Source organism: Lithobates pipiens, unplaced genomic scaffold, assembly GCF_037356315.1.
Source record: "Lithobates pipiens isolate NorthernLeopardFrog02 unplaced genomic scaffold, aLitPip1_a1.2 Scaffold_8, whole genome shotgun sequence".
In the NCBI taxonomy this organism is placed as follows: domain Eukaryota; kingdom Metazoa; phylum Chordata; class Amphibia; order Anura; family Ranidae; genus Lithobates; species Lithobates pipiens.
In genome coordinates this window covers 618,832,708-618,904,796 of record NW_027507903.1, presented here as the reverse complement: position 1 = coordinate 618,904,796, position 72,089 = coordinate 618,832,708, and the positions used below count along the sequence as shown (strand labels likewise).

Sequence of the window (72,089 nt, the reverse complement as noted above, 5' to 3'; positions counted from 1 at the left end):
AAACGCCACTTTTTCTCACGGAAGGCGATTCCGGCTCTCTACCGGCATGTGGAAGGCAATGTCCTTGCCTCGCTGGACAGGGCGGTCAGCGGTAAGGTGCATATTACCGCTGACTCATGGTCCAGCAGGCATGGACAGGGACGTTACCTGTCTTTCACGGCCCATTGGGTCACTCTTCTGGCTGCTGGGAAGGATGCAGGACAAGGTGCAGTAGTGTTGAAGGTTGTTCCGCCACCACGCCTCCAAAATGCTACTATTGGTTGTGACACACCTCTCTCCTCCACCCCCTCCTCTTCTTCTTCCTCCATGGCCTCTTCCAGTGCTCTGTCCTCAGAACCAGCGGTGCTCCGTAGGCGTTGCAGGGGCTACGCAAGTACGCAGGCAAAACGATGCCATGCCGTGCTTGCGCTAGTTTGTTTGGGGGACAGGAGCCACACTGGGGTGGATGTTTTGTCAGCTCTGCAGGGGCAGGCCGAGAGGTGGTTGACGCCACGCCAGCTTAAGCCAGGAATGGTGGTTTGCGACAATGGCACCAACCTCCTCTCCGCCCTCCGACAGGGACAACTGACCCATGTGCCCTGTGTAGCTCACGTCCTTAACCTGGTGGTGCAGCGGTTCTTGGGCAGGTACCCCGGCTTACAGGATGTCCTGAAGCAGGCCAGGAGAGTCTGTGTGCATTTCCGCCGATCATTTAATGCCTGTGCTCGGCTGGCTGAGCTCCAAAAGGAGTTGAACCTGCCCAAGAACCGCCTTATATGTGACATGCCCACCAGATGGAACTCAACATTGGCCATGCTGCAGCGGCTGCACACGCAGCAGAGGGCCATCAATGAGTACCTGTGCGACTACGGCACCAGGACAGGGTCAGGGGAGCTTGGTTTTTTCTCACCACGCCAGTGGGGCATGATCAGGGATGCATGCACTGTCCTGTCACCGTTTGAGGAGGCCACAAGGATAGTGAGCAGTGACAGTGCATGCATCAGTGACACTGTACCTCTTGTCCACCTCTTGGAGCATACGCTGCGTGGAATAATGGACAGGGCACTTGAGGCAGAACAGAGGCAGGAAGAGGAGGACTTCCTTGCCTCTCAAGGCCCCCTTTATCCAGACAGTGTTCCTGCTGTGCCACCCATCACACAGGAAGAGGGTGAGGAGGAGGAAGAGGAGGAGGAGGATGATTGTGTCAGCATGGAGGTGGAGGCTGGCACTCAGCATCAGCATCAGCAGCAGCAGTCTTATAGGGATGATTTACAGTCCCAAGAAACACGTGGACTTGTACGTGGCTGGGAGGAGGTAGCTGCAGATCATGTTGTCCTTAGTGACCCAGAGGACTCCGGACCGAATGCCTCAGCTAACCTACGCTGCATGGCCTCCCTGATCCTGCAAAGCCTGCGGAAGGATCCTCGTATTCTTCGGATCAAGGAGAGGGACCATTACTGGCTGGCCACTCTCCTTGATCCACGGTACAAGGGTAAGGTTGCCGACCTTATCTTGCCATCGCAGAGGGAGCAGAGGATGAGACATCTCCGGGAGGCCTTGCAGAAAGCTCTGTGCAACGCGTTCCCAGAGACTGGGAGGTCACAAACTCCTGGTCCTGGACAACGTGTTGCTGAGGCATCAGTCAGAAGGAGCGGTGGAGAAGGTGGCCGTCTGTCTGATGCTTTCAGACAATTTTTTAGTCCGCAGCCCCAAGGTATGATTGGTTCCAGCACCCATCGCCAGCGTCTAATTTACATGGTGCAGGAATACCTAGGGGCAAGGTCAGACTTGGACACCTTTCCCACTGAAAATCCTCTGGCTTACTGGGTCTTGAGGATGGATCACTGGCCAGAGCTTGCACAGTATGCAATTGAGCTACTGGCCTGTCCTGCATCCAGCGTTCTTTCGGAACGCACCTTCAGTGCTGCTGGTGGCTTCGTTACCGATCACAGGGTGCGCCTGTCCACCGAATCAGTTGATCGACTGACCTTCATCAAGATGAATCAGTCTTGGATCACCCACAGCTACCAAGCACCTGAAGCTGATGTAACCAAATAATTTTTTTTGAAATACCACATCCCTTCAAGACTGCCTATGCTGATGCTGAGTGACTGTCCTGTTATGTTGATTGTCTATCCTCTTCCTCCTCCGCTGATATGTTGGAAGAACATTTTTGGTTCTGGGTGATGCCAGCAGCCCAATTTTTCTGCCCCTGTTTAACAGGGGCGTTTAATTACAATTTTTGATGCAATGCTTTGCAGCAGGGCTAATTCCTGCAATAAAACTAGAGTATATGGCAGAGGTTGCAGTGTGATGGCACCAGTGCCTAAGGCCCAATTTTTCTGCCCCTGTTTAACAGGGGCGTTTAATTACAATTTTTGATGCAATGCTTTGCAGCAGGGCTAATTCCTGCAATAAAACTAGAGTATATGGCAGAGGTTGCAGTGTGATGGCACCAGTGCCTAAGGCCCAATTTTTCTGCCCCTGTTTAACAGGGGCGTTTAAGTACAATTTTTGATGCAATGCTTTGCAGCAGGGCTAATTCCTGCAATAAAACTAGAGTATATGGCAGAGGTTGCAGTGTGATGGCACCAGTGCCTAAGGCCCAATTTTTCTGCCCCTGTTTAACAGGGGCGTTTAATTACAATTTTTGATGCAATGCTTTGCAGCAGGGCTAATTCCTGCAATAAAACTAGAGTATATGGCAGAGGTTGCAGTGTGATGGCACCAGTGCCTAAGGCCCAATTTTTCTGCCCCTGTTTAACAGGGGCGTTTAAGTACAATTTTTGATGCAATGCTTTGCAGCAGGGCTAATTCCTGCAATAAAACTAGAGTATATGGCAGAGGTTGCAGTGTGATGGCACCAGTGCCTAAGGCCCAATTTTTCTGCCCCTGTTTAACAGGGGCGTTTAAGTACAATTTTTGATGCAATGCTTTGCAGCAGGGCTAATTCCTGCAATAAAACTAGAGTATATGGCAGAGGTTGCAGTGTGATGGCACCAGTGCCTAAGGCCCAATTTTTCTGCCCCTGTTTAACAGGGACATGTAATTACAATTCTTGATATAATATTTCACAGGAGGGCCCCTTCCTGTGCCCACCCAGAGTAGCGGTGAGGACTTATAGTGTTGTGGCACCAGCACCACAACCACCAAAGGTCAATTTTTCTACCACTGTTCAACAATGGCATGTAATTACAATTCTTGATATAATCGTTTACAGCAGGGCGCTCCAGCGCCCACCAAGAGTCACTTTGAGGGCTTACAATGTTGTGGCAAAACCAACACCTTGTTCCGCCATTTCTGCAGAGCATATAGGGCAGGCCCCTACTTTCAAACATCCAATTTACAAACATCTCCTACTTGCAAACGGAAGGAGACAACAGCAAGTGAGATGAAAAAAGATGAACGACAAAACAAATTATACAGGGGTGATAACCCTTCCCTATGTTTTCCAAAAAGCTTAAAAATAGTTTTTTTGACTGGAGCTACATTTTAAAAATCTACCAGTTGAAAATTACAAACAGATTCAACTTAACACAACAAACCTACACAGTCCCTGTCTTGTTTGCACCGCCTGTATACTGCTGTTCTGAGTATATAGGGCCTGGGGGCCACACGCATTTCCTTTTTTAATATGGGTACGGGGTTCCCCTTATAATGCGTACAAGACCCAAATAGGCTGGTAATGGGCAGGGAGGGCTACCCATGCCATTTTTCTCAATGATTTTCAACCATATTGCAGGAACCAGATATAACATTAAAACCGCAAACAGTTTTAAATGGTGTTATTTCCGTTTAATGTCATTTTGTGCAGGGACTGTTCTAAACACGGGAAACACGTGGCACTTCACAGGCATACTACAGACACCCCCCAGGCACCATATTTAAAGGAATATTTCATTTTTTTTTTTCACTTTAATTGTCATTAAAATCAGTGCTCCCGCCAAAACGACCGTTTTTAAAACTTTTTTTTGCATTGACCCATGTCCCCTGAGGCAGGAGCCAGGTCCCCAAACCCTTTTTAGGACAGTATCTTGCATATCAGCCGTTAAAATTAGCACTTTCCATTTCGAACGTTCGAGTCCCATAGACTTCAATGGGGTTCTAACGTTCGTTACGAACGCGGGGTCCGTTCGAAAGTTCTGGTGCGAACCGAACCGGGGGGTGTTCGGCTCATCCCTAGTCAAGACCCTGAAACTGAGCTGCAGTACAGTGGCCGAGACCATACAGCGGTTTAACAGGACAAGTTCCACTCAGAACAGGCCTCGCCATGGTCGACCAAAGAAGTTGAGTGCACATGCTCAGCGTCATATCCAGAGGTTGTCTTTGGGAATCAGATTTATGAGTGCCACCATGTATTGCTGCAGAGGTTGAAGGGGTGGGAGGTCAGCCTGTCAGTGCTCAGACCATACACCGCACACTGCATCAAATTGGTCTGCATGGCTGTCGTCCCAGAAGGAAGCCTCTTATTAAAATCATGAAAAAGAATGCCTGCAAACAGTTTGCTGAAAACAAGCAGACTAAGGACATGGACTACCGGAACCATGTCCTGTGGTCTGATGAGACCAAGATAAACTTATTTGGTTGAGATGGTGTCAAGCGTGTGTGGTAGCAACCAGGTGAGGAGTACAAAGACAAGTGTGTCTTGTCTACAGTCAAGCATGGTGGTGGGAGTGTCATGGTCTGGGGCTGCATGAGTGCTGCCGACACTGGGGAGGCTACAGTTCATTGAGGGAACCAAGAATGGAAACATGTACTGAAGCAGAGCATGATCCCCTCGGGGGGTGGGCCACAGGGAAGATTTCTAACATGATAACGACCCCAAACACACCTCCAAGATGACCACTGCCTTGCTTAAGAAGCTGAAGGTAAAGGTGATGGACTGGCCAAGCATGTCTCCAGACCTAAACCCTATTGAGCATCTGTGGGGCATTCTCAAACAGACGGTGGAGGAGCGCAAGGTCTCTAACATCCACCAGCTCCATGATGTTGTCATGGAGGAGTGGAAGAGGACTCCAGTGTCAACTTGTGAAGCTCTGGTGAACTCCATGACAAATAGGGTTAAGGCAGTGCTGTAAAAGAATGGTGGCCACACAAAATATTGACACTTTGGGCCCAATTTGGACATTTTCACTTAGGGGTGTACTCACTTTCGTTGCCAGCGGTTTAGACATTAATGGCTGTGTTGAGTTATTTTGAGGGGACAGCAAATTTACACTGTTATACAAGCTGTACACTCACTACTTTACATTGCAGCAAAGTGTCATTTCTTCAGTGTTGTCACATGAAAACATATAATACAATATTTACAAAAATGTGATAGGGTGTATTCACTTTTGTGAGATACTGTACTTTACTTGTTATTAAGAAATTCCATACATATTGCTATTACCATAAATATTATACTTAATTTTGTATTCTGGGAGGTGGGTAGGGGGTGGAGCCAAGGGATGGTGCCTTTTACCTAGATACAGTTCCCCTTTTTATATGCCTTCTCCAGCAGAGGGTGTTACTCTTCAGAAATGCCTGGAAAAACCTGGCTAGCAGAGTTAACCCTTGCTTATAAAACAGCACCACTTCTGTTGGGCAACATTAACCACTTGAGGACCGCCGTATTGCCATTGTACGTCAGCACAATGGCACAGGCAGGCACAATCACGTACATCTACGTGATTGCCTTCCAGCGGGTGGGGGGTCCGATCGGACCCCCTCCCGCTGTTTACGGCGGTCCGATTCGGTCCAGGAGCGCTCCGTGATGAGGGGATGGCCGTTGGTTTTCGGCCACCCCCTCTGGATCGCTCCTGGCCAATGAGAAGCTTCCTCCCCTGTGTATTGTTTACACAGGAAGGAGGAAGTGATGTCATTCTCCTCGGGGCGGTCTTTTTGACCGGACTACGAGGAGAAGAGTAAAAGTAAGTGTGCACCAACACTACACTGACATGTAGGTACACACAGGCACACAAACCCCCCCCCCCCCCCGATCCCCCCCCCGATCGCCCCCCGATCCCCCCCCGCCCCCCCTCCCCCCCCAGTCACAGTGTCACTGATTGCATTGATCATTTCTTTACTGATCAATGCATTCAGTGTCAGTTGTGACAGTAAAAACTGTCAGGACAGTTAGTGTTAGGTCCAGGGTAGCCCCCTATCACCCCCCAATAAAGATTTAACCCCCTGATTGCCCCTAGAGTTAACCCTTTCACCCCCTTTTGCCAGTGTCACTAAGCGATCATTTTTCTGATCGCTGCATGTGTCGCTAGTGTCGCTAGGTAGCTAGTTATTTTTTTAGGTTCACCGCCAGGTTTTTATATCGCTAGGTACCCCGATATACTACCCAATAATGTTTTTAACCCCCTGATTGCCGCTAGTTAACCCTTTCACCCCCTTTTGCCAGTGTCACTAAGCGATCGTTTTTCTGATCGCTGCATTAGTGTCGCTACAGTCGCTAGGTAGCTAGTTATTTTTTTAGGTTCACCGCCAGGTTTTTATAGCGCTAGGTACCCCGATATACTACCCAATAATGTTTTTAACCCCCTGATTGCCGCTAGTTAACCCTTTCACCCCCTTTTGCCAGTGTCACTAAGCGATCATTTTTCTGATCGCTGCATGTGTCGCTAGGTAGCTAGTTATTTTTTTAGGTTCACCGCCAGGTTTTTATATCGCTAGGTACCCCGATATACTACCCAATAATGGTTTTAACCCCCTGATTGCCGCTAGTTAACCCTTTCACCCCCTTTTGCCAGTGTCACTAAGCGATCGTTTTTCTGATCGCTGCATTAGTGTCGCTACAGTCGCTAGGTAGCTAGTTATTTTTTTAGGTTCACCGCCAGGTTTTTATAGCGCTAGGTACCCCGATATACTACCCAATAATGGTTTTAACCCCCTGATTTCCGCTAGTTAACCCTTTCACCCCCTTTTGCCAGTGTCACTAAGCGATAATTTTTCTGAACGCTGCATCAGTGTCGCTAGTGTCGCTAGGTAGCTAGTTATTTTTTTAGGTTCACCGCCAGGTTTTTATAGCGCTAGGTACCCCGATATACTACCCAATAATGGTTTTAACCCCCTGATTGCTGCTAGTTAACCCTTTCACCCCCTTTCACCAGCGATCACAGTATAAGTGTCACTGGTGACGCTGGTTAGCCAGTTAGTTATTTAGGTTCCCCGTCAGGTTTTTATATAGCGCCAGGGACCCCCATATACTACCTAATAAAAATTTGAACCACCTGATTGCCCCTAGTTAACCCTTTCACCACTGATCACCGTATAAGTGTTACGGGTGACTCTGGTTAGTTTGTTTTTTATAGCATTTTATATTCAAATCCGGAAGGCAGTGCTTGGTTTTCGGGGTCCCGTACGTGGCTAGGCTCCCAAAAAGTCCCCCACATGTGGTATCCCCGTACTCGGGAGAAGCAGCAGAATTTATTTTGGGGTGTAATTTGACTTCTGCCCATAGCATGTGTGAGCAATATATCATTTAGTGACAACTTTGTGCAAAAAAAAAAAAGTTTGTAATATTCCCGCAACTTTTGGCAAAATATAAAATATTCCATGGACTCAACATGCCTCTCAGTAAATAGCTTGGGGTGTCTACTTTCCAAAATGGGGTCATTTGGGGGGGTTTTGTGCTATTTTGGCATTTTATGGCCTTCGAAACTGTGATAGGTAGTGAGGAGTTAAATCAAAAATTTGCACCCTTAGAAATCCTGAAGGTGGTGATTGGTTTTCGGGGTGCCGTGCGCGACTAGACTCCCAAAAAGTCCCACACATGTGATATCCCCGTACTCGGGAGAAGCAGCAGAATGTATTTTGGGGTGTCATTTCACATATGCCCATAGCATGTGTGAGCAATATATCATTTAGTGACAACTTTTTGTAAAAAATTTTTTTTTTTTTTTTTTTTGTCATTATTCAATCCCTTAGGACAAAAAAAATAAATATTCAATGGGCTCAACATACCCATCAGCAATTTCCTTGGGGTGTCTAATTTCCAAAATGGGGTCATTTGGGGGGGATTTGTACTGCCCTGCCATTTTAGCACCTCAAGAAATGAGATCGGCAGTCATAAATTAAAAGCTGTGTAAATTCCAGAAAATGTACTCTAGTTTGTAGACGCTATAACTTTTGCGCAAACCAAAAAATATACGCTTATTGACATTTTTTTTACTAAAGACATGTGGCTGAATAAATTTTGCCCTCAATGTATGACTAAAATTTAGTTTATTCGATTTTTCTTATAACAAAAAGAAGAAAATATCTTTTTTTTTCAAAATTTTCGCTCTTTTTCCATTTATATCGCAAAAAAAAAAAATCGCAGAGGCAATCAAATACCATCAAAAGAAAGCTCTATTTGTGGGAAGAAAAGGACGCAAATTTCGTTTGGGTGCAATATTGCATGACCGCGCAATTACCAGTTAAAGCAGCGCAGTGCGAAATTGCAAAAAGACCTCTGGTCCTTAAGGTGTTTATTGGTCCGGAGCTGAAGTGGTTAACTAAACAGTGCAATTCATGCAGTAAAAAATGTTAGGGACCACCAACACCTTAATACCTCTGTAAGCACCTACTTACACATGTTAAGCCCTGTCCACAGACAAATTGTGAGTGCAGATTGTTATAGATCTGCCCCTTAGGGGGCTTCATGCTGCATCCTGTTGGTAAAAAAAATGTCATTGTAAATACTTTTATTCCAGTGTGGTCACATGATTGCACAACTCTGGCTCCCCTGTGTAGAAGTGGAAGCCAGAAAACAGGACTGATTTCAGAGAGCCACAATATCACCTTCTGGGTTCCAATCCTGCATCAGTATTTGAGGTTCCATCACACTAGCTGCTCGATGACACAGGGGAACCAGAGCCTACATGACCACACAAAAGAAGAGTAAAAAGGTACTTACACTGAGATATTTTAATACAGGTGGTAGGCAATATTTTATACCCTGATCATTATCTTTCCTATTACTTTAAAAGGTGGCTTAGGGGTTCTGTTGGGTCAGGGTGAGGGTTAAGAAATGGGTTCTAGTAATGTTAGGGGGAGGGTTATGTGTAGGTTTAGGGGGAGCATCACTTGTTTGGTTAGGGCTAAAAGTTATTAGCTTTAGGAAGAGGGTTAAGTGTTGGGGGAGGGTTGTGTGTTTAATTATGGTTTAGGAGAAGGGTTAAAGTGGTTGTAACCCGCCCCCCCCCTCAAAAAATCATACTCTTGCCCCTTTAAGGTGTGAGTTACAGCATAGTGCATTCAAATAGAACTAGTTCCCCCACAAGCGGGGTTTTTAGGCAGCAAGAGACAGTAATAGAAGCCAATAGAAGTAGTATAAAAGGTATTTTAATAATAATAATTGGTAAAAACAAACAGGTAAAAACAAACATGAGCTTCACCTGAACACTTGGATAACAGACAAAATCATGTATATAAAGTACATATAATGTCACATGGAAGTAAAATAACAGACACAACTATGTTACACTGTATGAGTAGATAACAGTGAGAGCATAAAGCTAACGCGTTTCGACCCCAGAGGGGGTCTTCTTCAGAGATGGTGGTCTGTTAAAAGAAAAACAAGATTACACTGAATGAATAAATCCGGTGTTATACATATTAGGGATACCCAATATTAATTTAAAAATGGTTTACCCAATAATGTACTTCCAGGTAGGTAAGATGGATTGTAGTGCTTCAGAAGAAAGATTCTCCCATAAGGCAATGTCTCAATTTCCTTTACACATCTTGAGTGGTACTTGGTCCGTATGTATTGCCAAGATGCCAGATGGAAGAAGAGGCAGTGTCACACACCCACTGGCGTGACTCACGGGAGGTCACACAATTGCCTTGCCCCCCAGAGGAGAAAACTCCGGGGGGGTAGGTGCGAGTAAGGGTACACCGAAGATATGGCGGGTCACACCTGCAGCAAAATCCCAACAGTGGCAAAAAATTAATTAATTAAATAATTGAAAGCAAGGATTATTTAATGTTGGAGACATGGAGTGCATACATAGTATGGGGATAATAGTATCATGTCTCCGTTATGTATGCCAAAAGTTGTGCACATGTACACGTATACATATACACACTTGCACCCCCAATTGTCCAAATGTCCATATAACATGCTTTCTAAAACCCGGACTAAAAGAGAAAGAAGAAGGGGGGGGGAAAAAGAAACCACGCCTGGGAGTCCAAGGAGCCTAAGAAAGAGGGGAACAAAGGAAAAAATGGCCTGGGATGAGTGGGTGTGCAAATGTGTGTCAGTGTGTGAGCTCTAATACACAGAGAAGGGGGGACGGGAGAAAAAAGAGAAATAGAGAAGAAAAAGAGGAATAAACGTGATGGGAAGTGGACTGTGTGAAAACGGTGTAAGTATGCGCTTAAACAGAGAAAGAAAAAGTGCGCAAAGGAATGGTGAGAAAGTGAAAACATGAGTAAATAATAATATATGCGGGTCATATAACAAACAAACAAAAAAACACCACATGTGAAAGTGTGCAAAAACAAGATGCACTAAGCTAGGTGACAGTGATAAGGGACATGATCAATAAGAGTGTCAAGTGCATGATGATATATACATATAGGAAAAGTGTGTAAATGTGGTGTGTGAGAAAATACCACACCGGTGTATTAGCGTCATTGGAATAGCCCGGCAGGTGGTGAGGTTATTACCTGAATTGTAAGACCTAATAGGAAACTATTCCAGAAGGTAAAGATGAGGGACGGTGACTTAGGAGTTAATCCACAAGTGGTAACTGGCGCAGTCCCTACAACGTATTTCCTGAAGTCCGATCTGTAAATTAGTTTAGATCAGTCCTCATATTGAACAGCCAGTAACAAGGGCTTGTTTTGGTGCAATATATCACCAAGTATAGGTCAAGTACAAAGGGGAAATAAGTGCTCACCTAACCACGGTTACAGGTTTCTTTCCTCCTGGATGAATATACACCTCCTATGAATGAAGGTTCGTATATAAAGCCTGGAGATTAGCTGCAGGCGCAAACGCCCACCAATTAGTCGGCGTATCCAAACATGTTGGCTGCCTGAATAGGATCAGCCTCGTGTGGCCGCCCCGGCGTCCTGGAAGGCCGGAAACCGGCCCCGAAATTTCGTCACTTCCGTCGCAAAAACGTGGCGTCACAACGTCGCGCACGTCCGTTCGATCGAACGGACGCGCGCGAAGTATATATCACGCACGTTCGCCCAAACGAGCGGACGCGCCCGAGGTATGCGCCCGGAAGTGTCCGAGGATGCCACCGGCAAGGGAATATATGTCCACCATCCCTCCACAAGGGGGGAGGGGGAACCAATGGAGAGGCCTGTCCGTAAAATACAGGCAGGAACCCCTCCTGCCCCTGCCGGGGAGTCAGAGCAGGGTGCAGACACATTAGCCCCTCCTCCCCTCTGTAACTCGGCAAAGGACCATTGGAGATTTCGAGGGAAGAGAGACATATTCTCACCGGAAGAAAAAAAGTTTTTATAAAATAAAAAATAAAAATTAAGCGATGTCAAAAAGCCGAGACTAGCCAGGTATCCCCTAAGCACCCACCCGGGATCTTCAAGAGGATGAAAAAAAAAATAAATAAAATAAAATAAATGAATAAAAATAAAAAGGAGGTTGTGCTCGTGAAGGGGAAGAGGATCCAAGGGTGGGGGAAAAAAGAGAGAGGTAGATGGCAGGTCGGGGCATACAATCACAAAAAGCCAAGTGGAATTCACCAATCAAGTTGTATAATTCTATAATACTCTTCAAAGTTTAATGGCATCTATTGTCATGTAAATATAAGTCTCTATCAAGAGCCTGAACGGAGCAAATATGCAAACTATAGTAAAATGTACATCAATTGAAGCGCATGACAGTTAAACACATGGTTTTTCTAGGTAATTATTGATATAAGGATACATTGCATATACAAAGCAATCCAGAATAATCTGTTGGCGGATACAGAAAAAGAGCCTGAGATGTAATGATGAAGGGAAAAAGGAGAGGCCCGGGTAGGGGAGAGGTGACGAAACGGAACGGCGATGGAAGTGACGAAATTTCGGGGCCGGTTTCCGGCCTTCCAGGACGCCGGGGCGGCCACACGAGGCTGATCCTATTCAGGCAGCCAACATGTTTGGATACGCCGACTAATTGGTGGGCGTCTGCGCCTGCAGCTAATCTCCAGGCTTTATATACGAACCTTCATTCATAGGAGGTGTATATTCATCCAGGAGGAAAGAAACCTGTAACCGTGGTTAGGTGAGCACTTATTTCCCCTTTGTACTTGACCTATACTTGGTGATATATTGCACCAAAACAAGCCCTTGTTACTGGCTGTTCAATATGAGGACTGATCTAAACTAATTTACAGATCGGACTTCAGGAAATACGTTGTAGGGACTGCGCCAGTTACCACTTGTGGATTAACTCCTAAGTCACCGTCCCTCATCTTTACCTTCTGGAATAGTTTCCTATTAGGTCTTACAATTCAGGTAATAACCTCACCACCTGCCGGGCTATTCCAATGACGCTAATACACCGGTGTGGTATTTTCTCACACACCACATTTACACACTTTTCCTATATGTATATATCATCATGCACTTGACACTCTTATTGATCATGTCCCTTATCACTGTCACCTAGCTTAGTGCATCTTGTTTTTGCACACTTTCACATGTGGTGTTTTTTTGTTTGTTTGTTATATGACCCGCATATATTATTATTTACTCATGTTTTCACTTTCTCACCATTCCTTTGCGCACTTTTTCTTTCTCTGTTTAAGCGCATACTTACACCGTTTTCACACAGTCCACTTCCCATCACGTTTATTCCTCTTTTTCTTCTCTATTTCTCTTTTTTCTCCCGTCCCCCCTTCTCTGTGTATTAGAGCTCACACACTGACACACATTTGCACACCCACTCATCCCAGGCCATTTTTTCCTTTGTTCCCCTCTTTCTTAGGCTCCTTGGACTCCCAGGCGTGGTTTCTTTTTTCCCCCCCCTTCTTCTTTCTCTTTTAGTCCGGGTTTTAGAAAGCATGTTATATGGACATTTGGACAATTGGGGGTGCAAGTGTGTATATGTATACGTGTACATGTGCACAACCTTTGGCATACATAACGGAGACATGATACTATTATCCCCATACTATGTATGCACTCCATGTCTCCAACATTAAATAATCCTTGCTTTCAATTATTTAATTAATTAATTTTTTGCCACTGTTGGGATTTTGCTGCAGGTGTGACCCGCCATATCTTCGGTGTACCCTTACTCGCACCTACCCCCCCGGAGTTTTCTCTTCTGGGGGGCAAGGCAATTGTGTGACCTCCCGTGAGTCACGCCAGTGGGTGTGTGACACTGCCTCTTCTTCCATCTGGCATCTTGGCAATACATACGGACCAAGTACCACTCAAGATGTGTAAAGGAAATTGAGACATTGCCTTATGGGAGAATCTTTCTTCTGAAGCACTACAATCCATCTTACCTACCTGGAAGTACATTATTGGGTAAACCATTTTTAAATTAATATTGGGTATCCCTAATATGTATAACACCGGATTTATTCATTCAGTGTAATCTTGTTTTTCTTTTAACAGACCACCATCTCTGAAGAAGACCCCCTCTGGGGTCGAAACGCGTTAGCTTTATGCTCTCACTGTTATCTACTCATACAGTGTAACATAGTTGTGTCTGTTATTTTACTTCCATGTGACATTATATGTACTTTATATACATGATTTTGTCTGTTATCCAAGTGTTCAGGTGAAGCTCATGTTTGTTTTTACCTGTTTGTTTTTACCAATTATTATTATTAAAATACCTTTTATACTACTTCTATTGGCTTCTATTACTGTCTCTTGCTGCCTAAAAACCCCGCTTGTGGGGGAACTAGTTCTATTTGTATCTACTTGGGGTGAGCAGCACCCTCCTAGCTTCTTATAGCACTGTGTTCTTATTTGATTGTTAATCAGCATAGTGCATTTGCCTTGTCAAGTGTCCCTTTCTACTTCCTACAGTACCTGGTTGATCCTGCCTAGTCCTGACTTCCCCTCTGTGAGCTAACCAAGTTTATCATGGCTACTGAGCCATGAAAGTGTGGTCAACTTACGTGCCTCTGTCATTCCAGCTTTCCTCTGTGCATCTCTGCATCTCCCCCTCTCGCCGTCAGTTCCGTAGTGTGCCGTGAGAACATGATCTACACCCCCCACCCCTCCCCTCTTCACTCCTCTGTCTAGCACTGTGCAGATGCTGAGTTTGAGGAAATTAAAGTATCTGTCAGTTATGTGTAACTCCACCTTGCCCACAACATTTTATTAATCAATCAACATATACTTTGAAAACATATGTATGTGTAGTGTAATTCCACGTACACACGATCGGAAATCCCACCAGCAAAAGACAGATGAGAGCTTTTGGTCAGAAAATGCGACCGTGTGTATGCTCCATCGGACTTTTGCTGGCAGAATTCCTGCCAGTAAAAGATTGAGAGCAGGTTCTCTATTTTTCGGTCGGAAAAAGTTCTGATCGAAAATTTCAATCACCTGAAGCAATTCCGACGCAAAAAATTCCTACGCATGCTCGGAAACTATTTAACGCATGCTTGGAAGCATTGAACTTCATTTTATCTGCTCATCGTAGTGTTGTCTGCAGCATTACTTTAATAACATACAGTGGTGTGAAAAAGTGTTTGCCCCCTTCCTCATTTCCTGTTCCTTTGCATGTTTGTCACACTTAAGTGTTTCGGAACATCAAACCAATTTAAACAATAGTCAAGGACAACACAAGTAAACACAAAATGCAATTTGTAAATGAAGGTGTTTATTATTAAAGTTGGAAAAAAATCCAAACCATCACGGCCCTGTGTGAAAAAGTGATTGCCCCCCTTGTTAAAACATACTATAACTGTGGTTGTCCACACCTGAGTTCAATTTCTCTAGTCACACCCAGGCCTGATTATTGCCACACCTGTTCACAATTAAGGCATCACTTAAATAGGAGCTGCTTGACACAGTAAGGTCCACCAGAAGATCCTTAAAAGCTACACATCATGCCGAGACCCAAAGAAATTCAGGAACAATTGAGAAAGAAAGTAATTGAGATCTATCAGTCTGGAAAGGGTTATAAAGCCATTTCCAAAGCTTTGGGAATCCAGCGAACCACAGTGAGAGCCATTATCCACAAATGGCGAAGACATGGAACAGTGGTGAACCTTCCCAGGAGTGGCCGGCCGCCCAAAATTACCCCAAGAGCGCAGCGACGACTCATCCAAGAGGTCACAAAAGACCCCACAACAACGTCCAAGGAACTGCAGGCCTCATTTGCCTCAGTTAAGGTCAGCGTTCATGCCTCCACCATCAGGAAAAGACTGGGCAAAAATGGCCTGCATGGCAGAGTTCCAAGGAGAAAACCACTGCTGAGCAAAAAGAACATCAAAGCTCGTCTCAATTTCTCCACAACACATCTTGATGATCCCCAAGACTCTTGGGACAACATTCTGTGGACCGATGAGACAAAAGTGGAACTCTTTGGAAGGTGTGTGTCCAAGTATATCTGGCGTAGAAGGAACACTGCATTTCATAAAAAGAACATTATACCAACAGTAAAATATGGTGGTGGTAGTGTGATGGTCTGGGGCTGTTTTGCTGCTTCAGGACCTGGAAGACTTGCCGTGATAAAAGGAACTATGAATTCTGCTGTCTACCAAGAGATCCTGAAGGAGAATGTCCGACCATCTGTTCGTGTACTCAAGCTGAAACGAACTTGGGTTCTGCAGCAGGACAATGATCCTAAACACACCAGCAAGTCCACCACCGAATGGCTGAAGAAAAACAAAATGAAGACTTTGGAGTGGCCTAGCCAAAGTCCTGACCTGAATCCTATTGAGATGTTGTGGTATGACCTTAAAAAGGCCGTTCATGCTCGAAAACCCTCTAATGTAACTGAATTAGGACAATTCTGCAAAGATGAGTGGGCCAAAATTCCTCCAGGACGCTGTAAAAGCCTCATTGCACGTTATCGCAAACGCTTGGTTGCAGTTGTTGCTGCTAAGGGTGGCCCAACCAGTTATTAGGTTTAGGGGGCAATCACTTTTTCACACAGGGCCATGATGGTTTGGATTTTTTTTCACCTTTAATAATAAACACCTTCATTTACAAATTGCATTTTGTGTTTACTTGTGTTGTCCTTGACTATTGTTTAAATTGGTTTGATGTTACGAAACACTTAAGTGTGACAAACATGCAAAGGAACAGGAAATGAGGAAGGGGGCAAACACTTTTTCACACCACTGTATATTATCCGTTTCCGCTTCATTTTAATTTAATTTTTCTTTAGTTTTTTTTTGCACATGTGGTCCACACGTGGACCTCTGTGTGGACACAAGGTCAGAGAGCACAGATTCCTCTTCTGACGTATCTTACATACATCTGCATGGAATCTCAACCCCTCCCACTTGGCTCACTTTGATCCGGAGGAAGAGTGGAGGGAGGACACATGACTGCAAATCAATTTACAATTAGAAAAAAAAAAAATGTCACCGCTAAACGAGCGATAGCATAGAGGATAAATCAATTTGAGGCATTTGAGTTTACAACCACTTTAAATGCTTAGTTAGTGCTTAGTTAGGGGGAGGGTTGGTTGTTGCGTTTAGGTTGATAAATTCTGAGACAGAAGCGCTCGGACAGGTAAAACTAACGTTCGTAATCGATATAGCACATTTGTCACGCTGCAATGTTAAAAATTGTTGAATGCAGTGCATTCTCTTTTTCTTTATAATGCTACAAGAATTAAGTTGTTTTGCTACTCATATTCACACACACTTCTCCAAAACGTATTATTATTAATGGGGTGCAATTGCGATTTAGATAATATCATGAAAAACATCAAGGATGTTCAACAAAATAATGAAGAACATCATTGATGTTTTAGGGAGAATCTGAAACACCCAAAACTAGCTAGCATCCATTTTCAATTTTAAAAACCAGTTTAAAATTTTTACAAAAGCCAAATTTGGAAGATGCACACAGTGTGTCAACATGTGCTATCTCCCATCATGGGGGATCAATGCACGTGTTTTGTGGGTGCAACCCCTTCCTTGCTACTAAAGTGGCTGAGATGAAGGGGTTGCACCCCCCAAAACATGTACATTGATCCCCCATGATGGGAGATAGCACATGTTGACATTAGGCATGTTATCTGGAGGAAAATGGACACTTTTTGATTCACAATTTGTTGGAATCTTCCAAATTTGGCTTTTACAGGGGTGACACCCCATCTGATGAAGGCAATATCAACACGGTTTGTACATACTCATGTCTGATATTGTCTTCGCTTTTCAAAGTTGAACTTTGTAAGTTCCTGTGTACTATATGTTATGCTTTGATACATGCCTGTTTACACAAAAACGCCAAGTTATATAAATGTTACCAAAAATAATGTTTTATATACACCAAATATGTTGGTTTGTTGTAAAACCCCTTTCTAAACGCACATGTGAATGTGTTTTGAGTAAAAAGTTTAATTATCAACAATGTGTGGCTTCCTTTTTCAATGTGCAAAAGCAGTATTTGTAGTAAAGTTGTTGTTTTCTGTGACAATGGGTGTTATTTACTAAAGGCAAATCCACTTTGCACTCCAAGTGCAGTTTGAGGTGCACTTTTGCAGTGCACTTGTAGTGCATAGTGGATTTGCCTTTAGTAAATAACACCCACGGTGCTTTTTACATTTCCCCAATCACGCCATTTTCATGACTCCACACATTTCTGCCATGGTGCTGAAAATGAGCAATATTTTTGACAGTAATACACTACATAGATTAACCAGTTGCCGACCGCCGCACGCCGATGTACGTCGGTACAATGGCACGGGCAGGCATAAGGACATACATGTACGTCCCTTGCCTCCCGCGGGTCGGGGGCCCGATCGGGCCCCCGCCCGGTGCCTGCGGCGGTCGGTTTTCGTACGGGAGCGATCCCGGACGAGGGGACGGCCATTCATTCATGGCCACCCCCTCGCGATCGCTCCCGACGAATAGAAATCCCCGGTGACATCACTTCCTCTCCTGTAATGTAAACACAGGAGAGGAAGTGATGTATTCTCTCCTCCGTGTCGGTATTTTTCGTTCCGACACGGAGGAGAGCGGATCAGTAAGTTGCACCAACACTCTACACACACAGTAGAACATGCCAGGCACACTCACACCCCCCCTTTACCCCCCGATCACCCCCCCAATTACCCCTGCCCCCCAGTCACAGTGACACCAATGTCATTTTTTTTTTTTTTTTTTTTTTTTTTTGCATTGGTGTCATTTGTGACTGTAATAACTGTTAGGGCAGTTAGAGTTAGCCCCCTTTAGTTCTAATGTAACCCCCCCAATAAAGGTTTAACCCCGTGATCACCCCCCGTCGCCAGTGTCACTAAGGCTGGGTTCACATTGCAGCGGTTTATGAGAACGAATGTGATTCGCACCGCACTGCAGTGCAAATCACATCCGATCTCTGTGCGATTCGAGTTCAGCCATTCGCCGCACCCGCCGCACCCGCCACACCCGCCGCACCCGCCGCAAATTCGCACGGGACCCTTTTTTTGGCCCGCAGCAGAATCGGATCGCATGGGTGTTCACACCATGCGATCCGAGTTTGCAGATCGCACTGCGATATGCGAACTGATCTGGGGGTGTCAGTAACATTTCACTGATACTCCCAGCAGTTCGCATAGGGCAGTGTGAACTGCCGCCGGGAGGCATGCGATGCGGGAACCCGCCGCGGATTCGCGGCGTTTCCGCATCGCTCCAGTGTGAACCCAGCCTAATAAGCGATCATTTTTCTGATCGCTGTATTAGTGTCACAGGTGACGCTAGTTAGGCAGGTAGGTATTTAGGTTCGCCGCAGCTTTTTATAGCGCCAGGGACCCCCATATACTACCGCATAAAGCCCCCTGATTGCCCCCTAGTTAACCCTTTCACCAGTGATCACCATATAACTGTTACAGGTGACGCTGGTTGGTTAGTTATTTTTTTATAGTTTCAGGGCACCCGCCATTTATTACCTAATAAAGGTTTAACCCCCTGATCACCCGGCGGGTGTCATTTGTGACTAATAACTGTTAGGGCAGTTAGGGTTAGCCCCCTTTAGTTCTAAGGTACCCCCCTAACCCCCCCAATAAAGGTTTAACCCCGTGATCACCCCCCGTCGCCAGTGTCACTAAGGCTGGGTTCACATTGCAGCGGTTTATGAGAACGGATGTGATTCGCACCGCAGTGCAGTGCAAATCACATCCGATCTCTGTGCGATTCGAGTTCAGCCATTCGCCGCACCCGCCGCACCCGCCGCAAATTCGCACGGGACCCTTTTTTTGGCCCGCAGCAGAATCGGATCGCATGGGTGTTCACACCATGCGATCCGAGTTTGCAGATCGCACTGCGATATGCGAACTGATCTGGGGGTGTCAGTAACATTTCACTGACACTCCCAGCAGTTCGCATAGGGCAGTGTGAACTGCCGCCGGGAGGCATGCGATGCGGGAACCCGCCGCGCATTCGTGGCGTTCCCGCATCGCTCCAGTGTGAACCCAGCCTAATAAGCGATCGTTTTTCTGATCGCTGTATTAGTGTCACAGGTGACGCTAGTTAGGCAGGTAGGTATTTAGGTTCGCTGCAGCTTTTTATAGCGCCAGGGACCCCCATATACTACCGCATAAAGCCCCCCGATTGCCCCCTAGTTAACCCTTTCACCAGTGATCACCATATAACTGTTACAGGTGACGCTGGTTGGTTAGTTATTTTTTTATAGTTTCAGGGCACCCGCCATTTATTACCTAGTCTCACTAGTGTACCCCTAAATTTAGGGGTGTCTACTTTCCAAAATGGGGTCATTTGGGGGGGGTTTGTGCCATCTTGGCATTTTATGGCCTTCAAAACTGTAACGCCCTTAGAAAGCCTGAAGGCGGTGCTTGGTTTTCGGGGCCCCGTACGCGGCTAGGCTCCCAAAAAGTCCCACATATGTGGTATCCCCATACTCAGGAGAAGCAGCAGAATTTATTTTGGGGTGTCATTTCACATATGCCCATGGCATGCGTGAGCAATATATCATTTAGTGACAACTTTGTGAAAAAAAAAAAAAAAAAAAAAAAAGTTTGTAATTTTCCCGCAACTTGTGGCAAAATATAAAATATTCCATGGACTCAACATGCCTCTCAGCAAATAGCTTGGGGTGTCTACTTTCTAAAATGGGGTCATTTGTGGGGGTTTTGTGCCATCTTGGCATTTTATGGCCTTCAAAACTGTAATAGGTAGTGAGAAGTGAACTCAAAAATTTACGCCCTTAGAAAGCCTGAAGGCGGTGCTTGGTTTTCGGGGCCCCGTACGCGGCTAGGCTCCCAAAAAGTCCCACATATGTGGTATCCTCGTACTCAGGAGAAGCAGCAGAATTTATTTTGGGGTGTCATTTCACATATGCCCATGGCATGCATGAGCAATATATCATTTAGTGACAACTTTGTTAAAAAAAAAAAAAAAAAAAAAAGTTTGTAATTTTCCCGCAACTTGTGGCAAAATATAAAATATTCCATGAACTCAACATGCCTCTCAGCAAATAGCTTGGGGTGTCTACTTTCTAAAATGGGGTCATTTGTGGGGGTTTTGTGCCATCTTGGCATTTTATGGCCTTCAAAACTGTAATAGGTAGTGAGAAGTGAACTCAAAAATTTACGCCCTTAGAAAGCCTGAAGGCGGTGCTTGGTTTTCGGGGCCCCGTACGCGGCTAGGCTCCCAAAAAGTCCCACATATGTGGTATCCCCGTACTCAGGAGAAGCAGCAGAATTTATTTTGGGGTGTCATTTCACATACGCCCATAGCATGTGTGAGCAATATATCATTTAGTGACAACTTTGTGTAAAAAAAAAAAAAAATTTTTTTTTTTGTCATTATTCAATCGCTTGAGGCAAAAAAATAAAATATTCAATGGGCTCAACATGCCTCTTATCAATTTCCTTAGGGGGTCTACTTTCCAAAATGGGGTCATTTGGGGGGGTTTTGTACTGCCCTGCCATTTTAGCACCTCAAGAAATGAGATAGGCAGTCGTAAACTAAAAGCTGCGTAAATTCCAGAAAACGTACCTTAGTTTGTAGATGTGACAACTTTTGCGCAAACCAATAAATATACAATTATTGACTTTTTTTTTACCAAAGACATGTGGCTGAATACATTTTGGCCTAAATGTATGACTAAAATTGAGTTTATTGGATTTTTCTAATAACAAAAAGTAGAAAATATCATTTTTTTTCAAAATTTGCGGTCTTTTTACGTTTATATCGCAAAAAATAAAAATCGTAGAGGCAATCAAATACCATCAAAAGAAAGCTCTATTTGTGGGAAGAAAAGGACGCAAATTTTGTTTGGGTACAACATTGCATGACCGCGTAATTACCAGTTAAAGCAGCGCAGTGCCAAAGTGTAAAAAGACCTCTGGTCATTTACCAGCAAAATGGTCCGGTCTGAAAGTGGTTAACAACAAAAACAAGGTGTGTGTGTGTAGCAGACCCACAACATAATAATATTATCTGAAGAAGAGACTGTCTCCTCATCTCGCACAGAAATTGGGTTTGCACCGTTGTAGGCCCAAAAAAAACAAAAAAAAACATAGGAAACACCTAAAACAAAGCCAAGCAGAAAATGAAAACAAAGATTATTGCAGTTTGAAAGAAAAATGTTTTAAAAAAATGCCTCTCAGACATTGTCTGACATATCAATGGCCCTCCTTCCCACAAAGTACTCCATATATCTTGTTCTGACCTCATGGGCGCTTTGGGGGGGGGCAAGCCAGGACTGTCAGCTTCAAGGGCCATCAGTTTGGCCTCTTCAGGCAAGTCTGCATCAGGCCCAACTGAGGCCACATAGTTTGGTGAGTGTTTCTTCAAAAAATTGTGCAGAATGCAGCACGAAAGCACAATATGATTGAGTTTATATTCCGCTATGTGGATTGGAGTCAAAAATAGGTGTAACCGGCTGGCCATTATCCCGAAAGTGTTCTCCGCTACTCTTCTGGCTCTGGCCAGCCGGAAATGAAAGATTCTCTGGTCCGGGGTGAGGGTCCTCATTGGGAAAGGCCGCATCAGATGGTTTACCAGAGCAAACGCCTCATCCGCAACGAAAACGAAGGGGAGTCCTTCCACATTCTCCTCTGGAGGTGGCAAGTCCAGACTGCCACTCTGGAGACACCAGTAGAACTCCGTCTGCGCGAACACTCCACCATCCAACATCCGGACATTTTTCCCCACGTCCACATACAGGAAGTCATATGTCGCTGACACCACCGCCAACAACACAATACTATTAAGCCCCTTGTAATTATAATAGTAGGATGCCAAGTTGGGGGGTGGGACAATGCGGACGTGTTTCCCATCAATTGCACCTCCACATTTGGGAAAGTCCCAACGGGTGGCAAAGTGGGAGGCCACAGTCTGCCATTCCTGTGGCGTTGAAGGAAACTGGAGTCAAATAAGAAAAAAAAATTAGTCAACATTGCAAGCAGATTAGACACAAACATTTTTGCACAAGATCAGTATAACATTTTTGGTCCATTGCAAAAAATTAGGGGGGGGGGATATTTTGGACAGGTAACCCTCTCCACTTCATTGAGAGCTGAATACATAAATAATGTGTGATACTTTGGCCAGCCCCTCCTTACTTACACTATCGGCAGCCCACTGGACATGGAAGAAGTGTCATAATACAAAAAAAAATAAAAAATTAACAAATGGAAGCACATTTTTACATTCTGCTATTACCTATCAAGATAATAATAGGAGAAAAATAACTTTAAACAGTAGCATTTGAAAGTATTGAGGCAGGCCCTTGCACTATGTGTTTTGGTGAATTGGTCCATAAATGTGACCACAAAAAAAATAAAGTATAGTGTGTATTGGGTTTGGCAAAGTCAGCAGATAGAGGATTGCGATCAGCTGACTTAGCAGTTGGGGGAGGGGGGTTCCTAATGAGTTTGGCCCACCAAAAAAAAAAAACTACTGCCACTCTGCATGAAATTAAGCACACACATAATATTTGTACACATTTTAGGGGGTTTTTAGGGGAAAGCACTACTATGGAGCTGACAAAATACATTGCTAAGTGACTAGGCTAGAGGTGTATGGGCCCAGAAGAGCATGCTGGGAAAGTTAGTGAAGGCAAATATGCATGAAGGACAAAAAATGAACTTTAAAAGCTTCCAGCATGCATGAGGACAAAGGGGCACAGCATATCAATTACAGCATATTGCAATCATGGTAATTATCGAATGAGGAAAGAAATACAATACATTAGCAAACATTAAATACATAGAATGTGATATTGAGTGTATATTCACTCAAGGGGAACCATGTTCGCTTGTAGGTGGGTGATCAGCGGGCAGTAAAAATGTGGATCAACTACCTGGACACTCATGTGAAAGCACTACCCCAGCAAAGACCACTGGAAGTCGCTTGTCCCCAGTAGTTGCCCTGATCTTGCAAGCCCCTTGACACTTCTGACACTCTGGATTCCAACATACTTCAAGCAGAAGATACACATGCAAAGACACCTATATTAGGATTTGTAAGTTAACACTTAACTGGAAAATTAAGTCAACAAGACTATAAAAGCTACAGATCTTGAATCACCCAGCACTTATGAAGTGGATGAGATCCAGCCGATGAGTGATATCTGAGAGCCCGTGTAATATCTGAGAGCCCGTTGCAACCAATCAAATCTGATCGTGCATGACCTGGTACTTACGAAGCGGAGGAGATCAAGCCGATGAGGAGTAATATCTGAGAGCCCATGTAACCAGGCATATCTGGTAAGAATATTACTAAAGGGGGGGTCACCTTATGCTTGAGATTGCACCCCAGCAAATTCGGGAACACTGCATTTTACTGTTGGAAGGAAGGATTGTATCACATACTCCTTATGACCTGTACCAGGACACTTTGTTTCAGTTTTACGTTTTGTTTATGGACTGAAATAGATATTCCGTTTCAGTTTTTTTTCCTGAAACCATCTTGATTATTCAGTATAATCTAGATATATGGACAGTGATCATGGACAGTACTTATTTTGTATGACTACATTTGGGAAGATATACATGTTTTTCCGTAGAACAACAGTTTTCACTAGCACAAATCACATATAATTTCTTTTTATCTATTGAGTATTATGCGCTGTTGTCTCTACGGGTGAATTGATTTATCCATTTACCTCGTAGATTTGTGTTTAATGTTTTCTAGTGGTTTTATTGATTTAATACCTTTTAAAACAGCTGCTTAAATTCCACAGCTCCCAGGTAGAAAGCACATTTTTGATGCTGAGCGCCTTTTATTTGCATGGTTAACGGGCGGAGGTTATCCTAAGCAAAGGTGCACATTTTTACATAGAATGTGATGTTAAAGGAGAAATCTTACCTTAATATAGTCCTTCTGCAGGACCTGAATAATGGCAGAACAGGTCTCTGGAATAATGATTCCCAGAGCCTGGGAGGGAGATGCCTGTCGAGAACTTCAGGTCCTGAAGGCTTCTCCCTGTCGCCAAGTACCGAAACGTGGCAACTAGCCTCTGCTCCGGATTGATGGCTTGCTGCATGCAGGTATCCTGCCTGCTGATATAAGGGGTCAGCAAAGCCAGCAGATGGTGAAAAACGGGGTCCGTCATCTGGAGACAATTCCTGAACTCATCAGGATTATTCTCCCAGATGTAACGAAGCAAAGGCATGTGCGAGAACTGGTCACGCTGGAGCAACCAATTCTTGCTCCATTAACTCCTCCTCGCCCTGTTCATGGAATGTGCTTGTGTCAAAGCTAAAAGCCCAACACCAAGCCCCTGCACAGCACCCAACTCTACAATGCGTACATACACGAAACATGGCTTCAAAATGGTCAGCTGATCAGAACGGACAACAGAAAGCACCGATAAACAGCAAGGCCTGAAAGAACGAACTGAAGACCAGAAACGAGCGGACAATAAGCACTGAAAATCAAAGAGTACTATATGCCAAGATATAGTCCGCAATGACCAACAAATGTGAACTGACTACAGTGGTGTGAAAAAGTGTTTGCCCCCTTCCTCATTTCCTGTTCCTTTGCATGTTTGTCACACTTAAGTGTTTCGGAACATCAAACCAATTTAAACAATAGTCAAGGACAACACAAGTAAACACAAAATGCAATTTGTAAATGAAGGTGTTTATTATTAAAGGTGAAAAAAAATCCAAACCATCATGGCCCTGTGTGAAAAAGTGATTGCCCCCTAAACCTAATAACTGGTTGGGCCACCCTTAGCAGCAACAACTGCAACCAAGCGTTTGCGATAACGTGCAATGAGGCTTTTACAGCGTCCTGGAGGAATTTTGGCCCACTCATCTTTGCAGAATTGTCCTAATTCAGTTACATTAGAGGGTTTTCGAGCATGAACGGCCTTTTAAGGTCATACCACAACATCTCAATAGGATTCAGGTCAGGACTTTGGCTAGGCCACTCCAAAGTCTTCATTTTGTTTTTCTTCAGCCATTCGGTGGTGGACTTGCTGGTGTGTTTAGGATCATTGTCCTGCTGCAGAACCCAAGTTCGTTTCAGCTTGAGTACACGAACAGATGGTCGGACATTCTCCTTCAGGATCTCTTGGTAGACAGCAGAATTCATAGTTCCTTTTATCACGGCAAGTCTTCCAGGTCCTGAAGCAGCAAAACAGCCCCAGACCATCACACTACCACCACCATATTTTACTGTTGGTATAATGTTCTTTTTATGAAATGCAGTGTTCCTTCTACGCCAGATATACTTGGACACACACCTTCCAAAGAGTTCCACTTTTGTCTCATCGGTCCACAGAATGTTGTCCCAAAAGTCTTGGGGATCATCAAGATGTGTTGTGGAGAAATTGAGACAAGCTTTGATGTTCTTTTTGCTCAGCAGTGGTTTTCTCCTTGGAACTCTGCCATGCAGGCCATTTTTGCCCAGTCTTTTCCTGATGGTGGAGGCATGAACGCTGACCTTAATTGAGGCAAGTGAGGCCTGCAGTTCCTTGGACGTTGTTGTGGGGTCTTTTGTGACCTCTTGGATGAGTCGTCGCTGCGCTCTTGGGGTAGTTTTGGGCGGCCGGCCACTCCTGGGAAGGTTCACCACTGTTCCATGTCTTCGCCATTTGTGGATAATGGCTCTCACTGTGGTTTGCTGGATTCCCAAAGCTTTGGAAATGGCTTTATAACCCTTTCCAGACTGATAGATCTCAATTACTTTCTTTCTCAATTGTTCCTGAATTTCTTTGGGTCTCGGCATGATGTGTAGCTTTTATGGATCTTCTGGTGGACCTTACTGTGTCAAGCAGCTCCTATTTAAGTGATGCCTTGATTGTGAACAGGTGTGGCAATAATCAGGCCTGGGTGTGGCTAGAGAAATTGAACTCAAGTGTGGACAACCACAGTTATAGTATGTTTTAACAAGGGGGGCAATCACTTTTTCACACAGGGCCATGATGGTTTGGATTTTTTTTCACCTTTAATAATAAACACCTTCATTTACAAATTGCATTTTGTGTTTACTTGTGTTGTCCTTGACTATTGTTTAAATTGGTTTGATGTTCTGAAACACTTAAGTGTGACAAACATGCAAAGGAACAGGAAATGAGGAAGGGGGCAAACACTTTTTCACACCACTGTACATGCACTGATAAGCATATACGCACCCACAAGCACAAACTGAAGAGCAGTAACGATCTGAAGCACAAATCTGAAAAGCGTGAATCGTCCCTAACATGGGATAAACACGAGATCAGCAGAAAGAGCCCAAAGGGTGCTGCACGTGGTGTTGAACTTCCCTTTTCTAGTCCCGTCGTACGCGGTTTACGTCACCGCGTTCTTGTCGGCCAGAAATTCCGAAACTTTGTCCGACCATGTGTATGCAACACCAGTTCCGGACTAAATTCATTGGAAATTATCTGATGGATTTGGTGATCGGAATGTCCGACCGTGTGTACGGGGGCTAAGTGTTAATTTGGGTTTAGATGGAGGGTTAAGTCTTATGTAAGGGGTTTTTTTTTTTTTTCAATTAGTATTTATTGAAAAATTTCCAGAGTAAAACAAAGTACAAAGTACAGAAAAAGGAAACAATATAATAGTGCACATTTATACAAGAAAATGTAAAGATACACATCAATTTGGCTAGCAGAGTAGCTACACAGTTTACCCATCTTGTGACTGTGGGGTGTTACATTCACCTCCTCTAGAGTTACAGTGCATAACAATAAAAAGAGAGGGTGGGAAGGGGGAAGTGGGGAAAATGGGATGGGCAAAGGAGAAGGAATGGTGAGGTAGGAGGGTTGGTGGAGAAGAAATGATGGAGCACATTCAACTATTACGCAAGGGTTTAGGTGGAGGGTTAAGTCTTAGGTAAGGATTTAGGTGAAGGTTTAAGGCCATAGACAGAGCCAATTTATTTTCTGCAATCACGATTCCCCCATCAACACAGACAGTATTGACAGGGGAATCCCTCCTGCCAAGCCATTGTGTTCTCTCGGTGGGTGGAAGGGGGAAGCCGTCCCTGCTGGCTGATTTACAGTGCCTTGAAAAAGTATGCATACCCCTTGCAAATTTTCCACCTTTTGTCATGTTACAACCAAAAACGTAAATGTATTTTATTGGGATTTTATGTGATAGACCAACACAAAGTGGCACATAATTGTGAAGTAGAAGGAAAATGATAAATGGTTTTCAAAATTTTTACAAATATGTGAAAAGTGTGGGGTACATTTGTATTCAGCCCCCCGGAGTCAATACTTTGTAGAACCACCTTTCACTGCGATTACAGCTGCAAATCATTTTGGGGATGTCTCTACCAGCTTTATACATCTAGAGAGTGACATTTGTGCCGATTCTTCCTTGCAAAATATCTCAAGCTCTGTCAGATTAGATGGAGAACGTCTGTGAACAGCAATTTTCAAGTCTTGCCACAGATTCTCAATTGGATTTAGGTCCGGGCTGTGACTGGGCCATTCTAACACATGAATATGCTTTGATCTAAACCATTCCATTGTAGCTCTGGCTGTATGTTTAGTGTCGTTGTCCTGCTGGAAGGTGAACCTCCACCCCAGTCTCAAGTCTTTTGCAGATTCTAACAGATTTTCTTCTAAGATTTCCTTGTATTTGGCTCCATCCATCTTCCCATCAACTCGGATCAGCTTCCCTGTCCCTGCTGAAGAACATCCCCGCAACATAATGCTGCCACCACCATGTTTCACAGTGGGGATGGTGTGTTCAGGGTGATGGGCGGTGTCAGTTTTCCACCATGCATACTGTAGCTTTTGCTTTTAGGCCAAAAAGTTTAATTTTGGTCTTATCTGACCAATGCACCTTCTTCCACATGTTTGCTGTGTCCCCCATATGGCTTCTCACAAACTGCAAACGAGACTTCTTTTGTCTTTCTTTCAACAATGGCTTTCTTCTTGCCACTCTTCCATAAAGGTCAGATTTGTAGCGTGCATGACTAATGGTTGTCCTGTGGACAGATTCTCCCACCTGAGCTGTGGATCTCTGAAACTCCTCCAGAGTTACCATGGGCCTCTTGGCTTCTTCTCTGATTAATGCTCTCCTTGCCAGTCTAGGTGGATGGCCATGTCTTGGTAGGTTTGCAGTTGTGCCATATCCTTTCCATTTTCGGATGATGGATTGAGCAGTGCTCCGTGAGATGGTCAAAGCTTGGGATATGTTTTTATAACCTAACCCTGCTTTAAACTTCTCCAAAACGTTATCCCTGACTTGACTGGAGTGCTTCTTGGCCTTCATGATGCTGTTTGCTCACTAAGGTTCCCCAGCAAACCTCTGAGGGCTTCACAAATCAGCTGTATTTATATTGAGATTAAACTACACATAGTTGGACGTTATTTACTACTTAGGTGACTTCTGAAGGCAATTGGTTCCACTGGATTTTAGGGTACTATCAGGGTAAAGGGGGCTCAATACAAATGCACGCCACACTTTTCACATATTTATTTGTAAAAAAAAAATTGAAAACCATTTATCACTTTCCTTCCACTTCACAATCTTGTGCCACTGTGTGGTCTATCACATAAAATCCCAATAAAATACATTTATGTTTTTGATTGTAACATGACAAAATGTGGAAAAAAATGTTAAGGGGTATGAATACTTTTTCAATGCACTTTATATCATTGTACTGGGATTACTTCATATCTGGGACATGTAGCCTGTGTTTACCTCAGCCAAACCATATCTTGGACTTTATCCCATCATACGCAGCAGTTTCTATGTGTTGTACTTTGTTTGTTGGCTTCATGAGTTAAGCTATTATGGCCTGGTGTGTCTAGGGAAATTCTAGAAGTTTTGTAGATGAAATTTGCAACACATAGGTTGTGTCAATGAGTCGTGTAATTGTGCAAGCTCTTGTGAAGTGTCTACATAACGTCTTCCTATAGGTGAATTTATCTTTATATAAAATTTTATAGAACTCATAAAGGATCTACATGTAAAAATATAATAATACGTAAACATAAAGTGTGTTCTTGCCTAAAGTTTCATAGTTAGTAAGGTTGAATAAAGACAGTAGTCCATCCAGTTCAACCTGAGTGTCTACCACTATCCCTGTACATTGCACACTCACATTGGTCCCTACCCTCAGGGAGCCCACAATCCAAGGTCCCCATTGATATACTAGGGCCAATTTTGGACAGAGGCCAATTAGCATACCTGCATGTCTTTGGAGTGTGGGAGGAAACCGGAGTACCCGGAGAAAACCCATGTGGGCACAGGGAGAACATGCAAACTCCAGGCAGGTAGTGTCGTGGTTGGGATTTGAACCAGCGACCCTTTTTACTGCTAGGTGAGAGTGCTAACCACTACACCACTGTGCTGCCCACTAAAGTTGTTCTTTATCCCCTTAACAGAAGTCATTGAAGCTCAGTTGCCCAGAGCAAATTTAGAAGCTTCAGTATGAATCAAAATAAGGTCTGATATATGTCAAGGTGCCATATCCCTGATAACTATATTGAAAAAACGAGGGTTGGGATTTTTTACAACCACACAAATGAAACAAATAATAAAGCAATCACATTTTTTTTATAAGGAATTACAGAAAAAGAACTTCCATAAAAACAATAATGCCGTGTACACACTATCGAATTGTCCGGCAGACTCGGTCCACCGGACCACAGTACGCCGGACAATTCGACCATGTGTGGGCTCCAGCGGACTTTTTCATCGTAAAGTCCGGCGGACTTAGAAAGTAGTTTTGACTCAAAATTTGTCCGCCGGACTTGGCTTTCAGCAGACAAGCTGTTCGTCAGTGTGCTAGTCCAACGGACTAAGAATGACGCATGCTCTGAAGCAAGTACAAGACGGAGGCTATTGGCTACTGGCTATTGAACTTCCTTTTTCTAGTCCCGTCGTACGTGCTGTACGTCATCACGTTAGAAATCGGCGGACTTTCGGAGCGTCCGTGTGTGGCCAAGTCCGTTCGTTATAAAGTCCGGCGGATTGTTTGCCGGATAAATTCCGCCGGACAATTCGATCGTGCGTACACAGCATAAGGCTTATCGTAGACACGGTGCCAATTGGCCCAGTATTCTCTACTACATAATAACCACCTTACATTACGTATGTTACATCATTTCTATTACAATAGTCAAACTTTGTCTGATTGTTACATATGATGCTGATGCGTTTCGATTTCAGGAAAATCCTCTTCAAGTGGAAGCTGGAGGAGAAACTACCAAAACAAGAAAAATGATCAGCCAAGGAATTAAAATGTGACCATAGGTTGTTGATGACCCCCACAGTGTAAAATGCAAAGAAGCACAAGGGATGCCAGGAATTCGTCAATGGGGGAGATGAGGAGGAGAAGAAGGGAAGCTCCTCACAACAGCTCATAAAGACTCACATGGTGCACATAGATGTTTGCAATTCAATAATTTATAAATACATCAAGGAGCCCCAAACAGAAGGGAACACCAAAGAATCTTCAATGGGGTATGCGCAAACTTAGACAGAGAAAGGGAACTATTAGTAACAATTCAAGAGGATTACCGTGATCCCAAATAGATGTTTAAGGCCCAATACTAAAGGTAGAATACAAAAGGGCAAACACGTGCCCAGGTGTAAGAACATTAATACATGGGCAGCCTCATGGTTGACCTTAAATACAATCACATCCCTAGACACAATGGCAACAGCTGTTCAAATCCCTCCATATCAATGGTGCACTGATTGCGACGTGGCCCCATTCACCTCTATTGGGAGCACAGTGGCAGATCGTATCTACTGCTGATAACACAAAATGCCCTATTATTTTTATAATTTTACAGAGTGTATGGGGTTGTCTGGTGGCCATTGTCTGGTTGTTAAAGGCAGCTGAGGCAAGTACCCTGTTTTTGCCACCGGTCAGTGTCCATGCGAAAGAGGCCCAACTCTGTAATTAATTTGCCTACCTAAATAATTTTACATTGACCATGGCAGGCTTTTATTTGGTACAGTGGTTTAATATATACTCTTCCTGTTTGTTTTTTCATTTTGTTTTTTATGATAAGCTGACAGCTACGACTTGCCAGCATCAGGCGCCACTGTAGTGCCACTGTAGTGCCCTCTGAGTGAGGCAAAGTGACATCTGAAGCCAGACAAAATAAAATCCTTTTTCTAAAGACTCTAAATGGCTGTAACAGTCATCACATGATTAGGAACAACACTGATGCTTTCCATTCTTATGCCCCATACACACAATGGCGCAGATTTGAAAAAAATATCAGTATTGCAAAACGCCAATTTTGCGTTTTGAATACCTTGAAGTGCAGAGGAGGGGTTTGGGGTCTTTTAGACAGCAATAAAAGTGATGAGATTTACTTGACTCCTCTCATGAATCCAGTGCTGTTCGGGCTGTAGCACCGCTCTCCTCACTCCCTGGTCCCACAGAAAACGCTGAGAGCAGGGGGAGCCATATGCTCCTGTCACTGTCAGTCAAACTCTGGTTAGGAGTGGGGGCTTACAGCGCTGTGTGTGTCTTTGGACGCACACAGCCCGGATTGGGAGCATGCGTGCACGTTTGCCCCCATGACACATGGCTTGCTAAGGTACAAAGAGAAGATGGTCTGGTCTTGCCAGTGACACACCCACATCCCCAAATAAAATATAACAATGAAGAATAGTGCCCGTGGGACTTTAACCACTTCAATACCGAGCACTTTTGCCCCTTCCTGCCCAGGACAATTTTCAGCTTTCAGTGCTGTCACACTGTGAATGACAATTGCACGGTCATACAACACTGTACCCAAACAGAATTTTTATCATTTTCTTTTGGTGGTATTTGGTCATAGCTGTGGTTTTTATTTTTGAAAAAAAAAAAGTTTTTCTTAGTTTCTATGAAATTTAGTTTTCTCCTTCACTGACGAGCACTGATGTGGCCGCACTGATGAGGTGGCACTGTTGGGCACTGATGAGGTGGCTCTGATAAGGAGGCACTGATGAGGAGGCACTGATATGTAGAATTGATGGGCACTGATAGGTGGCACTGATATGCAGCACTGATGGGCATTGATAGGCTACACTGATATTCGGCACTGATAGGTGGCACTGAGGGCACAGATGGGTGTCACTGAGGGCACAGATGGGTGGCACTGAAGGGCACAGATAGATGGCACTGATGGGCACTTATAGATAGGACTTATGGGCACTGATACGCGACACTGATGGGCACTGAAATGTGGCACTGTTGGTCACTGATAGATGCCACTGGATAGGCAGCACTGATGAAGAGCTACTGACAGGTATTACTAATTGGCATCTGAAGGGCACTGACAGGCATTACTGATGGGGCACTGATTGGCACTGTTATGGGCACTAACGGGCATATTTGATGGGGCATATACTGGCAGCTATTGGGCACTAATTGGCACATCTGATGGGGCTGTGTTGAAAAATCAATGTGCTGATTATCAGCACAGACCCCCCCCCCCTCTGACAGGGAGAGCCGCTGATTGGAGCCCCCCTGCCTGAAAGCACCCACCCCCCCCATGTTGAGGGCATGCGGCCTGGTATGGTTCAGGGGGGGGCGCTCTCTTGTCCCCTCCCTTTCCTGACCTGCCGGGCTCCATGCTCAGATAAGGGTCTGGTATGGATTTTGGGGGGACCCCAATGCCATTTTTTTTTTAATTTTGGTGTGGGGGTCCAAGCCGAATCCATACTAGACCCAAGGGTCTGGTATGGACATGAGGGGGACCCCACGCCATTTTTTCTTTAAATTTTTTTTTTTTACACAAGGATGGGGTAGGTGCCGGTGAGACAGCAGGCAGGTGGGGGTCACAGTGGCTGCATTTGATGGGGCACAATGGCAGCATTTGATGGGCACAATGGTGGCATTTGATGGGCATAATGGTGGCATTTGATGGCACAGTAGTTGCAATTGATGGGCACACTGGCTGCATTTGATGGGTACAGTGGCTGCGATTAATGGGCACAGTGGCTGCATTTAATGGCACAGTAACTGCTTTTGATGGGCACATTGGCTGCATTTGATGGGCACAGTGCCTGCATTTGATGGGCACAGTGGCTGCGTTTGATGGGCACAGTGGTTGCATTGGATTGGCACAGTGGCTGCATTTAATGGCACAGTAACTGCTTTTGATGGGCACAGTGGCTGCATTTGATGGGCACAGTGCTTGCGTTTGATGGGCACAGTGGCTGTGTTTGATGGCACAGTGGCTGCGGCACATTGTCTGCATTTCATGGCACAGTGGCTGCTTTTGATGGGCACAGTGGCTGCATTTGATGGGCACAGTGGCTGCATTTGATGACACAGTGGCTGCTTTTGATAGGCACAGTGGATGCGTTTGATGGGCACAGTGAATGCGTTTGATGGGCACAGTGGATGTGTTTGATGGGTACAGTGGCTGCATCTGATGGCACAGTGGCTGCGTTTGATGGGCATAGTGGATACGTTTGATGGCACAGTGGCTGCGTTTGATGGGCACAGCGGCTGCTTTGCATTGGCACAGTGGCTGCATTTAATGGCACAGTGGCTGCATTTGATGGCACAGTGGATGCGCTCGATGGGCATAGTGGATGCCATTGATGGACACAGTGGCTGCAATTGATGGGCACAGGGGCCACGTTTGATGTGCACAGTGGCTGCATTTGATGGGCACAGGGGCCGCGTTTGATGAGCACAGTGGCTGCGTTTGATGGACACAGTGGCTGCGTTTGATGGACACAGTGGCTGCATTTGATGGGCACAGTGACTGTGTTTGATGGGCACAGTGGCTGAGTTTGATGGGCACAGTGACTGCGTTTGATGTGCACAGTGTCAGCATTTCATGGCACAGTGGCTGCTTTTGATGGGCACAGTGGCTGCGTTGGATTGGCACAGTGGCTGCATTTAATGGCCCAATGGCTGCGTTTGATGGCACAGGGGCTGCGTTTGATGGCACAGGGGCTGCGTTTAATGGGCACAGTGGCTGCGTTTGATGGGCACACTGAGGCTGCATTTGATGTTTTTTTTTCAGAATTTTTCAGTTTGTTTGTGCCCCCCCAAATTTTGAGCCCCAGCCCCCACTGGGTCTGCAGTTACAGTGCAATCACAGACTGGCTAAGTGTAGACAAAGTAATATTTACACTGGCCTGGCTCTCAGAAAGGCAGAGGTAAGAGCTTATATTTGCTAAGTTGTGCCCGGCCAGCAGTAGGTGAGTTTTAACTGGAACAAAAAATACTGTCTAGGCGAGTGTGTATATTTGGGAAAAGTATAAAATAAGAGCTACTTGGAGTACGCAGGTGGCCCCCAATTGAGTGGCAGAGTCCATGCGAAGAACCAAGTTAAGTAATGAGTTGTTCTTCACTGAACAAATCAATGACATTTATATATCTCTTCCCACTAGGGCTGACCCTGCCGATCGGAGGGGTAAAGGTTGAATCCTTATCAAGTGCATTGTGAAAGACACAAGCGATTGTCACAGAATCAGGAAACAACGGCTGTCTCAGCATGGAGAACCCATAGCCCTGGAGCTATCATGTTGAATTCGTCCCCAACACACATGGGTTGCCACAAAATCATTCGCCTCACCCTCCCGCTGCTCTTGATATTCCTCTTCCTCTACCTCAGCATCAATCGGCTCCGTAAGTAACCTTTGGGGTATATATCTTTTTTTTTTTTTTTTTTATTGTAAGATTCAGGAATAACTCAAAGAACAAATGTCAACATTTTTCAAGGAGAAAAACAGCTTTTGATGACCAAAGGTCCACCCTGACCTTTAAAACAAGGCCTGAGTGAATGTCAACCACGTAAGGACCAGGCCTCGTTTTGGAATTTACATGTTTAAAACTGTTTTTTTTTTTGCTAGAAAATTACTTAGAACCCCCAAACATTATATGTTTTTTTTTTTCTAACACCCTAGAGAATAAAATGGCGGTCATTACAATACTTTTTTTCACACTGCATTTGCACAGCGGTCTTACAAGCGTGCTTTTTTTTGAAAAAAAAAACACTTTTTAAAAAAAGACAACAGTAAAGATAGTGCATTTTTTTTTTTTTTTTTAATTGTGAAAGATAATGTTACGCCGAGTAAATTGATAACCCAACATGTCACGCTTCAAAATTGCGCCTGCTCGTGGAATGGGGTCAAACTTTTATCCTCAAAAATCTCCATAGGCGACATTTAAAAAATTCTACGGGTTGCATGTTTTGCGTTACAGAGGAGAGCTAGCTCTACCGATCGCGGCGATACCTCACATGTGTGGTTTGACCACCGTTTTCATATGCGGGAGCTACTCGCGTGTGTGTTCGCTTCTGCGTGCGAGCTCGCCGGGACAGGGCGCTTTAAAAAAACATTAAAAGAAATTTGACTTGATTTTATTTTATTTTTTTACTGTTTTAAAAAAAAAAATATGGGTCACTTTTATTCCTATTACAAGGAATGTAAACATCCCTTGTAACAGAAAAAAAGCATGGCAGGACCTCTTAAATATGAGATCTGGGGGTCAAAAAGTCCTCAGATCTCATATTTGGACTAAAATGCAAAAAAAAAAAAAAAAAAATTGTCATTTGAAAAAATTACATTGAGAAAATGTGCCTTTAAGAGCTATGGGTGGAAGTGACGTTTTGACATTGCTTCCACCCTGCTGCTATGGTATTAAGGAGACGGGTGGGGGCCATCTTAGCCTCACTCGTCTCCATACCAAGGACATGAAAGGACGCAATCGCCTCCGCCACTACCGACATCTCCGGTAAGCAGTGGAAGAGTGGCGGGGGGTGGCAACTCTCCCTCCGCCGATAACAGTGATCTCGTGGCGAATCCACCGTAGATACCACCATTAGCATAAAGAGGACCGGCTCCTGAAAAGATGGATATCTCGGTTGTGGCAGCAGCTGCTGCCATTACCGAGATATCCATCTTCAAAGTGCCGACGTATATGTACAGGAGGCGGTCGGCAAGTGAGCATACAGGCAATGTAGAGGCAAAACATTTTTGTAGCGCTAACCCCCAATAGGGCCGCTGGATTTTTAGGTCACTCCTCCTTTGTGGGGGAGCGACCTAAAAATCCAGTGGCCCTATTGGGAGTTAACGCTCCAAAAAATTACCAGGTGAGGAGTACAAAGACAAGTGTGTCTTGCCTACAGTAAAGCATGGTGGTGGGAGTGTCATGGTCTGGGGCTGCATGAGTGCTGCCGGCACTGGGGAACTGCAGTTCATTGAGGGAACCATGAATGCCCACATCTACTGTGACATAGTGAAGCAGAGCATGATCCCTTCCCTTCAGAGACTGGGCCGCAGGGCAGTATTCCAACATGATAATGACCCTAAACACACCTCCAGGACGACCACTGCCTTGCTATAGAAGTTGAGGGTAAAAGTGATGGACTGGCCAAACATGTCTCCAGACCTAAACCCTACTGAGAATCTGTGGGGCAACCTCAATCGGAAGGTGGAGGAGCGCCAGATCTCTAACATCCACCATCTCCATGATGTCGTCATGGAGGAGGGGAAGAGGACTCCAGTGGCAACCTGTGAAGCTCTGGTGAACTCCATGTCCAACGGGGTTAAGGCAGTGCTGGAAAAAAAAATGGTGGCCACACAAAATATTGTCACTTTGGGCCCAATTTGGACATTTTCACTTAAGGGTGTACTCACTTTTGTTGCCAGCGGTTTAGACATTAATAGCTGTGTGTTGAGTTATTTTGAGGGGACATCACATTTACACTGTTATACAAGCTGTACACTCACTACTTTACATTGTAGCAAAGTGTCATTTCTTCAGTGTTGTCACATGAAAAGATAGAATAAAATATTTACAAAAATGTGAGGGGTGTACTTACTTTTGTGAGATACTGTATATCATTGTTTGCTCTTTTGAACAGACTTTGGAATTGATTTTAAACGATTTTTTCTATAATAAACAAATTTTATACAAATTTTTGTTCTCCGTATGGCACCATTAAAATCCCATTCTTCCCAATCTTCTTACATTTGGATAGGTAATAGGGATTCATGGGATCCCCAGAACTGAAGAACTTGCTAATATCTCCGGCTGCTATAAACGAATTTCCAAAGGTGCTGCCCACACATGGGAGTAGTGGTGCAGGTAAAATAGCAACAAAAAGATGCTAAACTAAAGTTGCAGGTGCAGCTCCTGGTGGAAATACCAACTCACAAAGCTAATGCCGCGTACACACGATCGGAATTTCGGCCAGCAAAAGACCGATGAGAGCTTTTCATCGGAAACTGCGAACGTGTCCATCGGAATTTAGCTGGTCGAATTCCCGCCAGCAAAAATTTGAGAGCATGTTCTCAATTTTCCCGATGGAAAAACTTTCTAGCGGAAATTCCGATCGTGTGTATGCAATTCCGACGCGAAAAAACTCACGCATGCTCAGATCCAACTACGAGACGGAAGCTTTTTTTTTTTTTCTAGTCCCGTTGTACATCACTGTGTTTTTGGCGGTCGAAATTTGGTGTGACCGTGTGTATGCAAGACAGCTTGAGCGGAATTCCATCGGGAAAACCATCAGACCTTTTTCCGACCATAATTCCGATCGTATGTACGCGGCATTATACTGCATGGCTCCCCACTGTCCCTGATTTCGAGGGAGTGTTCCTGATTCGGAACAACGTCCCTCTTTCCATCTTTCCTCCTCATTTGTCACTCATGTTGGTCTGATCTATATAGTTGTATAAAAAATGCACTTTTTATCTTTCAAAACGTGTTTCCCAGTGCTAAACATTTCATCTGATTTCTAAATTTCAAAAGACAATATAAAGGAATAGTAGTGGTAAAAAAATAAAATAAAAAGAAAAACACTTCATCATGCATCCGGGTTTCTTACAGCCTGAAACCCAGACACATTATTTAGACTGGACTATGGCCTCCCAGCAGGGTTGCTGGCTGCAGTTGTCTCAGAAAAGAGTGTCTGTTACACTCTCTTTCACACTGCCCAAAGCTAACACAAGCTATCTCCCCCTCAAATACATGTACGGACAGGAGAGGAGAGAGGGCTCGATCTGCACCTCTTCCTCCTGCCCCTCCCCCTCTGTGTCTGCCTACACTCCAATCCCGGGGCTGTACCTCAGAAAAGGAACGTGCGGGCTGGAAATTTGAAGTCCAGAAGCCTCAGATACATCTGGATGAGAGGTGCTGACTGCCAAGGGGTGAGTGAGCTCACCATCCTTCCCTGTGTTTCTCCTGCCTCTGTGTGAGTACACTAAGGAAAATCAGGGTTCTCAGAGCACCCCTTACATCAGAGTTCCCCTTTACACCAGAGGCCACAGTGTTCCCACTTACATCAGAGTCCTCTCCATACATCAGAGTTCTCAGTGTCCCCCCTTAAACCAGGGTTCCCAGAGCATCCCTTATGTTAGAGTCCCCAGAGTTCTTCCTTACATCAGAGTCTGCAGAGTCCTCCCTTACAGGTAAAAGGAACTCTGCAAGTTCAGTAGTAAAAGGGGGAACTCTGTGGACTCTGATGTAAAAGGGGGACTCGTGTTATTGACTTCATATTATTAGAAATGTTATTTAATAGCAAAATATATATTCAGTTTATACTACAAAAAAAAATTCTGTGCGCCGCTAAAGTGTTCGGGTTTGACTTGAAGAAAAGGTGGTAACCCTATTCTGAGTATTTATGGGTTGTTCCCCCACCTTCTGGGCCTTGCCTCCCCATGGATTGGTGGAAACTCCATAAATATTAAGGCTGCAGTCTCTGCTTCTCCACCCACTAGATTCTAGAACTATCCACAGATTTCCAGAAAATAGGGGGCGGTAGCAGAGCCACGGCCCTTGATGAGCTACACAGTCAGAATACAAATTAACCCCTGCCTACTGAGGAGCCATACTAAATTTGCCTACGCTGCGTAACACTGAGGGTGCAAAATTTTTTAAAGCCCAACTCAGGGAAATTTGAAAATTGTTATCATTAGTAAGACCTCATCTGGAATATGCAGTTCAGTTTTGGGCACCAGTTCTCAAAAAGGATATCGGGTAACTGGAGAAAGTGCAGAGAAGGGCAACCAAACTGATAAGAGGCATGGAGGAACTCAGCTATGAGGAAAATTTAGAGGAACTGAATTTATTCTCTCTTGAGAAGAGATTAAAGGGGGATATGACCACCATGTATAAATACATAAGTGGTCCATATAGTGAACTTGATGTTGAGTTATTCACTTTACGGTCAACACAGAGGACAAGGGGGCACTCTTTACATTTAGAGGAAAAGAGATTTCATCTCCAAATATGGAAAGGTTTCTTCACAGTAAGAGCTGTCAAAATGTGGAATAGTCTCCCTCCAGAGGTGGTTCTGGCCAGCTCAGTAGATTGCTTTAACCACTTCAGCCCTGGAAGATTTTACCCCCTTCCTGACCAGAGCACGTTTTGCGATTCGGCACTGCATCGCTTTAACTGACAATTGTGTGGTCGGACGACGTTGCTCCCAAACAAAATTGACGTCCTTTTTTCCCCACAAATAGAGCTTTCTTTTGGTGGTATTTGATCACCTCTGCGGTTTTTATTTTTTGCGCTATAAACAAATAAATATCGACAATTATGAAAAAAAAAACGCATTATTTTTTACATTTTGCTATAATAAATATCCCCCAAAAATATATTAAAAAAAATTTTTTTCCTCAGTTTAGGCCGATACGTATTCTTCTACATATTTTTGGTGAAAAAAAAATCGCAATAAGTGTTTATTGATTGGTTTGCGTAAAAGTTATAACGTCTACAAACAACCTGAAGTGCCGAACTGTATGTTGTCTGCCGGGCGCTCGGGTTCGGCACATCACGGATCTGGTGGACAGATTACTGGGAGGGGCTGGGGAAGACCCAGCTGTCATGGTGCACATTGGCACCAATGACAAAGTCAGAGGCAGATGGAGTGTCCTAAAGAATGATTTTAGGGAATTGGGAGCTAAGTTGAGGAAAAGGACCTCCAAGGTAGTATTCTCAGGAATACTACCAGTACATCGAGCCACACCAGAAAGGAAGAGGGAGATTAGGGAAGTAAACAAGTGGCTCAAAAGCTGGTGTAGTAAGGAGGGGTTTGGGTTCCTGGAGGACTGGAACGACTTCTCAGTCGATAACTGGTACTATAGAAGGGACGGACTGCACCTAAATGAGGAGGGTGCAGATCAGCTGGGATTAAGGATGGCCAAAAAGTTAGAAGGTTTTTTAAACTAGGTGATGGGGGGTGGGTTCAGAGATAGAGATAGTCAGCGTGGAGCATATTCCAGAGGGTAATATTAGGGGCATTAGTGGTAGGGTAACCGAAGCACATAAACCCAAGGTAAATATAGTAGCGAGTCCTAGGTGTAATCTTGGAAAACCCAAGAGGATAGTATGTGACCGGTCAAAATATATTAATACATTAAAATGTTTGTTCGCCAATGCCAGAAGTCTGCCAAGCAAAATAGGCGAGTTGGAAGCTCTGGTGCATCAGGAGAGCTATGATGTAATCGGTATTGCTGAAACTTGGCTTCATTCCTCACATGACTGCGCTATTAATATTCCTGGCTATGCACTCTTTCGGAAAGACAGAGTAAAAAGGAAAGGTGGAGGGGTCTGTCTGTATGTGAGAAATAATCTCAAAGCGAGTGAGAAAGAGGACCTGGTGGACGGAGAGTGTGATGAGTCTGAGGCATTATGGGTAGAACTGCATACAGATGCGTGTAGTTCAAAGTTAATCATTGGAGTTTGTTATAGACCACCCAATGTTAATGAGGAGGTGGAGACTCAGCTCCTTGCACAGATAGAAAGGGCTGCAAGGGCTGGGACAGTGATAATAATGAGGGATTTTAACTACCCAGAAATTGACTGGGGTAATGGCACTGCTGGGACAGTTAAAGGGCAAAAATTTGTAAACCTATTACAGGACAATTTTATGGTACAGTTTATTGAGGCCCCAACTAGGAATGATGCTCTGTTGGATCTGGTAATCTCAAACCATGCAGAACGTATTACTAATGTTCAGATAAAGGAACATCTGGGTAGCAGTGACCATAACATGATTTCATTTGATGTTAGCTGTAAGCAAAAATCACATACGGGAAAGATAAAAACACTTAATTTCAAGAGAGCAAATTTTCCAAGAATGAGGGCCACTCTCCAGGACTTAGACTGGGAGAGAACATTGGCACCAATGGGCACAGAACAGAAATGGGAATTCTTCAAAAAGCTTGTTTGTGATCTCACGGCAAAGTATATTCCCATGGGCAATAAGTTTAAAAGGTTAAAAATAAAGCCGATGTGGCTCACGGCCAAAGTTAAAAAAGCTATAAACTATAAAAAAGAGCTTTCAAAAAATATAAAATGAAGGAACGCTAGTGTCATTTAAATGTTACAAGGAATATAACAGAATATGTAAAAGGGAAATCAAGGATGCAAAAATTCAGAATGAAAGACAGATTGCAAAAGACAGTAGGACAAACCCCAAAAAATTCTTCAAATATATTAATAGTAAAAAGGTTAAGTCTGAGCATGTAGGCCCTTTGCAAAATAATCTGGAGTGGGTGACTGGGGACAAAGAGAAGGCTAACTTATTAAATACTTTCTTCAGCTCTGTGTATACAAAGGAGCATGGGGAAGCTCATGTCCACAATGGGGGTGGTACTGACGCAGCCCCAAATCCACAATGGCTCATAAGTGATATGGTCCAGAAATATTTGGACAGAATAAAAGTGGATAAAGCACCTGGACCTGATGGCATCCACCCACGGATCCTAAAAGAATTGAGCTCTGTAATTTCAAAGCCATTGTATCTAATTTTTAGGGACTCATTAATGACAGGAATAGTACCACTGGATGTGGTGCCTATATTTAAAAAGGGAACAAAGTCTTTACCAAGTAATTATAGACTCGTTAGTTTAACTTCTATAGTTGGGAAGATACTGGAGGGATTAATAAAAGACCACATAGACGAGTTCTTGCAGGAAAAAAATATTTTGAGCAACAGACAGCATGGATTCATGAAAGACAGGAGTTGTCAGACAAACCTGATTTCTTTTTATGAGGTGGTAAGTAAAACCTTGGACAGAGGGGTGGCGGTGGACGTGATATATTTGGATTTTGCAAAAGCGTTCGATACAGTTCCGCACACACGGCTCATGTGTAAGGTAAAGTCTACAGGTTTGGAAACATCAGTTTGTAGATGGATAGAAAACTGGCTTAATGACAGAATTCAGAGAGTAGTGGTTAATGATTCTTACTCTGAATGGTCTAAGGTTATGAGTGGTGTACCCCAAGGTTCAGTGCTGGGACCCTTGCTTTTTAATATCTTTATAAATGATATTGGGTCTGGGATCAAGAGTAACATTTCCATCTTTGCAGATGACACCAAGCTATGCAGTGCAATAACGTCCTTACAGGATGTCACCAATTTACAAGCCGACCTGGATGCTCTGTCTAATTGGGCGACTATGTGGCAGATGAGGTTTAATGTTGAGAAATGTAAGGTTATGCACTTGGGGCCTAAGAATATGCATGCATCATACACGCTAGGGGGAGTACAACTGGGGGAATCCATAGTGGAGAAGGATCTGGGGGTTTTGGTAGATCATAAGCTCAATAATGGCATGAAATGCCAAGCTGCGGTTTCCAAAGCGAGCAAAGTCCTTTCTTGTATTAAGAGAGGTATGTACTCCAGAGAGAGAGACATAATTTTGCCCTTGTTCAAATCATTAGTAAGACCTCATCTGGAATATGCCGTTCAGTTTTGGGCACCAGTTCTCAAAAAGGATATCGGGGAACTGGAGAAAGTGCAGAGAAGGGCAACCAAACTGATAAGAGGCATGGAGGAACTCAGCTATGAGGAAAGATTAGAGGAACGGAATTTATTCTCTCTTGATAAGAGGAGATTAAGGGGGGATTTGATAAACATCTACAAATATATAAGGGGTCCATATAGGGAACTTGGTGTAGAGTTATTCACTTTACAGTCAACAATGAGGACAAGGGGGCACTCTTTACGTCTAGAGGAGAAGAGATTTCATCTCCAAATACGGAAAGGTTTCTTCACAGTAAGAGCTGTGAAAATGTGGAATAGACTCCCTGCAGAGGTGGTTATGGCCAGCTCAGTAGATTGCTTTAAGAAAGGCCTGGATTATTTCCTAAGTGTACGTAATATAACTGGGTACTAAAATTTATAGGTAAAGTTGATCCGGGGAAAATCCGATTGCCTCTCGGGGGATCAGGAAGGAATTTTTTCCCCTGCTTTAGCAAATTGGATCATGCTCTGCTGGGGTTTTTTGCCTTCCTCTGGATCAACTGTGGGTATAGAATTGGGTATATGGGCTGGTATATTTATTATATATATATATATATATATATATATATATATATATATATTTTTTTTTTTTTTTGGTTGAACTGGATGGACTTGTGTCTTTTTTCAACCTGACTAACTATGTAACTATGTAACTATGTAACAAAATAGGGGATAGTTTTATGGCATTTTTATTAATTTTTTTTTTTAAATGGCGGCGATCAGCGATTTTTATAGTGACTGTGACATTGTGGCGGACACATCGGACATTTTTGACAAATTTTTGGGACCATTATCATTTATACAACAATCAGTCCTATACAAATGCACTGATTCCTGTTTAAATGACACTGCCAGTGAAGGGGTTAACCACTAGTTGGCAGTGTATGGGCTAAGTGTGTCCTAGGGGCGTGTTTCTAACTGTGGGAGGTGTGACACGTCACTGATCTCTGCTCTGATCACAGGGAATAGAGATCAGTGACACTGTCACTGGGCAGAACGGGGAGATGCTTGTTTACATTAGTATCTCCCCATACTTCTTCCCCGTAAGGTATCCCAGCGGCGATCGAGTCCGCGGGACGTGCAACCCAACTCATGGAGCTTGCCATGGGCGCACGCCCGCTGGCCGCCTCTTAAAGGGCAGCGTAGAGGTACGTGATTCTGCCTGTACGAGCCCTTCTGCCGACGTATATCGGCGTGAGGTGGTCAGCAAGCAGTTAAGAAAGGCCTGCTGGACTCTTTCCTAAATGTATATAACTGGATACCAATATTTATAGGTAAAGTTGATTCAGGGAAAATCTGATTGCCCCCCTGGGATCGGGAAGGAATTTTTTTCCCCTGCTGTAACAAATTGGATCCTGCTTTTCTGGGGGGGGTTTTCGCCTTGCTCTGGATCAACTGTGGGTAGAGGATTGGGTATATGGGATTGTATGATATTTTTATAGTTGAACTAGATGGACTTGTGTGTTTTTTTCAACCTGACTAACTATGTAACTATATTTATAATGGGGCTGCATCCATACTGCTAACTGCTCATCCAGTCTTGGGGAGAGCTTAAGCACTTTTAACTACCCAATCCTCCACTGCTCCAGCAGATGACACTCCCCCATGATTCGGTGGTGGACTGTCCCTTGACATCAACCAGTCCAATGCATTGGTCTTCACGACATCAGGACCTTTGCCCTCTTGGATCATGGGGGAGGAGACACTGCAGGGACCAGTCTAGCAAAGGGAAGAAACGGAGGAGAAGGTAAGAAATTCTAGAACCTACAAGCAGCCCCCATTTTTCCCATAGTTGGCCTTTAAGTTTTGGATAGAGTCGGAAAGTGTAAAGCCCCATACACACGATCGGACTTTGTACAAACTTTTCCGTGGACTTTTGTACAAAGGGCGTGGTCCACAAGTTTGTATTGCATACACACGGTCGGACTTTTTGACAACAAACACGAACGTAATGACGTCACAACGTACTGACGCCGCTTCAAAAAAGGACGTTCAATGACTCCAGCGCCACCTTTGGTCAACTTCTGTATTGTAGTTCGATCGTTTGCATTGGTGCTGAGCATGCGTGTTTGTACCTTGTACAAAAGTCCGATGCTTTTGCATACACACGGTCGGACTTTGCTCCATCGGACTTTTGTTGCCAGAAAGTTTGTCCGTTCGCACAGCCAACAAAAGTCTGATGAAAACGGAAAAAGTTTGTCCGATGGAGCGTACACACAGTCGGATGTTGCTCCAAAACAGCTAATTTTCCTGCTGTGTGTATGCAATACAAGTTCAGGGCCAACACCCTTTGTACAAAAATCCAAGGGAAAGTTTGTACAAAGTCCTATTGTGTGTATGAGGCTTTAGAGGAGATTTCCTCTATCTTCCTGATGCGGCACTGGGACAGGAAGTCAAGGGAAATCCCCCCAATGGTACAAAGACAGTAAAAAAATAACCTGAGAAGCTTTGAACTCTTCTCTACTCTATACAAAACAATAAGGGTCCTTTCACACGGGGCGGATCAGTTCTGATCCGCCCCGTGGATATCCGTTTGCTCAGCGGGGATCACTCCGTCGATCCCCGCTGAGCAGGGAGATGACAGGTCCGTCTCTGCACACTGCGCAGGGACAGACCTGTCACAGCGCCGCTCTCCCCTATGGGAGATCGGATGACAACGGACCGCAGTGCCCGTCGTCACCCGATCCGATCCGCAGAGGGATGGAAAAAAAACTTTTTCCTCCGTTACACTTTTTCGGATCGGAGCGGGTCGGATGTCAGCGGACTTGTCACCGCTGACATCCGACGCTCCATAGAGCTCTATGGAGCACCCGTTCAGGTCCGCCTGAAAAACTGACAGGCGGGCCTGAATGGAACGTCAGTGTGAAAGGGGCCTAAAACATTTTTGGCCCTACATACACTTTACATTATATATACATACTGTACATTTTAGAATACATACCCACTAGGCCTAAGTAACTGAAGATTTCTAAAGGTGTAATCTTTTAGAGCTACAAGTTTTTCCATAGAACATTGCTGATTTAGATAATTTATGACTTCTAATAAACCTGGGGGTGCATTGGCTCCAAAGTCTAGTTATATTTACAGTAGTTCTACAGCTGATAGTAGGAGAAGAAGAATGTTTCTAAAAGTGACTGATAATTGGTCTTTTTCTAGTTAGTTTGTCTTGAAGAGCAAGTTGGGGTTCGGGGTTTAGGAATCAGAATACTTGATTCTACGTGGAACAAAGATTTACAGTACCATAGTGCACAGCACATGGGATAGTGAGCCGCTAAACCAACAGAAACTCCAGCACAGGGTGTGGGGGTGGGTAGAGTTGTAAAGGGTAGAATTTTGATAGAAGGGAAAATAGTGCTGCACCATTGGTATCTGTCAGAGGGATATTGTCCCATCATGGGTGTCAGTGGAAAGAACGGTGGCCCATCATTGGTCTCGGTGTGGGGGGGGGGGGGGGAATAGTGCCCCCTCATTGGTGTCAGTGGAAGAAATAGTGCCCCAGCATTGGTATTAGTGGAGGTATGGTGCCCCATTATTGGTATCAGAAAAAATGTGCCCCATCATTGGTATCAGAAAAATAGTGTCCTGTCATTGGTGTCAGTGGAAGAAATAGTGCCCCATCAGATGTGTAAGTGAGACAAATAGTTGATGTCAATAGAAGGACTAGCACCCCATCTTTGGTTTCAGTGAAAGCAATAGTGCCCCAATTTTGGTTTCAGGGGGAGCAATAATGCCCAATCATTGGCATCAGTGGGATGATTAGTTCCCCTATCACTGGTATCAGAGAAATTGTGCCCCATTGGTAGTAACAGTGGTAGGAATAGTACTCCATTTTTGTTATCAGTGGTAGGAATAGTGCTCCATTTTTGGTATCAATGGTAGGAATAGTGCTCCATTTTTCTTTTATCAGTGGTAGGAATAGTGGACCATTTTTGGTATCAGTGGTAGGAATAGTGCTCTATTTTTGGTATCAATGGTAGGAATAGTGCTCCATTTTTCTTTTATCAGTGGTAGGTATAGTGGACCATTTTTGGTATCAGTGGTAAGAATAGTGCTCCATTTTTGGTATCAGTGGTAGGAATAGTGCTCAATTTTTGGTATCAATGGTAGGAATAGTGCTCCATTTTTCTTTTATCAGTGGTAGGTATAGTGGACCATTTTTGGTATCAGTGGTAAGAATAGTGCTCCATTTTTGGTATCAGTGGTAGGAATAGTGCTCAATTTTTCTGGTATCAGTGGTAGGAATAGTGGTTCATTTTTGGTATCAGTGGTAGGAATAGTGCTCCATTTTTTTATATCAGTGGTAGGAATAGTGCTCCATATTTTGTATCAGTGGTAGGAATAATACTCAATTTTTGGTATCAGTGGTAGGAATAGTACTCCATTTTTTTATATCAGTGGTAGGAATAGTGCTCCATATTTTGTATCAGTGGTAGGAATAATACTCAATTTTTAGTATCAGTGGTAGGAATAGTGATTCATTTTTTGTATCAGTGGTAGGTAGGAATAGTGCTCAATTTTTGGTATCATTGGTAGGAATAGTGCTCCATTTTTGGTATCAATGGGAGGAATAATGCCCCATTTCTGCTGTCAATGAGAGGAATAGAGCCCCATCATTGGAATAGTGCTCCATTTTTCTGGTATCAGTGGTATGAATAGTGCTCCATTTTTTGGTATCAGTGGGAGGAATAGTGCTCCATTTTTGGTATCAGTGGTAGGAATTAGTGATGGACGAACTTCCGACGGGACGTTTCGCGAACGCGAAATGCGAACGGACCCAAACGTTCGCGAAACCGACCGTTCGCCGCGGGCCCCATTGACTTCAATGGGAGGCGAACTTTGCAAACCTTCATGTCGAATTTGCGGCCACGTGGTAATTATTAGGGGGTAAAACGTAGTCCCACCATCTGGACAATGACATAATACATGTATGAGGTGAATTTGGGATCGATAACTACAAGCATTTTTATTTTATTTGGGAAATTGTTCTAACAATTCAGGACTATGGAGCTAATGAAGGCAATGGAGGAGAGGGAAGGTCAGGGACCAGGGTAGGCAAAGAAGAGGGTGCAGGAGATGATCACCAGCAGCGTGACATACCGGAATGACACATGCACCGTGATAGAGGCATCTGACAGCAGCACCGTAATACAGAGCACTGACAGCAGCACCGTGACATACAGCGCTGACAGCAGCACCGTGACATACAGCGCTGACAGCAGCACCGTGACATACAGCGCTGACAGCAGCACCGTGACATACAGCGCTGACAGCAGCACCGTGACATACAGCGCTGACAGCAGCACCGTGACATACAGCGCTGACAGCAGCACCGTGACATACAGCGCTGACAGCAGCACCGTGACATACAGCGCTGACAGCAGCACCGTGACATACAGCGCTGACAGCAGCACCGTGACATACAGCGCTGACAGCAGCACCGTGACATACAGCGCTGACAGCAGCACCGTGACATACAGCACTGACAGCAGCACCGTAAGCAGCCCCAGGAGGAAGTCAGCACAGCACAGGGATGGTGTGATCCCCTCATAATAAGAACCCCCAGGAGGAAGTCAGCACAGCACAGGGATAGTGTGATCCCTTCATAATAAGAACCCCCAGGAGGAAGTCAGCACAGCACAGGGATATCATAAGCAGCCCCAGTAGAAATATGACACCGCTCAACCTCTTCAAAGAGGAGGGTAGGGGCATATAGTACGGTGTGCTTTTTTGGGTCAAGGAAGTGAGCCAAATGAATTAAGAAGGTCTGTGTGCTTGATTAAAAAAATAGTTTATAGACATATACATGGTCTACTGGTCACATGTGTTGAATTCCTCCGAGATCCATGCCTCATTCATTTTTAGAAATGTGAGGTAGTTAACACTGTGGTGAGCTAGGCGAGTACGCTTATCGGTCACAATCCCCCCTGCTGCGCTGAACGTCCTTTCGGACAGGACACTGGATGAGGGGCAAGCCAACAGTTCGATTGCAAATTGGGCAAGCTCTGGCCAGAGGTCAAGCCTGCCCACCCAGTAGTCTAGGGGTTCATCACTCCTCAGAGCGTCCACATCGGCCGTTAACCCAATGTAGTCGGACACCTGACGGTCTAGGCGTTCCCTGATGCTGGATCCGGATGACACCTGTCGATGGGTCGGCTGAAAGAATGACCTCATATCCGAAGTCACCAACACATCTTCAAACCGGCCTCTTCTTGCAGGCGCTGTTGGATTGGTACCCGCAAATCCTTCTCTGGGAGTGGGAATTGCTCCTCTGCCAGCGCACGCAAAAGCAGAATGCAGCATTTCTCGAAGCAAGGCCTGGAAGTGCTGCATTCTGACAGCCCTCTGCGACGGCGGTAACATTTCCGCCATTTTGTGTTTGTACCGGGGGTCTAAGTACGTTGCCACCCAGTACTGGTCCTTGACCCTCATGCTTTTTATACGGGGGTCCCTATTAAAACACTGGAGCATGAAGGCCCCCATTTGCACTAAAGTGGAAGCGGTGTGGTGGCCTGGCTCCTGCTCATCATCCAGGATAATGTCGTCCTCTTCATTCTCCTCTCCCCATCCTCGCACAACAGGGATCCCAGAAAGGTTTAAAGCATGCTCTTCTTGCTCCTGCTCATCCGCCCCGGCACCATCCTCCTCTGACTCCTCATCAGACTCCTGTTGTTGACTTGTCTCAGATAGAGTAGCCCCCCCTGGGAATTCATCCAGCATTGCGACTTCCTCATCTTCCCGCTCCTGCTCCTCCACAGCCTGATCAATGACACGACGCAATGCACGCTCCAGAAAGAAGGCATAAGGTACCATGTCACTGATGGCGCCATGGCTGCGACTGACCAGTTTGGTGATCTCCTCAAATGGCCGCAGAAGTCTGCATGTGTCGCGCATGAGCAGCCACTGGCGCGGTGAAAAAAAACCCAGCTCCCCAGAACCGTTTCTTTCGCAGAGTTCATACAGGTAGACGTTAACTGCACGTTTCTGCTGGAGCAGCCTATCAAGCATATAGAAGGTTGAGTTCCATCGCGTCGGGCAATCGCAAATAAGACGTCTGACCGGCAGATGGTGTCGCCGCTGAATGTCAGCAAGGCGAGCCATGGCCGTGTAAGATCTTCTGAAATGGGCCGAGATTTTCCTTGCCTGCCGCAAGATGTCCTGGACCCCAGGGTATTTGACAAGGAATCGCTGCACGACCAAGTTTAAGACGTGTGCCATGCACGGCACGTGCGTGATTTTGCCCTGTTTCAATGCGCTAAGCAGATTGGCACCGTTGTCACACACCACTTTACCAACTGTCAAATTGAGCGGTGTTAGCCACTCATCTGCCTGTGAACGCAAAGCTGAATGGAGTGCCGGGCCAGTGTGGCTCTTTGCTTCCAGGCACAACAGACGCAGCACGGCATGGCAACGTCTCACCTGGCATGTGGAATAGGTTCTGGGGAGCTTGGGCGGTGCAGTGGAAGAGACGCTAGCAGCGGAAAAGGAGGAGGCAGCTGAGGAGGAGAGGGAGGAGGATGGAGTAGGAGGAGGAGAAGAAGAGTCAGGCCTGCATGCAATCCGTGGCGGTAAAACCAAATCTACACGGGTGCCACGGGTTACATGCTTGACGGCCGTCAGAAGGTTCACCCAGTGGGCAGTAAAACTGATATACCTTCCCTGCCCGTGTTTGCTAGACCACGTGTCTGTGGTCAGATGTATCTTGGCACCGACACTGTGTGCCAGAGATACATTCACTTGCCGCTGAACATGGCCATATAGCTCTGGGATGCCCTTCTCTGAGAAATACTTCCTTCCTGGGACCTTCCATTGTGGTGTTCCAATGGCCACAAATTTGCGAAAGGCCTCCGAGTCCACCAGTTTATATGGCAGTAGTTGGCGGGCTATGAGTTCTGACAAGCCAGCCGCCAACCGTTGGGCAAGAGGGTTATCCGGCATCATCATTTTTTTACGCTCAAACATTAGGCCCACGGAAGCCTGCCTTTTTGCAGAAAAATGTGAGCTTGGCGTGATGGAAGGTGGAGTGGAGGACAATTGTGAGGAGAGAGGAGAAGGAGAAGTAGAAGACGAGGCTGGACGGTGAGAGCCTGCAGTGTGGCTTTGTGTGTTCCGTTGCTCCCACTGGGCTCGGTGATGGCTGCTCATGTGCCTTCTTAAGGCGGTCGTCCCTAGGTGAGTATTGGGCTTACCGCGACTAACGCGTTGACTGCAAAGATTGCAGATGGCAACGCTATTGTCAGCAGCGGACACGTTAAAAAAAGCCCACACTGCGGAGCCATGTGCCGGTGTCCTGGGAGCGCCAGATGTGACCGTACATGGTCGATGACTCGCTCCTGATACATTTGCAGTCTGCTTTGTCCCTGCTGTGCAATGTAAGTCATTGCTGCTTCTCCTCCCTATCTGCTGGTCCATATCTCCCTCTGAACTCCCCTCCTCTTCCTCTCTTGTGGGCACCCACGTGACATCACTAGACACGTCATCATCAACGTCACCTTCCCCACCGCTATAAGTAGAGATCTCGGAGTAGGCAGCAACACCGGGGACCAACCTCCTCCTTGGGCTGATCTGGGTACTGGCGTCAGACTGCTGAGTAGCGCTTGTTGCTACCTCCTCTTCCTGATCCAATACCAAGAGTGGCTGCGCATCAGAAATGTCCTCTTGATATGGATCGGAAAATAATTCCAGTGACTCAAGCGGAAGGTATGTGGTGGTGGTGGTGGTGGTCGTGTTGTTGGTGGTAGTGTCTTTGGGGGTGCACATAGCAGAGAGTGAAGAAGAGGGTGCAGATCGAGAGGATGAGGAGGGTGCAGAAGAGTAAGGCTGAGCGAGCCACTCAACCAAGTCTGGTGCATCCTTTAAAGTAATTGAACGCACCTTCTGCAACTTCCCACTTTGGCTCAAGCCTGTTGCTCCTGCCCTACCCCTACCACCCCTGCGGAAGGGCCTGCCTCTTCCTCTGCATGTCATTTTTTAAATGACCCTGTGACAAAACTCTTAGTCCCTATACCGCTGAAGGACTGCTGCAGTATAGGTGAGCGGTCAGCAGTGGTGCACGTCAACCCTATCTATTGTGGACCTATAGCGGTCCTTACAGAACAGCAGACTGTACCGCACTCAAGCCTATGTACCGTAGCACCCTATACCAAGTTACCAGTCCTTATAAGAACTTTTGTGGACCAAGCAGGTTGTGTATTAGTGTTTAGCAGACTGTACGTCAGTCCCTATACCGCTGAAGGACTGCTGCAGTATAGGGCAGCGGTCAGCAGTGGTGCACGTCAACCCTATCTATTGTGGACCGATAGCGGTCCTTACAGAACAGCAGACTGTACCGCACTCAAGCCTATGTACCGTAGCACCCTATACCAAGTTACCAGTCCTTATAAGAACTTTTGTGGACCAAGCAGGTTGTGTATTAGTGTTTAGCAGACTGTACGTCAGTCCCTATACCGCTGAAGGACTGCTGCAGTATAGGGCAGCGGTCAGCAGTGGTGCACGTCAACCCTATCTATTGTGGACCGATAGCGGTCCTTACAGAACAGCAGACTGTACCGCACTCAAGCCTATGTACCGTAGCACCCTATACCAAGTTACCAGTCCTTATAAGAACTTTTGTGGAACAAGCAGGTTGTGTGTTAGTGTTTAGCAGACTGTACGTCAGTCCCTATACCGCTGAAGGACTGCTGCAGTATAGGTGAGCGGTCAGCAGTGGTGCACGTCAACCCTATCTATTGTGGACCGATAGCGGTCCTTACAGAACAGCAGACTGTACCGCACTCAAGCCTATGTACCGTAGCACCCTATACCAAGTTACCAGTCCTTATAAGAACTTTTGTGGAACAAGCAGGTTGTGTATTAGTGTTTAGCAGACTGTACGTCAGTCCCTATACCGCTGAAGGACTGCTGCAGTATAGGGCAGCGGTCAGCAGTGGTGCACGTCAACCCTATCTATTGTGGACCGATAGCGGTCCTTACAGAACAGCAGACTGTACCGCACTCAAGCCTATGTACCGTAGCACCCTATACCAAGTTACCAGTCCTTATAAGAACTTTTGTGGAACAAGCAGGTTGTGTTTTAGTGTTTAGCAGACTGTACGTCAGTCCCTATACCGCTGAAGGACTGCTGCAGTATAGGTGAGCGGTCAGCAGTGGTGCACGTCAACCCTATCTATTGTGGACCGATAGCGGTCCTTACAGAACAGCAGACTGTACCGCACTCAAGCCTATGTACCGTAGCACCCTATACCAAGTTACCAGTCCTTATAAGAACTTTTGTGGACCAAGCAGGTTGTGTATTAGTGTTTAGCAGACTGTACGTCAGTCCCTATACCGCTGAAGGACTGCTGCAGTATAGGGCAGCGGTCAGCAGTGGTGCACGTCAACCCTATCTATTGTGGACCGATAGCGGTCCTTACAGAACAGCAGACTGTACCGCACTCAAGCCTATGTACCGTAGCACCCTATACCAAGTTACCAGTCCTTATAAGAACTTTTGTGGAACAAGCAGGTTGTGTGTTAGTGATTAGCAGACTGTACGTCAGTCCCTATACCGCTGAAGGACTGCTGCAGTATAGGGCAGCGGTCAGCAGTGGTGCACGTCAACCCTATCTATTGTGGACCGATAGCGGTCCTTACAGAACAGCAGACTGTACCGCACTCAAGCCTATGTACCGTAGCACCCTATACCAAGTTACCAGTCCTTATAAGAACTTTTGTGGAACAAGCAGGTTGTGTGTTAGTGATTAGCAGACTGTACGTCAGTCCCTATACCGCTGAAGGACTGCTGCAGTATAGGGCAGCGGTCAGCAGTGGTGCACGTCAACCCTATCTATTGTGGACCGATAGCGGTCCTTACAGAACAGCAGACTGTACCGCACTCAAGCCTATGTACCGTAGCACCCTATACCAAGTTACCAGTCCTTATAAGAACTTTTGTGGAACAAGCAGGTTGTGTGTTAGTGTTTAGCAGACTGTACGTCAGTCCCTATACCGCTGAAGGACTGCTGCAGTATAGGTGAGCGGTCAGCAGTGGTGCACGTCAACCCTATCTATTGTGGACCGATAGCGGTCCTTACAGAACAGCAGACTGTACCGCACTCAAGCCTATGTACCGTAGCACCCTATACCAAGTTACCAGTCCTTATAAGAACTTTTGTGGAACAAGCAGGTTGTGTATTAGTGTTTAGCAGACTGTACGTCAGTCCCTATACCGCTGAAGGACTGCTGCAGTATAGGGCAGCGGTCAGCAGTGGTGCACGTCAACCCTATCTATTGTGGACCGATAGCGGTCCTTACAGAACAGCAGACTGTACCGCACTCAAGCCTATGTACCGTAGCACCCTATACCAAGTTACCAGTCCTTATAAGAACTTTTGTGGAACAAGCAGGTTGTGTATTAGTGTTTAGCAGACTGTACGTCAGTCCCTATACCGCTGAAGGACTGCTGCAGTATAGGTGAGCGGTCAGCAGTGGTGCACGTCAACCCTATCTATTGTGGACCGATAGCGGTCCTTACAGAACAGCAGACTGTACCGCACTCAAGCCTATGTACCGTAGCACCCTATACCAAGTTACCAGTCCTTATAAGAACTTTTGTGGACCAAGCAGGTTGTGTATTAGTGTTTAGCAGACTGTACGTCAGTCCCTATACCGCTGAAGGACTGCTGCAGTATAGGGCAGCGGTCAGCAGTGGTGCACGTCAACCCTATCTATTGTGGACCGATAGCGGTCCTTACAGAACAGCAGACTGTACCGCACTCAAGCCTATGTACCGTAGCACCCTATACCAAGTTACCAGTCCTTATAAGAACTTTTGTGGAACAAGCAGGTTGTGTGTTAGTGATTAGCAGACTGTACGTCAGTCCCTATACCGCTGAAGGACTGCTGCAGTATAGGGCAGCGGTCAGCAGTGGTGCACGTCAACCCTATCTATTGTGGACCGATAGCGGTCCTTACAGAACAGCAGACTGTACCGCACTCAAGCCTATGTACCGTAGCACCCTATACCAAGTTACCAGTCCTTATAAGAACTTTTGTGGAACAAGTGAGTTGTGAATGTTTAGCAGACTGCAGCAGAAGGGCAGCAGTCAAGTATAATATCCTTTCTATATTTGGAAGAAAGAATATTATACATGTACAAGCCTATTACTGTACCACTGATACCAGTCCTGAAAAGAACCTTTGTGGAACTAATAATAACAGCAAGTCTTTAAAATTACCCTCACTGCCTGACAACACTGCTTCCTTCCTGTCCCTATACAAATTGGCAAAAAAAGAGAACGATTAGTGGTTACTGGAACAGCTCTTTTGTGGACCTTGATAGTAACAGCTAATGATGATGATGATGATGATGATGATGAAAGACTAATCTGGCTGTCCCTGTAGCATACACCGTCCTTTCCCTTTCTCTAAACTAACAAAAGACACTCAGGCTGCTGCAAGAATCAGCAGCACAGCAAACCTATCAACACCTAACACCTATACCAGTCCTGAAAAGAACTTTTGTGTACCAAATAGCTAGTGGTTTATCTCTCCCTACTCCACACAGGAACCTGTCCCTATCTTAACAGAAGAAAGAATGTAAAATGGCCACCGGATCGGGTGTATTTATAGGTTAGGGGGAATGTACAAGTGTCCATGTGCTGTCATGTCTCAATTGGCTGTCCTGTATCACATGATAAACGTGTCACCAAAGGTTAAAGTTCTTGTATACATTAAACACGTAAGTCCGCCGCGGCGAACGACGGAAAAAGGCGTTCGAACGTGCGGACCGCGAATGTCGGAAATTCGCCGCGAAACGACCGCCGGGCGAACCGTTCGGCCATCACTAGTAGGAATAGTGCTCCATTTTTGGTATCAGTGGTAGGAATAGTGCTCCATTTTTCTTTTATCAGTGGTAGGTATAGTGGACCATTTTTTGTATCAGTGGTAAGAATAGTGCTCCATTTTTGGTATCAGTGGTAGGAATAGTGCTCCATTTTTTGGTATCAGTGGTAGGAATATTGCTCCATTTTTCTGGTATCAGTGGTAGGAATAGTGGTTCATTTTTGGTATCAGTGGTAGGAATAGTGCTCCATATTTTGTATCAGTGGTAGGAATAATACTCAATTTTTGGTATCAGTGGTAGGAATAGTGATTCATTTTTTGTATCAGTGGTAGGTAGGAATAGTGCTCAATTTTTGGTATCATTGGTAGGAATAGTGCTCCATTTTTGGTATCAGTGGGAGGAATAATGCCCCATTTCTGCTGTCAATGAGAGGAATAGAGCCCCATCATTGGAATAGTGCTCCATTTTTTGGTATCAGTGGGAGGAATAGTGCTCTATTTTTGGTATCAGTGGGAGGAATTATGCCCCATCTCTGCTGTCAATGAGAGGAATAGAGCCCCATCATTGGTATCAGTAAAAGGAATAGTGTCCCATTGTCGGTGTCAGTAAAAGGAATAGTGTCCCATTGTTGGTGTCAGTTGGAGGAATAGTGGTGTCAGTGAAAGAAATAGTATCCCATCATTTGATTCAGTATAAAGAATAGTTCCCCATCTTTGGTATCAGTGGGAGGAAGGAATAGTGCCCCATTCTTGGTTTTGGCGGGAGGCATAGTGCCCCAAGGGCTGGTCATCTGACCACAGCCCACAGTTTGGGGTCCACTGTCATCCCTATGTAACCCAAAACTAGAACAAAATTGGATAAACCTACAATTCAAGCATTGGGATTTAGTAGAATATGTACTGTATGTAGAATGCTAAAGAGTCTTAAAGCCTCATACACACGATAGGACTTTGTACAAACTTTCCCTTGGATTTTTGTACAAAGGGCGTCGGCCCTGAACTTGTATTGCATACACACAGCAGGACTTTTTCAGCCAACTTTCACCAAATTATGTGTTTTTTCTGCTCTTTACTGCCACCTTTGGTCAATTTCTGTATTGTTGTCTGATCTTTTGCATTGGTTCTGAGCATGCCTGTTTGTACTTTGTACAAAAGTCCTATGGTTTTCTGTACACACGATCAGACTTTGCACCATCGGACTTTTGTTGCCAGAAAGTTTGTCTGTTCGCACAGCCAACAAAAGTCAGATGAAAACCAAAAAAGTTTGTCTGATGGAGCGTACACACGGTAGGATGTTGCTCCAAAACAGCTAATTTGCATGTTTGTTGTCAAAAAGTCTGATCGTGTGTATGGGCCTTAAGGCTCATACAGACGATTGGACTTTTTGACAACAAACATGCAAATTAGCTGTTTTAAGGCAACATCCGACCGTGTGTACGCTCCATCAGACAAACTTTTTCAGTTTTCATCTGACTTTTGTTGGCTGTGCGAACGGAGAAACTTTCCGGCAACAAAAGTTCGATGGAGCAAAGTCTGATCGTGTGTACAGAAAACCATAGGACTTTTGTACAAAGTACAAACACGCATGCTCAGAACCAATGCAAAAGATCAGACAACAATACAGAACTTGACCAAAGGTGGCGGTAAAGAGCAGAAAAACCACATGATTTGGTGAAAGTTGGCTGAAAAAGTCCTGCTGTGTGTATGCAATACAAGTTCACGGCCGACGCCCTTTGTTCAAAAATCCACGAGAAAGTTTGTACAAAGTCTGATCGTGTGTATGAGGCTTAACACTGGCGGGGCTGCAGTGCTGAAACAGATGGAAGTTCAGATAGACTCGTGAGTGGTAAGTGTCAAGCTCCATACACACGATCGGACTTTGTACAAACTTTCCTGTGGACTTTTGTACAAAGGGCGTTGGCCGTAAGTTTGTATTGCATATACACAATCAGACTTTTTAGGCAACAAACACAAACGTAGTGACGTTTCAACGTACTGACGACACTTCAAAAGAGGACGTTTAATTACTCCAGCGCCACCTTTGGTCAACTTCTGTATTGTTGTCTGATCTTTTACATTGGTTCTGAGCATGCCTGTTTGTACTTTGTACAAAAGTCCGATAGTTTTGTGTACACACGATCAGACTTTGCTCCATCGGACGTATGTTGTCAAAAAGTTTGTCCGTTCGCACAGCCAACAAAAGTCAGATGAAAACCAAAAAAGTTTGTCCGATGGAGCGTACACACGGTCGGATGTTGCCTCAAAACAGCTAATTTGCATGTTTGTCATCAAGAAAGTCAGATCGTGTGTATGGGCCTTAATGGCTTTTCTCTTGCAGGGTCCTGTCGGGTATATTTTTTTGGAGGCCAAAGCCTCATGCACACGATCGGACTTTGTACAAACTTTCCCGTGGATTTTTGTACAAAGGGCGTCGGCCGAGAACTTGTGTTGCATACACACGGCAGGACTTTTTCAGCCAACTTTCACCAAATCACGTGGTTTTTCTGCTCTTTACTGCCAACTTTGGTCAACTTCTGTATTGTTGTCTGATCTTTTGCATTGGTTCTGAGCATGCGTGTTTGTACTTTGTACAAAAGTCCGATGGTTTTGTGTACACATGATCAGACTTTGCTCCATCTGACTTTTGTTGGCAGAAAGTTTGTCTGTTTGCACAGCCAACAAAAGTCAGATGAAAACCGAAAAAGTTTGTCCGATGGAGCGTACACACAGTTGGATGTTGCCTTAAAACAGCTCATTTGCATGTTTGTTGTCAAAAAGTCTGATCGTGTGTACGGGCCTTAACAGAGCCTCTTTAAAGTGAACCTGTTTCTTTGCCCTGCATGGGCATGTACAGTATGTATATAGGAACTCTTGACTTTATTGATCATCATCATCATTTTCATAGGTCATTGACTCAGAAAACAGATAAGCCAGTTTGGTGGCATTTAATAATAACAGTTTCTGGTGGTCAAACTATTGAACATATGGAGCGTGGAATTGCTGAAACTCATCTCGATGCCACTTGAAAAAACTTTGGATTAATTTTTCATTAACCTGGTTGTAAACCCTTACATATAACCGGTGAAGTGACTATCCCCAGGTGATACACAACGATGAAACAAATCCTTCTACATAAGTTATACCTGTCTATCTGCAGTCTTCTCTTCTCTACATCTGTTCAAAGTTCAGAATTTTTTAAACACTCGTCTGAGAGTTCAGAAAAAAAGGAATGGAGAGCTGAAGTTACACTCTGCAGAGCTCAGTGAGGAGAGCTCTGAGAGCTGATTGGAGGGAAGAGACACACCCCTTCACACAGCACCCAGGAATAGAGCTGAGGCTGCCAATCAGCTGGAGGTCCCTCTCCTGTCACCTTTTTTTTTCTTGGTGTCAGAAAAAAATGTCAGAAGTGACTCGTGCTGATTGCAGAGAAATGAGGCAGCAGACAGAAATGACTGTCTTGTTCATATTTCATTTCTGAGGTTTACAACCACGCAGCAATATGAGGACAGCAGAGAACATCACAACACAATAAGCTTTGACGTCAAACAGCCTGAGTCCACTATATACATTAGAAGTAGTGAAAGAACATTCAACCATCGTGCATAGAAGGACCCTGATGATGCAGCATTACCCAAAAACATATTTGTTAAAGCTGGCCCAGTGTTTGACCCAAACGGTATTACCAAATTCCTTGAGGGATGAGCAGTTCCTGCACTGGGATGGAGGAATCGCGATGTTAGGGATGAGGGGTAAGAAATACGACATGGGTAGGAAAGTAGAAAACAAAAAAGGGGGTGCATTACTTCACATGGGAGTCCTACGCTGTTTGAAAGCAACAAAATGTGCACAGTTTAGGGCGAGTATAGACAGGGCCGTCTTTAAGGCAGGGCAAAAGGGGCAACTGCCCTGGGCCCTGTCATTGTTGTGGGGCCCAAAACAGCTGCCTCATACTTGCCAACTATCCAGGTTTAAATTCCCTTGTTCCTTGAAGTTTTAGTCCCGTGCTGTGTCCCAATATCTCAGTGTGAAGTGCTGGTCCTAATGCTGCCCAGCCCTGCCCTGTTGATGTGTACAGATGACTCACCTGCAGACCCTGTGTTTACATGTAAATAACCGACATTCATATGTAAATAGCGGCTGCAATACTAAGTAAATAGCTGTGGCCGGTGGCATTGATATGTAAATAAAGGCGACATTCATATGTATATCATGCTCCCCTGCAGTGAGGAGATGATGTGCTGTAAGCTCTAGCAACTAATCAGTGAGCCGTAATGTGTGCTGTAACCTCTAGCAACCAGTCAGTAAGCAGTAATGATACGCTGTAACTGCTGACAACCAATCACAATTGCTGCCTGATCTGATACAGTAAACTGATTTTAAGTCCATCTGCTATTTATTGTATGTCTCAGAGCAGGTGGAGAGTGAAATTGCCTGGGGGGGGGGGGGGGGGGGGGGGGGCAAGAAAATGTTTGCCCAGGGCCCAATCAATATTAAAGCGGGCCCTGAGCATAGACATGTCCATGAATGGTCATATCAGCCAATCAAGTTAAGGCACATATGTCATCATCTGAGCCCCCCATCGCCTCACCCAGGGAGCTCAGTATCATTTCCTACGCTTTTGCTTTTCAACCAATGGTGCTAACTATTTTTTTGTTTTCTCTTTGTCCTCCTGTACAGCAGATACTCCCCTTTATGAGTGCATTGAGGATGGGAAACCGTGTGTCAAGACTGAGAATGATGTCATCGCTAAGGAGGCTGTATGGGTGAGTCTCCCTTAGGGTTTACACCCACAATTTTTTTTGTTCTGCAAAAATGACGGCGATCAGCGACTTATAGCGGGACTGCGATTTTGCGGTGGACACTCTGCCTCTGACACTTTGTGGGAACCAGTGACACTAATACAGTGATCAGTGGTAAAAAATATGCACTGTTACTGTACTAATCACACTGGCTGCAATGTTAAAACATCTAGGGCAATCAAAGGGTTAACTGTGTGCCTAGCCAGTGTTTATGTGTGTACTATGTTGTGGTTTTAGGGATGTGGTGGATTTTACCCGCCGTTTTGTAGGGAATCAAAATCCATCACTTCCCCACTGACAGGACAGAGCTCTGCTTTGTTTACATAGGCAGAGCTCTGTCCTGTCTCTCTCCTCGCCTAACAGACATCCATTCGCCGGCAGCCGCAGATTGGCTTGTGCTGTGTTTAATCACAGCATATCTGGGTCGCCGGCAGTGCGCACGTGCATTCTTTACCAAGAAGTGCCAGATCATGTGCTGGGTCACATAAAAAAGGGCAACATTGAGAAAGAAATCCTTGATTTAATTTGGCCTTGTTGACATAGGTAATGCCTTGCAAAAAATTATACAGCATGTCACATTTGGCAGGCAGCACTGTTGCCAAAACGAGACCCAGTCAGGTGAATTGGGTCGAGCTGCAACCACGAGCCAAAGAATTGGTGGTACTCTGTTTGTGGTTCCATTATACTTATTGGGCAGTGCTTGGACCCTGATCCAGTAGTCAGTCCTCTCTCAGGCTAGAGGCTTTCTCAGCCCTCTTAGGCCCCTGGCATACAGGGCCGCCCATCTGCAATGTGTTTCTCCTGGTATTTTAGCCTGCCCAGGAGGGACAGGTGCAACATCCAGCCCTGCTGCAGGCAGCCTGTCAAAAAGTCTATGGCAGGCTATGAATGGACAGGGCTGAATACTGCATTGTATGAAGGTATGGAAGCAGTGCTGTATTTTAGCCTAAGCCAACAAGGCCCAGGACTAGGGCGGCCTTTTGCAGGGGGGCATCAAAAAAGCCGCCCCGGACAAAAAAAAGCACCCGCAATCTCCTCCCGCATGCAGGACCACCATCAGGAGAGTACAGCTAAATCCCAGACAAGTGGTGTCGCTATGGGGGGGAGGGGGGCTGGACCGCACCCAGGTGACACCCGCCAGAGGGGTGGCACCAGGAAGCAATTTTAGTGGGTGCTATCAAGCCGCCTCGCCCCCCCATCGGTGTAAAGCGGTGACAGCGCTTCTCCATTTGCAAGAAAAGGCAGCAGTGCTGTGACAGGGGAGAGGAGAGTTGCGGGCTGTCTGTGTTTTTCCCCCCACTCACCCCCCTCCCTATTCTCCTGTCAACCGAAGGGAGAAGAGAGAGCGGCTCTAATTCTGGTCGCCGTGATGACGCCCGCACAGAGAAGAGTGCGCACTCTGACCTCCCTCCACTCTCCTGTTCCTGCTGTCACCCATTGGGGCTCATATGTGTGATGTGTGTCAGTGGACTATCATGTCCTAGGAGGAGAGGTAAGTGTGTGTCACCTACCTGTGTGTGTGTGGGGTGCCCCCACCCCCCTCCCCCCACTCGCCTATGTGCTTACTTCTCCAACCCAGACCGCACACAGCCACCAGGGACCCCGCACAACCACCAGGGACCCCGCACAACCACCAGGGACCCCGCACAACCATCAGGCACCCTGCACAACCAACAGGGACCCCGCACATCCATCATGTACCCTGCACAGCCACCAGGGACTACGCACACAGCCACCAGGGACTACGCACACAGCCACCAGGGACTCCACACAGCCACCAGGGACTCCGCACAGCCACCAGGTACTCCGCACAGCCACCAGGTACTCCGCACAGCCACCAGATGCCCCGCATAGCCACCAGAGGCCCCACAAAGCCACCAGAGGCCTCGCACAGCCACCAGGGATCCCGCAAAGCCACCAGAGGCCCTTCACAGCCACCAGAGGCCCTTCACAGCCACCAGAGGCCCTTCACAGCCACCAGGGACCCTGCACAGCCACCAGAGGCCCCACACAGCCACCAGAGGCCCTGCACAGCCACCAGGGAGCCCGCAAAGCCACCAGAGGCTCTTCACAGCCACCAGAGGCCCCGCACAGCTACCGGGGACCCCGCACAGCTACCAGGGGCCCCGAAATAGCCACTTGAGAAGGAAGGGTGAGACAAATTTAGATGAGGGGGGCGTCCGATTTTAGTCTTGACTAGGGCAGGACAAAACCAAAATACACCACTGCACTACGTCCCTGCCAGCGATTTTGTAAATCCATGAGGGACAGGTGCAGCATCCAGCCCTGTTACAGCCTGTCAAAGTCTATGACAGATTATGGCTGGATGGGGCTGATCGCTGTATCAAGGACGTACCAGAATTTTTATCCAATATGCAGATGGATGGCCCCTGGTGCAAAAGGCCTTAAAACGTATGTGAACCCAACATCTATTCTTCAGCTTATTTGCCATCATATCTCATTGTATATATGTTTCTTAATCCTATATCTGGATATCCCGCCAGTAACAGCAGTTCCAGTTGCAGGCTTACAATGTTAACTCCCAATTTGCAGCAACGGTGCATATGTCTTAAGTTGGCCATTGGGCTGGCTGTATGAGAGACCTGATAGTCCAAAGGGCACCTGAAGAAGTTTACACAGCAGGCTGACAATGCTGCTGCTAATTGTGAGGCTGGCCTAGCATTGTCAGTCTGCAACAGGAAATACTATTACTAGCAGGATCTTCAGGTAAGAGACTGCAACAGACTCACTGAAAAAATTTATACAGTAAGACATGTTGTAAAATACAACACCATGCAAGAGCTCTATGCAAATGATAACATATTGGACCTACCATGAAAGCCAACTCTGAAGAACATGTATGGCTTGAGATACTTTACTTTCTTACCAAATGTCCTCTAGCATGTATTGATTCTGGGTCAAGCTCAGAAGCAAAATTGTTTTCAAAATGACAACAGAAGGTCTTTTTGTCAATTGTGGTCTCCTGGCTAGAAGAGAACAAGGTGGAGTTGAGAAGCTAAAGTTGTCCTCTTGACCACTGTGGATTCCATAGTTAAAGTTTGCACTATCACGCAAGAGCTCTATACAATCAATAATATGTTGGACCCACCATTAAAGCCAACTATAACATATAACACATATATGTGGCTTGAGATTCTTTATTTACTTACTAAATGTCCTCTAAAATATACTCTATCAATTTTGGTTCAAGCTCAGGAAAAAGAAAGCAAAACTGTGTAATTCACAATGGGATCATAAGGTCTCTGTTCAACTGTGGCCTCCTGGCCAAAAGAGGACACGATGGTTTAAAGCCAACAATGGATGTCATTGTCAATTAAAGTGAACCTGCCATGTCTATCAAAGTATGGAAATTACTATTACTTATGTAGCGAAATATGTTGTGACATCCGCAAATACCTTCAATGGCCCTCATATCAGTTCTTTTGAGAACAGAAAGGGTTTTGGCCACAGACCAGGAAGTCCTTGCTCATGAAAGGTCATTGCTGAAGATAATAAAGCCCCATAGCATGTTCCCACTCAATGACAGTCACTTGTAGCAGGTCTCTGGTCTCTGACTACTCTTGCAGCATATCCATATGTTCTAATAGTCTCCTGTATACATTTCCCCACTTTCTGACAGTCTCAAATAGTATGTTCCTGATGTCTAATGCCGCGTACACACGACCGGACATTTTTCGACATCAAAGGTCCGACGGAACGATTCCTGCAGACCATTGGATCGTGTGTGGGCTGCAGCGGACTTTTGATTTGCAAAAATCCGACAGACTCTAGAAATGGAACATGTTTCAAATTTTTCCGCCGGAACTCCGCCGGACCTAGTTCCTACCGAGAAATCCGCTCGTGTGTATGCTAGTCCGATGGACAAAAACCAACGCGGGGGCAGCTATTGGCTACTGGCTATGAACTTCCTTATTCTAGTCCGGTCATACGTCATCACATTCGAATCCGTCGGACTTTGGTGTGATTGTGTGTGGCCAAGTCCGTTCATTCGAAAAGTCCGCCAGAACTCTGTCAGAACTCCATCAGAATTCCGCCGAAAGTCCGTCGGACCTAGTCACTCGAAAAGCCTGGTTGTGTGTATGCGGCATTAGGCTAGGTTTTCACTAGCATCACTCCCTACCACCCCTTTGAAAAATTATCTGTGGTGGATCAGAGGTGGTTTGCAGGCATTCAGGAGATACCACAACCAATAGCCAAGAGTTTGGGATGGTTCTTAACTCTGTCTGCCAAGTTAAAATGCTTCACATTGAGGCTGTCACGATATGTACTCATCTGAGTGGCCACCATGCTCCCCTGGAGGCAGGCAGATGGGTGGCTATTGAAAACTGCCTGTTTTGACCATCTGTGTGGACAGTCCTAACAGTCACCTGTAGCACATACCCAGTTTCTAACCATTTCTGCAACATGTTTGAAGGTTCTACTAGTCTTCTGTAGCATGCTCCTACTCTCTGACAGTCTTCTTAAACATATCTCTGGTCTCTGGCCACTCTTGCAGCATGTCCACATGCTCTAATAGTATTTGTAGAATTACAAATGTTGATTGTAAAGAGCAGTCCTTTGGTTTTATCAGAAGCCACATTTGAGGCCCTCCATATTTGATCACTTGATCATTGACCTCTCTAACCTTCCTCATTCTGTCTATATTTTTATGAAATTCTACTTCAGGCATGCATGTGACCTGTATTGGACAGTGGTTAAAGCCAAGTTGGTACTGGAACTGCCATGCTTCTTCAGATGGGATAGTCACATGCCTGCCTTTTTTTGGAGATGCTTTGCCATCTTGTGTCACCCACTCTCCTGGTCTGAGGCCCATCGCTTCACATATTCCCGGCCTAAGGCCTGTTACCTCCAATAAAGAATGTCCAGTCCAATTGATTTTTAATGATTTACTGCATCAACATATAGCAATACATCCGCTTCATGATAAATAATCACAGTGCAGAACATGCAGTATTAATACACAGTACCGTTGCAACCAGCCATCTTTCCGGTTGTTTCCAGTTTCTTAGGTCATTCCATGCACAGGGTATCTCTCCATCCTAGGCTTCAAGGCCATCCTAAACCAAGCCGCGGACCTTCTAAGTGAAGGTCAGGGGTAGCAAGGTTCTTCCACTTTCTCTCTAATGTGCCCATGACTAATTCATCTGACAGTTCAGTCCTGCAGGGCTCTCTCCACACTTATGCCCAGGCCACACACCCGCATGGTGTTGGTTAGGGGTGACCTGTTTGCATTCCCAAACTACTCTTCCCACCCACAGCTGGTATTAAAAAACAAAAGCAAAGACTCCACCAACTACCTCACCAGAGGAGGGATAACACATAAAGGGCACCAAACCCGCCAACAAGTTTATCAAAGGCAACACTTTTTAATTTTTGGAACATGATTAAAACACCCATCAAGTTTTCTTTTGCTATCTGTGCCCCATTGGGGAGAATTTCCTTCAGTTATTCTTTTAAAGACACAACTAGAAGTAAGATGAATATTTTCTCTTAGCCCTTGTACACACGGTTGGAGATTCCGACAACCAAATCCGACGGATTTTGTCCAACGGATTTTGTCCGAAACTGTTGCATACACACGGTCGGACAAAGTTGTCGGAAAATCCGACGTGATGACGTTATTTCGTTACGACGGGACTACGTTCACGCTAGTAGCCAATAGCTTTGGTGTAGGAATTTGATCTGAGCATGCGTGGCACTTTGTCCGATCGGAATTCTCTACACATGATCGGAGTATGTCCGATCGGAGCATTTTGTCGGAAAATTTTACCAACTTGGAAAACTTGGTCCGTCGGATACTCCGACGGAAACAGTCTGATGTAGACCACACACAGTCGGAATATCCGACAAAACGGTCCGATCGGACACATTCCGTCGGAATCTCCGACCGTGTGTACAAGGGTTTAGACAGTGGTCACCATAACAGTTGTCTCTATAATAAGATTTCCCTTCTACTTTTGTTCTGGGGACAACTCAAAATTTGGGATTTTCACATCACTTTCACTTCTTGTGACAATGGGTCAGGGTGTAAGCAGGTTAAAATTAACCAGGTAGGCTCTCTCCTGGCCGGGAGGGTAGGAGTTAGTGAGTTTTCTGGTTCTTTTTTGAGTCATGTGACCTTCAAAAAAGTGCACCACTAACGCCTCAAAAGGGCCTGAAAAGCGGCGCAAAAGCGGGGGTCAAGTCCTGGGGAAAAAAGTTTGGGAACTCCCACCCAAGATCCACTCGCCCACCAAAAAATAAATAAATGATACGCTCATATGCACAAATGCTTCAAAAGTGGTATTTTTCATCCAATTTACGTATTGTGTGTATGAAGCTGTTAGTACATAAAAAAAACAATCCTCAATAAACATAAATACGGCAATTCTCTGAATAATCAGCATTCATTCAATTGTGCTTCCATGCAAATGTGAACATCATGTTCTGATCTTTATTGGGGAATGTTATTTTGTATATAGAGTGTTTATGTGGTGAGTTTACACTTTTCATTGAACAGAGTTTGGATAACACAGGGTTAAACAGAAAGGTCATAAATGAACTGCACATTATCTGGACAGAATGCTTGGGGAAATAGTGATGTGTTCCTGCTTAGGAGATGTATGTTAGCTTGGGGGGCTGCAAACTCTGCAGGGGCTCCAACACACACTCTCTGCTATTCCAACCCTTCACATATTTCCACATAAACTTCCCTCCTGGCATTAAACTTTGCCAGGTATTGTGCTCAGCTTACCACCCCAAACTGATGTTCCTCCCTCAGCTCGCCTCTCTCCCTGCATGTCCTGTGTGCAGAATAGCTGTGCTCCTCCTCTGGGTTCTCTCATCATATGGCACTGAAGATAGGGGGGGGGGGATTCAGCGGGACACACAGAGAAAGTATGCAGGAGACTGGGGGGGGGTAAGGAGACAGAAAATCAGGAGGAGCCGGCGGGGAGGAGAGCATCACAAGAGGTCTGACTAAATACAATCTCTTAGCATCAGGGACCTGATCTACCTGTCAGCTAGCTGTGATTGACAGGTAGATCGAAGAGGAAGCTGTCATGGGGCCCCCTACTGCCAATGCCCGAATGGTCATTCCACCCCTGGTGTGCGGCACTTACTATTGCGAGCTGTGTGTAGCACCTGCCACACACCTCACATACTTCAAAGTCTTGCAGGACACGGCAGCTAATGGGAACTGAGTTCCTGTTGTGGAAAAATTACAGGAACTCCGTTCCCATGCATGACTTGAGCCCTAACTACCATGCACAACTGAACCAGATTTTTCACTCTTCAGTTTTAGCAAATAGACCCCTGTGTATTCATATTGCTTGGTGTATTGGACCTAACAGTTTTGTTTGGTGTCTCATGTTTCAAAGCAAACTGATAAGATTTTTTACTAAAATGCAAATGAGCTTTTCATGTGGATAATTACAAATATCTGAACATTTTGTAATTGTGAGATTACTCAATGGTTGTCACAAAATTCTGTCTTCTTACAGGAGCAGGAAAAGGGTGTGGAGTCCTTTAAGGAAGAGTCATCCTACCTGCGAGTGATAGAACAATCTAAGAAGAACTGCAAGGGGAAGAATTTCCAGATCGGAAAAATGTTGCAATCCTTTCATGACAGTATGACAACCGACAATGAGATCTTACTGCAACATTACTTAGAGGGATGGAGAGAACTGATCAAGTGAGTTACATATCATTCCTCCTCCTGCAGGGGGATACAGACAGAAGGGAGCTATGAGTCTGTCCTCCTCCTGCAGGGTGATACAGACAGAAGGGAGCTATGAGTCTGTCCTCCTCCTGCAGGGTGATACAGACAGAAGGGGGATATGAGTCTGTCCTCCTCCTGCAGGGGGATACAGACAGAAGGGAGCTATGAGTCTGTCCTCCTCCTGCAGGGTGATACAGACAGAAGGGAGCTATGAGTCTGTCCTCCTCCTGCAGGGTGATACAGACAGAAGGGAGCTATGAGTCTGTCCTCCTCCTGCAGACAGAAGGGAGCTATGAGTCTGTCCTCCTCCTGCAGGGTGATACAGACAGAAGGGAGCTATGAGTCTGTCCTCCTCCTGCAGGGTGATACAGACAGAAGGGGGCTATGAGTCTGTCCTCCTCCTGCAGGGTGATACAGACAGAAGGGAGCTATGGGTCTGTCCTCCTCCTGCAGGGTGATACAGACAGAAGGGGGCTATGAGGCTGTCCTCCACCTGCAGGGTGATACAGACAGAAGGGAGCTATGAGTCTGTCCTCCTCCTGCAGGGTGATACAGACAGAAGGGAGCTATGAGTCTGCCCTCCTCCTGCAGGGTGATACAGACAGAAGGGAGCTATGAGTCTGTCCTCCTCCTGCAGGGTGATACAGACAGAAGGGAGCTATGAGTCTGTCCTCCTCCTGCAGGGTGATACAGACAGAAGGGGCTATGAGTCTGTCCTCCTCCTGCAGGGTGATACAGACAGAAGGGTGCTATGAGTCTGTCCTCCTCCTGCAGACAGAAGGGAGCTATGAGTCTGTCCTCCTCCTGCAGGGTGATACAGACAGAAGGGGCTATGAGTCTGTCCTCCTCCTGCAGGGTGATACAGACAGAAGGGAGCTATGAGTCTGTCCTCCTCCTGCAGGGTGATACAGACAGAAGGGAGCTATGAGCCTGTCCTCCTCCTCCTGTAGGGTGATACAGACAGAAGGGGGCTATGAGTCTGTCCTCCTCCTGCAGACAGAAGGGGGGCTATGAGTCTGTCCTCCTCCTGCAGGGTGATACAGACAGAAGGGAGCTATGAGTCTGTCCTCCTCCTGCAGGGTGATACAGACAGAAGGGGGCTATGAGTCTGTCCTCCTCCTGCAGGGTGACACAGACAGAAGGGGGTTATGAGTCTGTCCTCCTCCTGCAGGGTGACACAGACAGAAGGGAGTTATGAGTCCGTCCTCCTCCTGTAGGGTGATACAGAAAGAAAGGGGGTATGAGTCTGTCCTCCTCTTGCAGGGTGACAAGGACAGGAGGAGCAATGAATCTGCGCATTGACCTTTACCACTTTTATCTTAGGTTCATGGATTCGATGGGTTCTGTTTTCACCTTTATTTCTCATGAAACAACAACCAAAATCAACATCCTCCAAGGATATCTAGATGGCGAAAATGGGAACAGCTACAAAACAATCAAGTCAATGATAAAATATGAATTGGAGAACGAGGTGGTGAACTTTAAATATCTGCCTTCCAATCGGGTGCCCTCAGGCTGCCGGACACTCTTGCGCATGCACAGAGCCCTTAAATGGCTGGAAGTCTTTCTTTACGAAGTGGGCTCCAGTCCTGGCCAGGGCAGGACTTCAGAAATGTGTGCCGATGCCTACCACAAGACTTTGTCCCATTACCACAGCTGGTTCATCCGGCAGATAGCTGAAGTGGCATTTTTGGCCATGCCTCCTCTGGAGGAGATGTACAAATTAATATGTGTCCAGGACCACAACGAAGCAAAAGTTGTCCTCTTGACCACTGTGGATTCCATAGTTAAAGTCTACAACATCACACAAGACCTCTATACAATCAATAACATGTTGGACTTACCATAAAATCAACTTTGAAGGACATATATTTGAATTGAGATACTTTATTCACTTACTAAATGTCCTCTAGCATGTATAGAACTTGGGTCAAACTCAGGAGCAATGAGGCAAAAAGGTGTTCTTCAAAATGGGATCAGAAGGCCTCTTTGAACTGTGGTTTCCTGGCCAAAAGAGCACAAGATGGGTTGATGCCAACAATGGGTTTTAATGTAAATTAAAGTGAAATTGCCATTGCTGGTAAAGCAAAATATGTTGTGGTACCTGCAAATACCTTCAACCACATTCTTATTTTTTTATTTTGAACAAGAAGTATTTCAACCACACAACAGAAGTCTTGGCACATAAAAGGTCATTGCTGCAGAAAATACCACCCCAAATTTGCTCCTCCATAAGTGGCTTTACCATAGAGCCAGTTCCATGAGAAAGAGCCCAGATCCTTAACCAGGCTTTAACCCTTGTACACACGGTCGGAGATTCAGACGGAATGTGTCCGATCGGACTGTTTTGTCGGATATTCCGACTGTGTGTGGTCTCCATCGGACTGTTTCCGTCGGAGTATCCGACAGACCAAGTTTTCCAACTTATTGGTAAAATTTTCCGTCAAAATGCTCCGATTGGACATACTCCGATCATGTGTAGAGAATTCCGATCGGACAAAGTGCCACGCATGCTCAGATCAAATTCCTACACCAAAGCTATTTGCTACTAGCGTGAACGTAGTCCCGTCGTAACGAAATAACGTCATCACGTTCTGAACGATCGGACATTCCGACAACTTTGTCTGGCCGTGTGTATACAACAGTTTCGGACAAAATCCGTCGGACAAAATCCGACTGACAAAATCCGACTGACAAAATCCGACGGATTTGGTTGTCGGAATGTCCGACCCTGTGTACAAGGGCTTATATAGGGGTCTGGATATTTATCCAAGATAAAGTTGAACAGTAAAGTTAAAGTTGAAATCAAAAAAGAAAGATTTGCTTTGTTAAAGGGAACATTTAGACATGTCAGTTGTGCCTAAGCAGTAAAGAAACTGCTAGTCTTCAAATCACCAGTCAGAGGCAGCAGTGTCTTGGATCTCACACTGTAGATGTACACCTATGAAGCTGTAGGCACGGCAGTGCCTAGGCACCCTCACCTATCAGGATGTGCATGACTATATCTTAGGAAGGAATTCAAGCCTAAAGGGGCATTTTCAAGGTATGTCTTATGCCGCATACACATGACCGGAGTTTCCGGTAGACTAAGTCCGACGGTCTTCCTGACGGACTTTCAGCGGAGTTCTGACGGACTTTCCGAACGAACGGACTTGGCCACACATGAACGGACTAAGTCCAATCGAAAGTCCATTCGTTTTGAACGTGATGACATAAACGGGGCTAAACAAGGAAGTTCAATAGCCAGTAGCGAATAGCTGCCCTTGCGTCATATTTGGTCTGTCGGACCAGCACACAGACGAACGGTTTTCCAGATTTTTAGTCCGTCGGAATTGAGTCAGTCGGATAGATTTGAAACATGTTTTATTTCTAGGTCCGTTGGATTTTTTTTCGAAAAACTATTGGACTAGCCCACACACGATCGGATATTCACAGAGTCAGTCCACAGCTGTGCCACAGTATCCTCAGTTCCCCTTCACATCACAGCCACCCTTTACATTACAGTGCCCCTTTACAATGCAGTCCCCTTTAAATTAATGTAACAGGGACTG

General features: G+C 45.3%; 1 protein-coding gene across 3 annotated transcripts; it reads left to right on the top strand.

Annotated features, from left to right (window-relative positions):
- The first annotated feature begins 34,885 nt into the window (after positions 1 to 34,885).
- GLTPD2 (glycolipid transfer protein domain containing 2) lies at positions 34,886 to 70,631 on the top strand. 3 transcript variants are annotated; one of them, XM_077470731.1, is made up of 4 exons: positions 34,886 to 35,069; positions 60,700 to 60,782; positions 68,321 to 68,511; positions 69,862 to 70,631. In XM_077470731.1, the coding sequence occupies exons 1-4, from the start codon at positions 34,964 to 34,966 to the stop codon at positions 70,385 to 70,387; spliced, it is 906 nt and encodes a 301-aa protein (XP_077326857.1). In that variant the 5' UTR covers positions 34,886 to 34,963; the 3' UTR covers positions 70,388 to 70,631. The 3 variants fall into 3 exon arrangements, with proteins under 3 accessions (XP_077326857.1, XP_077326856.1, XP_077326855.1); XM_077470730.1 differs by having other exon boundaries at positions 60,697 to 60,782; XM_077470729.1 differs by lacking the exon at positions 34,886 to 35,069 and adding an exon at positions 59,738 to 59,768 and having other exon boundaries at positions 60,697 to 60,782.
- The last annotated feature ends 1,458 nt before the right edge of the window (positions 70,632 to 72,089 follow it).

What these genes read in the sequence shown, in the direction of transcription:
- GLTPD2 (XM_077470730.1), top strand. Translation starts at nt 34,964, where the DNA reads ATGTTGAATTCGTCCCCAACACACATGGGTTGCCACAAAATCATTCGC. An exon ending in CCTCAGCATCAATCGGCTCC is followed by an intron (nt 35,070 to 60,696) that starts GTAAGTAACCTT and finishes CCTCCTGTACAG; the next exon opens with CAGATACTCCCCTTTATGAG. An exon ending in GGATGGAGAGAACTGATCAA is followed by an intron (nt 68,512 to 69,861) that starts GTGAGTTACATA and finishes CTTTTATCTTAG; the next exon opens with GTTCATGGATTCGATGGGTT.